Raw genomic sequence first — 71,833 nt, forward strand, 5'->3', positions numbered from 1 at the left:
TGAAGGACTAGTGGCCCTTTCTTATACACACTGATGTATGTCCACATACAGAAGAGGGTTTATTTTTTCATGAATTAGCTTAATATATCACGGACATATGGAAAAATTTGAACAAGAAGGGAAAAAATATTCTGATATAAGACTGTTCACATATGAATTGTTGTGGAATAACTAGAGAGCTTTTGCTTTGGTTCATACATGAGATATTGTGGAGTAACTGCAGAGCTTTAACTGCAGACCATCTTTTACTTTACACGGTGTAATAACTTGCACCAGCCTAATGAATGGGTATAGTTAAAGTGGTGTTAAATCTTAGTGTGGAAACACTTGTTAAGAACCTGCTCACCTGAATGCATCCAGTCTCCTATCTGCTTGTCTCCTTGGGAAAAATAAAGTTATTCTTTATTCAGTATTAGAAGGGTTGATTCACTCCAATTTAAATATAATTAGCAAAATTGTTATGCAAGCTGCAGTTGCCAGATCTTTATGGCCAGTAATACCTCAGCCAAAGTACACACTATTTTCTGTTTCCAGTATGACTTTGCTATCAGGTGGAAAAAGCAGTTTTCTGGTTGTGCAATGAATCCAATCGTAGCCAGGAATTAAAGACACAAACATAAAACCCCAACCTTCTGTTTGACTTCAGCTTTCACAGTAGCACTGATACTTCAGGGTAAGCTACAAGGGGATCTGAGTGCCATTTTTTCTCGTTTTGCTTTTCCTGATATGCAGGAGCAATATGAGAGAGCTAAACTTCTCATTTTTTCTAGCCAAGATGTGTGCTTCTTATAAAAATGAGATGTCAAGCCTATTCGGGGGAGAAATACAGGTATGCGATACTAACTGGAAGCAGTAATTGTCACAGGTGGGTTGATTTCTGTTCTCTGGTCAGACAGTGATTTGTTGTGATTGTGTCCAACCTCAATCTCCCGCGTTTCAAAGACTCACTGACACAGATAGACCCCGTGTTCCTAACTCCAGATTTCTCAAGCCAATTGCCAGGTACAGATCCCATTCTCATTACCATGAGACTCTTCTGTCTCTTACCCCAAACCATCCCTCCTAATTACTTGGATAAAAAATTCCTTCTGAGTCTACCTTGCTGTTTCCTAATAACACGGTTTCCTAACAACAGTTTTCAGAAACAACTTTGGTGTTAAAGCAAGGGGCACAGGCTTAGTACCGGAATTTCTTACCCATGAACATGTAAGAGTTACAGGTTTGTTTGTTTTTAAACAAACTTTTGAACATAGTCCCTGCAGTCTGCTTAAACTATTCACCACCAGCAAATCCTGGGCTTCCTTTGAAGCCCGAGGCCAGACAGCCCCTCCAGACTTCCGCTTCGACTGGCTTGTTTCTGGTGGTACAGACTCTACCTTACTCAAGGAAGCACTTTCTTTTTTGACAATGAGGGTCCTTCTAACTCAGGGTTTCACAGAGTACTGGCCGCTAACAATAGAAATACAAGGGCAGACATCGCACACTTCTGGTCTGTCTGCAATAGCACGGGAAAGGACCTTGAGTTAAAAACTCTTAATCACACTCTCACTCTAGGAATTCATTCTCTCGTATAGTTTGATTGCATCAGTATCACCGGAAAGCGAAACATAGTATTTCAATCAGTCTGAAATATTAAGTGTTTAAAAGTAAACCAGCCTTTTTGGCAGGACCCTGAGTTCCTCTTCCCATTAATTTTCCTTCTTTGCTCCCTCCAGTGCTCAGTCTTGCCTCAGGACAACTAAACTTTGAGCCATGCAAAGCTGGATGAAGTTTGCTTCATATCCTATTTATGCTTCTCGAGGCAAAAAGATCACCAGAGAATGATTTAAGAAACATTTTCTCACACACTTACTCAGGACTTCTGTACTTCCTGACCCAGTCAGCATGGTAGCTAGGAACCAAACTGTAACGCCAGCTTGGACCTCCTTCTTAACCCTTCCTCCTCCCCACATTGGGAGTTACCACTCCTGAGCCATAAAAAACTCACAGCATTCCCTAAATACCACCTTGTAGTTAGCTGTACAGAACCATTTTGCTGTGAAAATGAAAGAGGAATTCAGGCAAGGAAAAGGATACTGTTGGTGTATTTGTCTAGTAACCACAGTTCCAACTTGTTGTCTTGCTGTCTTTTTACATCATCCCTGAAACATTCTCCTTATTCAGCAAAGAACTAACCCGACTTCACATTATTCTCCTGCAGCAGCTTTCTCTGCTAACCTGTTCCAGAAGTTTGTCATTTATGATGTATATTATCCTTACCTGCATGCTCTGCTTTTTTTCCCTTCTGAAATTAAACAGCTCATTTCCCCTACATCTGTAACAACAATAGGAAATGCACACATATATTAAATTTTTCTTTAATTTCAACTCTCCGTGTTGATCAGAACCCTTTGATGTGACAGGAAGCATCCCAGAAACAACGTAGATTTTACAATGCCTTTAAAAAGGGACCAAAAGTTCTTGTACTGCATGTTATGCCAGCATAACGGAGAGTTAAGTGCTGAGTGAGCAACTCAGAACAACATTAAGTGCTTTTCTCCTTAATGTGTAAAGGTACTTATTTCACAGACTGAGAAGCTCCGATATCTGATCTGTTAGTAGATGACAGGAAAGCTGAACTTAATTTCCAGAGGTGTTTTTATACTCAATATAATATTACAAAGACTCATCAAACTCCTGTTTCTGCAAGTTTTAAAGGGCGCCTAAGGATCTCTTAAAGATCAGTAATTGCCATCTGCCGGCCAAGCCGGGAATAGTCTTCATCCACAATTTATTTCTTCTATCTGGCTAAATTTGGAAATGGATTTGGGCGAAGGAGACAGCGCAACGCGGGAACAGGACAGTGCAAACGGCAGCTGAGTCTGCACGCTGGGACAGAAGCGTGCGCGTACTTCCCTGTCTCACACTGGAAAAGGAGGAGAAAAAACTGTAGAGGAGGAGGTGAGTTTGGGGGATCCATGACATTGCTATGGTTTGTTGAGGTGTTGATTTAAAAATAGATAGCCAGCAAAATTATTATTATCTTGTCATCTGGAAATTAAATATTATACTTTTGAGTGACAAAATGAGAATGTAGGGGATACAAACCCCTTGCTGCTGGGAGAGGAAGGCCAGGTCTCTGCAAATTTCTGTCTCCAGATCAAAGCTGGTTAGAGGCAGCAGGGACACACCACAGTAATACCTGCCTGTTCTCACCCAAAATCCTGTGTAGCACAGCACGCTTATCCCCTGACTCCCCTCTCTCATCTGCTTTTTCCCAGCCGTGACTTACCTCCCAAGCCCTTCTGTCTCCAAACTCATTTTGCAACTCGCCCCAACTCTGAGTCAAACCATTTCTCCTCATCATTTCAATTCAGAACCCTGAACATTTTCTATCTTTTTTCCCATCCTTCCCTAATTTCTCTTTCTTCCCAAGACTTCCTCCTTTTCCCCTACCCTCACACTCTTTCCCATCCCCAGCCTTCCTGCCCCAAGAAGCCCCATCCCAGAGGGCACACCTCTCGCCCCCAGTCCTCAGTGCAGGCCCGCATATCTGCCCCAGCTGCTTGACTTCTCCTGCTCTGCCTGCTCAGAACAACTCCACCTCTCTAAAGTCAACCTGGGTAAGACACAGGAGGCGGAAAGGCATGACAAGTCTTGGGAAACATCGATGCAGGATAGGTTTATTTAAATACGTCTTCTCTGATAACTACCCATTAGGTGGTAGAAAACAGGAATTAGAGCCCCCTCTTAGTCTTCTCATCTGCAGGCTGAACAAACCCAGCACTCTCAGCCTCTGCTCATGCAGTATGTTCTCCAGCATCCTGACAATCTTGGTGACCCTCACTGGACCCTCTCCAGTTTGTAAATATCCCTTTTGCTCTGGGGTGGCCCAAACCAAACACAGTACTCCAGACATGGCCCTGTAAGCGTCAGATACAGAGGAATAATCACTTCCCTCAATCTACTGACCATGCTCTTGCTAGTTCAGAACACATCTTTTTTTTTAAGCTGATGTCAAGTTTGTTCAGAGTCAGGTCAAGGGACCTGCACAGGAGATCCAGTTTTTAGGAATAAATCAAGTCCAACTCCTTACTCCTTGCAGGACTACCTAAAATTAACCATATGACTAAGAGCGTTGTCCGGATGCTCCTTGAACTCTGACAGGCTTGGTGCCATGACCGCTTCCCTGGGGAGCCTGTTTCAGTGACCAACTACCTTCTCAGTGAAGAATCTTTTCCTAATGCCCAGTCTGAACTTAGCCTGATGCAGCTTCATTCCATTTCCTCATGTCCTATTGCTGGTCACAAGAGAGAGAGGAGATCAGCACCTCCCCCTCCTCCACCTTCCTTGAGGAAGTTGTAGACTGCAATGAGGTCACCCCTCAGCCTTCCCCAAGCTGAACAAACCAAGTGACCTCAGCCACTCCTCCTAAGTCTTGCCCTTGAGGTTTTTCACCTTCTTGGTCGTCCTCCTCTGGACACACTCTAGTAGTTTGATGTCCTTCTTATACTGAGGCACCCAAAACTGCACACCAGGTGGGGCCACACCAGTACAGTGTAGTGTGGGACAATCACCTCCCTTGACCAGCTATCTATGCTGTGCTTGATGCACCCCAGGACGCAGCTGGCCATTTTGGCTGCCATGGCACACTGTTGACTCATATTCAACTTGCCATCAACCCAAACCCCCAGATCTCTTTCCATGGGGGTTCTCTCTGGCCTCTTGTCCCCCAGTTTATATGTATAACCAGGAGTACCTTGTTCCAGGTGAAGAATCCAGTACTTGTTCTGCTTAAATTTCATATGGTTGGCGATTGCCCAGCTTTCTAGTCTATCCAGATCTCTAAATCTAGTTCTGTTATAGCTCTTTTCAAGATGGGAGACAGGATAGCTGAACTGCACACAGCAGTCAGCGTATGGACACACTTTGAATTTATACAACAGCAAATGTTTGTACTCTATTTTATTTTCCTCCTCCCGTACTAATTCTTAACATTTGATTTGCTTTTTTGACTGTGAGTATCAGAGTGACTTATTCACTCTCTAATATAATCGCAAAGTCTCATTCCCAAATAGCCATGGTTAGTTCAGAACACATCTTTTTTTAAAGCTGATGTCAGGTTTGTTCAGAGTAAGGTCAAGCGACCTGCACAGGAGATCCTGTTTTTAGGAATAAGATGGCAAGATGGATGTCATCAGATCCCAATGGATGTGATCAACAAAATAACAGCTATGTCCCCACTAACTAGAAAAAAGGAAACACAGCTTTCTTAGGCATTGTGGGTTTTTGGAGAATGCATATTCCAAATTACAGTCTGATTGTAAGCCCTCTTTACCAGGTGACCTGGAAGAAGAACAATTTCAAATGGGGCCCTGAGCAACAACAAGCCTTTGAACAAATTAAATGGGAGATAGTTCATGCAGTAGCCCTTGGGCCAGTCCAGGCAGGGCAAGATGTAAAAAATATGCTCTACACCGCAGCCGGGGAGAATGGCCCTACCTGGAGCCTCTGGCAGAAAGCACTGGGGGAGACTCAAGGTCAGCCCCTAGGGTTTTGGAGTCAGGGATACAGAGGATCCAAAGCCCACTATACTCCAACTGAGAAGGAGATATTGGCAGCATATGAAGGGGTTCGAGTGGCTTTGGAAGTGGTTGGTACTGAAGCACAGCTCCTGCTGGCACCCCGACTGCCGGTGCTGGGCTGGATGTTCAAAGGGAGGGTGCCCTCTACACATCATGCAACTGATGCTACGTGGAGTAAGTGGGTTGCACTAATCACACAACGGGCTCGAATAGGAAACCCCAGTTGCCCAGGAATCTTGGAAGTGATCATGGACTGGCCAGAAGGCAAAGATTTTGGAATATCACCAGAGGAGGAGGTGATGTGTGCTGAGGAGGCCCCACTGTATGATAAACTGCCAGAAAATGAGAAGCAACATGCCCTGTTCACTGATGGGTCCTGTCATCTTGTGGGAAAGCATCAGAGGTGGAAGGCTGCGGTACGGAATCCTATATGTCAAGTCACAGGAACTGCTGAAGGAGAAGGGGAGTCGAGTCAGTTTGCAGAGGTGAAAGCCATCCAGCTGGCTTTAGATATTGCTGAACGAGGAGAGTGGCCAGTGCTCTACCTCTATACTGACTCATGGATGGTGGCAAATGCCCTGTGGGGGTGGTTACAGCAATGGAAGCAGAGCAACTGGCAGTGCAGGGGCAAACCCATCTGGGCTGCTGCACTGTGGCAAGATATTGCTGCCCGGGTAGAGAATCTGGTTGTAAAACTACATCATGTAGATGCTCACATACCCAAGAGTTGGGCCACTGAAGAACATCAAAACAACCAGCAGGTGGATCAGGCTGCTAAGACTGAAATGGCTCTGGTGGGTCTGGACTGGCAACATAAAGATGAATTATTTATAGCTCAGTGGGCCCATGACACCTCAGGCCGTCAAGGAAGAGATGCAACATATAGGTGAGCTTGTGATCAAGGGGTGGACTTAACCATGGACACTATTGCACAGGTTATCCATGAATGTGAAACATGCGCTGCAATCAAACAGGCCAAGCGGTTAAAGCCTCTCTGGTATGGAGGACGGTGGCTGATACATAAATATGGAGAGACCTGGCAGATTGGTTATATCACACTTCCACAAACCCACCAAGGCAAACGCCATGTGCTTACAATGATGGAAGCAACCACCGGCTGGCTGGAAACATATCCCGTGCCCCATGCCACCACCTGAAACACCATCCTGGGCCTTGAAAAGCAAGTGCTATGGCGACATGGCACCCCAGAAAGAATTGAGTCAGACAACGGGACTCATTTCCGAAACAACCTCATAGACACCTGGGCCAAAGAGCACAGCATTGAGTGGGTATATCACATCCCCTATCATGCACCAGCCTCCAGGAAAATCGAACAATACAATGGACTGTTAGAGACTACCCTGAGAGCAATGGGTGGTGGGACATTCAAACATTGGGATACACATTTAGTAAAGGCCACCTGGTTAGTCAACACTAGGGGATCTGCCAACTGAGCTGGCCCTGCCCAGTCAACACTTTTATGTACCATAGAAGGGGATAAAGTCTCTGTAGTGTGTGTAAGAAATATGCTGGGGAAGACAGTCTGGGTTACTCTTGCCTCAGGCAAAGGCAAACGCATTTGTGGGATTGCTTTGGCTCAAGGCCCTGGGTGTACTTGGTGGCTAATGCAGAAGGATGGGGAAGTCTGATGTGTACCTCAAGGCGATTTGATTTTGGGTGAAAACAGCCAATGAAATGAATGGTATTATGTTAATTGCTATATAATACTGTATGTCATTTCTTCTATGGGTGCTATATGCCATATCAGTGGTATTACAGTAAGAATCACCCAAATTAATGAAGAATTAACTTTAATAAAACTGAGCAAAGTGCAGCAGTGATGAAACGAGAATTAGCTTCAGCATGCAACAATCCGGTGTCACACACCATCTCTCCTGGCCCGAAAGATTGTTCATGACAGATGGAGCCCAAAGTCATGGACTAAATTAACTCAACAGACATTTTAGAGGCATGGCCCATAGACTAAGGGAATTATATCTGTGTGTATATATCTGTCCTGGTTTCGGCTGGGATAGAAACCAGGACAATATCAAAAGACAGGGAAAGTGGTGGTGATTAATTGGCATGTATTGGAAAGGGTAGGACCTGGGCATGATGTAGATGGTATAGAATCACTCAATTTTTTTTTCCAAGCTTGTCCTGGTTTTGGCTGGAATAGAGTTAATTTTCTTCCTAGTAGCTGGCATAGTGCTGTGTTTTGGATTTAGTATGAGAACAATGTTGATAGCACACTGATGTTTTAGTTTTTGCTAAGTAGTACTGACACTAGTCAAGGACTTTTTCAGCTTCCCATGCTCTGCCAGCTGCACAAGAAGCTGGGAGGGGGCACAGCCAAGACAGTAGATCCAAACTGACCAAAGGGCTTTTCCATACCATATGACATCATGCTCAGTATATAAACTGGGGGGAGTTGGCTGGGTGGCAGTGATCACTTCTCAGGAACTGTCTGGGCGTCAGTTGGTGGGTGGTGAGCAATTGCATCACTTGTTTTTTCTGGGTTTTGTTCCTCTTCTTGTAGTGTTCCTTTTCACCATTTTTTTCTTTTCCAATTATTAAACTGTTCTTATCTCAACCCATGAGTTTTCTTACTTTTACCCTTCCAATTCTCTCCCCCATCCCACTGCAGGTGAGGAGGGTAAGCAAGCAGCTGCATGGTGCTTAGTCGCCAGCTGGGGTTAAACCACAACAATCACTTGCACATACCAATGCCGAAATTAATTTGACTGGCATTAAAATGGCTTTCACAGAAGAGTCTTCTGGATATCTTTGCGGGGGGCACTCATCTTTACAACACCAACTTATCCAACATCATCAACAAACTTTGTCATATCATTGTGTTACCAAACTACAAGCGGTGGAAAAATTTGAATATAGCCAGTAACTGGGGAGAAAAATAGCAGGTTAAATTCAATACTGAGAAACATAAATGTGAAAAAAACCTTCTCTAGGTACATAAAATAATGGTCTCTAGTATGTTATTATCATTAGCAAGTTCATTACAGAAGAGAAATCTTGGACTTATTTTGGTTCCTCCTCTGGCAGCAATAGCTCCCTAAACAATAATATCTAACAAGCACATAGAACATTAATCATTATTAAGAAGAGAAAATCAAAACCAAAGTGCTGCCCACGTCAGAATTAGTCATGCAACAATAGCTTTGATACTACATACAATTCTGTTCTCAGAAAGAATATAACAGAACTAGAAAAAGTGCAAAGAGGACAAATTAGCAACATGATACAGCTTCTACGTAAAAAGCATTTAAATTGGTCAGGAGTCTTCATCTTGGGAAAGAAATCAGTAAGGAAAATGAGGCCTGTAAAATTATGACTGGCATGAAACAAGTGAAGGGAAATGTTTATCTGTTAACTCTCAAATGAAAGACCTAAGGAAGATCCAAGAATATCAGGCCTCAACTTTAACCCAATAATTACTATTTCACTCAACAGAACTGAGTTATGGAACTAATCAATACAAAGTGTTTAAGATGCCAAAATGATATACCTAACTAACCAATAGGAAAACTCATGAGAGTAAGATGCAGTAATAACAAAACACAACAAACCGGAGAGTATGTCCAGCTCAAGAACTTTATAAACTGCAGGTATCCTTATACTAGGAAACAATGGGAGAAGTATTGAAATAAGGCTCTGTTGAGCTTCTCCCTGTTCTCATGCTCTTTCCCAAAGTACCTGGAACAGGACACTTTTATTCATTTTAAACTTCCAGGGTGAAGCACAAACACAGTTCCCTACTACCACAGATGTTGCAGTTAATTTTCCCACGTTTGGGAAAATCGCACAGACAACCCATCCAGCATGTAAGGGGTGAGTCTTACCTTTGGAAAAGTCACTCTCTAGATGGTGTCCCCACAGATGAACTCTTGATGTGAATTGAGCATGGTTGTTCTTTTGGTGTTGTGACACGGCTGAAAATTTGAAACGGGTAGAAGTAAAAATGTCAAAGTAAAGCAATGTGCTTCCAGTTAACTGAATTTCTTTTTCTTCAGCTTACAAAATATTAGCATTGATGTTTGCATTATCAGCATGCTAGACTGAATATAAAGGTATGAAATGTTTCTGTGGTCACAAATCAACTTTCTCCTATCCCCAGAGTTTTCATTCAATGGGAAGTTTTGTCTTTTCATTCTGATTTGGAACAACACAAGGTTTGCAAACGTTGCAAGTCCCAGAAATTCTGTTTTCCTAACAGCTTGTTCTTCATCATACACTGACTATGAAATGCCAGTGTGTTTGTCTGGAAAAGGCACTTACAAACATTCATCTCATAGATATCTTTATTCATACAACTGCTAATCCTTAGTGATCCCACTAAGATCTCTCCCTCAGCAGGAAGGTAGAGTGGCAGTGAGCTCACTTAGATTTTCTGGTCCATGGAAGCTGGATCCAGCAATTCTCATACCCCACACCCGAACTATCGATCTAAAACAACAAACCACTTTAATCACTCAAGTACTTCTTGGCAAGCACAAAATACAAAAGAGGAATAACGACTCTCCAAACAAAGAAACAGGAATGCTTGTTCTCATTAAGGGTTTCCCTTGAATTTTACCCAGCAGCAATAAGAAACAGGGTTCTCCAGGGCAGATCGTGTTCAACACTCTTCTGCAATGTGTGATTGCACGTAAACAGGAGCCCTCAAAGGATAAGATCTTAAGGCACCTTGTTTTTTGTTTTTTAAGGAGAAGCTAAGGCAATGCAGGAAGGCCGTGTTCAGTCTCTGAAGAGCCATGTGCTACTTCAGTATCTCCGTGAGGACTTTTTCTTTACACTGTGGTTTTTACTACACCTAACACAACAGGGTTCTGTGATCCTTCTCCTAGGAACCTGGGTATTACTGTCCTACAATAAATAAATAATTGTAAGCATTCAAAACTTGTTCTTGAAGGTTGGACTGTGATTTGGATAAGAATAGAATAAGATTTAAGACAAACCTCTCCAACAAGTCTGCTATAAATCAGACTGTGTCAAGTAAATAGAAAATCGGGAAGCTGTGGTTTGGGTTTTTTTAAGTAAGTCTCAATGGGGCCTAAGACGTTTTACAAATGGAACATGATTCATGATCCTCAGGTAGGAATGATATGTCACTTTATACTGCAATGCACTTATGGAGACCCATGCAGCTATGTGTGTGTGGGGAGGAGACAGCTTTCTCTGCGTGACATTCGGGAAAAGGTCTTAAAGATCTTGCTCCAACTTTCATTTTATAACAGATGATTCTTTTTCCCCTGCAAAAAGCACTTTTTACATGTTTCAAAACTGGTTTTGCAGATATGAATAAGTATCATATAAGTTCTTATCTCTCCTTCCTATCTTCCAAGTCAGATGTCTAGTTCAATGCCCAAGAGGGGACTTACAGGACCAGAAAGTTTCTGATTTCAGTCACCTGGCTTTTGCTGTGAGAAAACACCTCCGCTAATGCCATGTCTTAATAGTTTGCCTGTTCTTTCTTAACACTCATTTGTTTTGCTGACAGAGTTAGGCCCATGGAAACTAGCTCTTTACCTACTAGGTTGAAAAGTTCATCCTGTTCTACTTTTTAATAGAACAACAAAACTTTCCTGTAAACTCAGCTCCCAGAATCCATTACAAGTCCAGTGTAGCTGGCTCTGACCAAATGCTGGCACCATTTTAATAAACCACAAATTTTGACAAGTTTTTTCATTCTAGCATTTAATACATCTTTTCCTCCAGGCATACCCGTCAGGTAGCATAAATCTCCTGCCACAAGCATGAGTCTCTAAAGGAACGAGATTTACCTTTGACAGAATCTCATGCATAAGATCATCTTCAGGGTAGATTTATCATGTCTTATGCAGCCCACCAGCTGAAAAAGCATTTCACCTTTCACTTTTTCATAATATTCCTTTACCTACACTTTTTCCTTAACAGGGACAGCTTTGTCTATACGCATTTAAACTCTTCAGTCACTTTACCATGTAAGCCACAGAATAGATTTCCTTCCAGGAATTGAAAGAAAAGTAACTGAGAACCTAATCAGCTATTACCTCCTGAAAACAGCAACACAGGTCTAATGGAATTTAAATGAAATTTAAAATATTTTTCATAACTGGAGAAAATAACTAAATCTGTCTTCAAAAGATTTGAGGCTCGTGCTAAGATGCAGTGTTAGCTTTCCAAACGTAACATACCACCATGCAGTATTTCTGATCATGCCCAGACTAGAACAAGCACAACTTAATCTTTTATTCAAGTTCATTAAACAAAAGCATTCAACACAGCTCAAAAAGTCGTATTCATCGCCATAGCTCCGTAGCATCAGAGGGAAAAGAAGTATGTTGAAAAATCTTCATAGTGGAGAAAATCCTTCCAGCTAAACCAGAAGCCACATAAGGGGTTTTGTCAGAAGGTTAGTCCTGATGGAAAGGAGAAGTTTCCTGAATGTTCTTTTGAAGGTTGCCTTAACCTGAACAGATTTCTTCGTGTTTTGCTAAAAGGCACACAGATGAACTAGTGTCTCTTTCACTGCTGACCACGGCTGGGTGGTGTTGGTCTTTGTTGATAAAACTCAAAATTTCTGAGGGGTTTTCTTTGTAAAGAAAAGTCACAAATTGTGAGTGGTTCCACTTAGGTCAACTTCTTTCTGGCCAGGCACTGTTGACAGCTGCTGCAGCTCCACCACAGCACAGACTCCGGCCGCAGGAAGGTACAGGAAAGCCACCAACAGAGACCACACAGACAGGGAACTCACAGCTTTCACATTTTACCTTTGTTACTAAAGCAAATCCCTTCTGGAAAAGTCAGTTAACCTTCACTGTCACATCTATAAAATGGTGCTAAAAGCAACCTTCACAGGGAAAGTTGTGACGAAGCTTACTGGCAAATGTAGGTCCCCAAACCCGTCGGTTTCCTTAAAAATAGACTCAGAACCATAGTACTTCTCAAACTCAGGCACCATCTTACAGATATTACTGTAAGCAGCAATACAAGCAACAGGAGTTCCCTCACGTCTCTCGTCCCGCTCCCCACCTTTTGCTTCCTCCCCAGTGCCGCAGTGCACCACTCAGCTGTGCTGTGAGCCAGATCAGGGAACCGATCGGACTTCAAAACAAAGGCACCCCCTCCACACACACTTTTAAAGCCAATTTAATTCCCTGCTCTGGTTGCCAGTCCCACAAACAACTGCACCTTCGTAACTCCTTACATCAGCACTGCCGCTGAACTCCCCAGATGGTGTTATCTTGAAGTGTTGGGTTTGTGTTGGGTGTTTTTTAAGAAATGTCATTAAGTATGTCCTGCTGCCTTTGAGAAACTGGATGAGGCTAATGGCAGGAAGGGTGGGTATCCCTCTCTGGAAGGAAGGAAAATGAGAAGGAAATGCTCAGCAGTCAGCAGGTCTTTGAATCTTTCTTCAAGTGAGCCTTTCTGCTCAGCCCTGAAGAGACGAGCATCTGGGACACAGAAACCCCTCGCTCATCACTTACAGAGTGCACTTGAGTTGAACAGCTGTTTCCCTATAATATTGTAGAAGCCCCTAGCTATCTCAGGTATGTTCAGAGAAGAAAGGAGAAGAGAGAAGAAAAAAGAAAGCACCTACAGACTTATTTTCATGACATAATAAATAAAGCCTGCCTCCTAATATTTCATTCAAATAACCCTAATGAGCAAGGAATTACTCCTGTATGCAAAATAAGCCAACAGGGGCTGAAATCTATCATCTCTTATGAATTAAAAGCTTATTACTGTTTATTGGCATGCTGCATGTGCACTTCAGAAGGTCTCATTAATTCTTCATAAAAATCTGTTTTCAATTTAAAAAATTAAATGGCTGTGATGGGAGGTGAATGCAAGTTCTGCATCGCACTTTTTGCAGCAAACCATCCCAATACAAACTTCCAGAAACAGCAGATGTGACTGCCCATCTTTCGGCAGTGACTCATGCCAAAGAGTTGTTTGCTCATGAGAACGGGGAGAGTTCAGCTTTGCTTAGAGATGTTTGGTGTGAATTTATACTGCTAAATACCTTACATTTCTTTGTTGCACTGGGACTAGTTTCTGTCACACACAAAAGCATGACACAACAGGAGAGAGAGGAGACATGTTGCCTGAATCTTTTCTTCCCCCTCACTTCTGCATTCCCTTCTTCACCTTCCCCCAGAGGAGAGAGCAACTTCTGAGCCAAGGAGCTCAATTTCCACTGGAGAAAACCAGCAACTTGCAATCAAAACTGAGAAGATGTAACTACTCGTGGACTTTTTTGGATTAGGAAAATGGAAACCCCGACTAGGTACAAGGAATACACCTTTATCTGAAAAACAGGCAGGGAGGGAAGTCCCTCCCTGTTAGGCCCCCGCACGCCTATCTACAGCTAACATAGTCACCGTTGCAGCAATAATTCCAGAGCATAAAGCAGCGTCAGTAATTCTCCTGCCTAGAGGTCAGCAGCAGCAATCAATGGTTTAATTTTGCAAATTTAAAAAGGGGAAAAATAGTGCCAGCACCTCAGTCCTAAGTGAAGGCCCTTTCACTGCCTGCGTGCTGAGCGGAGTACATGTTAACGTCAGGAAAGAGGGAGATAGAGTTTAAATTCATCTTACTTTGCATTGCAGCATTGTGTATGTAAAAAAATGCAGTTTATTGTGTATCACTCAGAACTTTGTAGGCAACGTAGCACAAGGCAAACGTATGTAACCTCCTGGCAGGGGATAATCAACCAAGGATCTCCTTCTGAGTCTGCTGGGCAAAACCTGGCATCCCTTCCCCTGGCGCCAACAGGTCTGTGCTCTTGCTCACATTCTCCCACTTAGGTAACAACTGGAGAAATGGGCCTGGTTAAACCTTTGCTGCAGATTTCCCTGCCTGACTGACACTGCCTGATACTGTGGTTGACAGGACAGTTCTGCATCCCATTCCCTTTTTTTATTCCAGCTCCCAACCTCTGGCTTTGGAGTTTGACTCCTGACGCTGAACATGGCTCTTGCTTTCTTGTTTCAGTTTGTCCGGACACTCGCAGTAAGTGCCTTGTTACAGTGATCAACTGAACAGGCAACTAAGCAAATAATGGTCAGTGCAGAGTACAGAAGATAACTGAGAAAGATGAGGGAGACCAATATTATGGCCACTAGTAGAGCAGAAAGAAGAGATTAACTTAACAATCACCATGAGCAATAATGGACAAGAACTGACTTTTTGCCAGCACAGGGAGAGGATCTGGACAACACTAGGAAACGGGTCACTGCAGCTGTGTCTGGTTTGGTTTGGAGAATGCGAGAGTGAAGGAAGTCAAGAGGAGAAAATTGCAGCAATCAGAAGACAGTTAGAGCCACATCGTTGTACTTCGATATCATGGAAGGAGCAAGAAATCCAGATTTCAGAGGTGTTGGGTTGCATCACAAGAAAGATTATGGGATTATCAAGGGGGAACAAGGGAACATAATGAGAATTTTGGGGAAAGTCATTAAGCACACATGCTTTCTGCTAAGTTCCGTTCAAAACTTTATAGAATCTCTACTTCCCCTGAACTACTTTCTGTTTATCTTAGAGAAACAGGGGGGAAAAGATCAAGTAGACAGAATATGACCTAAAGTCGAAGAAAAGAAGAAAGAAAAAGGAACAGATGCCCTAGAACTTTCTCAGTCAGCATACACCTATTGCATTCACTGCTTGCTCTGAGTAGATGATTCCTGTGTATTCAGGATAGGGCTTACTACCTGTAAGTTTTTCCTCTCCTAACACCCATCATCTTCATTTCTTTGCCCACACAGCACTTAGGTCCTTCCACCCTACCATGGTATCTGAGGTAATCAACTCCCAGCCTTCTCAGCTAGGACCCTCAGAAACCCTGTCCCCTCCCAAAATGTCTTTTCCCACTCCTCCTCACTATCTTCTGCATAAATGCATGAAAGCAAAGCTATTCTTCCTGTACAGGGATAGCCATATTGTTCACTTTGAACACTCTTCCACTTAGGAAGGCAGTCCTACACAGGCTTCACATTCAGGATCCTCATGTCTCTTTTCCATGTATATTTTTAGGAAACCTGACTTCTGATACAACTGACCTATTTCTCAGCTATGTCTTTGGATTGCATCTGGGATGTGTCAGCACTGCTAGAAGCACTTCAGCAAAGTCCAGAAGGAGGAAATAAATTGCACTGGAGACAGGGGAGAACTATCTGCACCACATGTAATACATATTAACATGTGTATTATGCATGGCTATATTTTTTTATATATATATATAATGCACAGCTAACATTTTCCACTTCCCTCTCTCTAATATTGAAAATGTCTCTAACACATCTAACACAGTTCTGGTCTAGTCTCTTCACCTGCCTTATATTTGATAGCATATGGAATAAGCAATGGTCAGCCTTTTTTCCCCTGGCTGGGGGATGCAGCAGGCAGTGTGATACTTGGTATGTCTGCAATGTTTAACTGTCCTCCCTTCGCGCTCTTTTTAACCCTCCCCAGCTGCAACCAAGCCAGTGGGGGAGGGAAACCCTCACAGTCAAACCCAGAAAGCACTTAGCGAAAACAAATAAGGTTGCTAAGGAACCATACAGATAAACTCAAACCCACAAAATCCAGGAAATAGAAAGGAGCTCATATGCTCTTTTCAAACACACACCACTCATTGCTCTCAGTCTGTCACATTAGACTAGCACAGAGCTAAGGCTGTGATTATGTGCGCCCAGGACTGATTCCCAAAAACATGGGAAACCCAAGAACATAGCACATCGTGCCACCCAACAGTATCTACCTCTCTTCCTACTTTTTTTAATTACACCACACATAAAAAGAGCCAAATAAACTTATAGCGCAGGTAGACTATAAATTCTATGTATATCATTAGTTACCTATAATGACAGAAGCCTAGTTAACAGTAGCAATGAAGATGCCCGCAGCACAGCTGGCAACATCAGCATACAAACCGAGGGTCCACAGAAGGCACAAATCGTATCCTCCCTGCCCTTGCCATCCCACCAGCTAGACTAAAGACAGCACAGGCTCGACTGCTGATTTGCAACTCCACGTCCATTTTACCGCACGGGCACAGCCTCGGGAGCCACGCTTTGCCCACAGGGATTTTCTTGAAACCAAATTTATTACTATGCTCAACCCATAAATAAAGTTATCTCCAGTGCGTTGGGAGGTATCAAGATGAAAGCCCAAGGAAAGGGGTGAAAGTGCCAGTTATGCCTTGCCCGTGCCACGCAGACCCTGGGGCTGTGTTTATGTGTTTTCAGAGCCCGGTGAACTCTGGAAGCAAGGGGCAACTGAGGCAAGCCAAGCCCCTTTCATCAGCTGCCCTTTAAGCACCGCATGTTCCGTTCCCCATGCACACAGCTACATCGCAGCACCTGACGAATTCCCTCACACTTTAAAAGACTCTGGGAAATAAGAACGTGCCCCTAGAAAGGTTATATTTAGCCCTCCTATCTCCATTCACCTTGAGTTAAATCAGATACTCAGAATGTAGCAATTGCCTACTGCGCAGAGGTGCAGTTGTACATGCCATACATCTGAAATCACATTAGCCACCAGTCTTGTGGCTTAATCATGGCCTCACAGCAAGGCTGAATCTTTTCTGAAAGAAACAGGGCGAACTCTGTTGCTCATCTGGCTTCATCCTATCTCGCCATATGGAGATCAGAGTGGTTCATTTCTGCCATGAGAACAAAACAAGAGAGCATTTCCGCGTCCCACTCAGAGTTTGTACCAAAATGGCACCACCTGGAGTACTACAAAGTATTTATTAGAAATGGAGCAAATTTTAATGCTTGCTAACAACATAACTTTAAAGTGACTAGCATGAAAAAGCATAGCCTAAATATCCTTACACTATATCCAGGTGAATTTCTCCTTGCCTCACATTTCCAATGCATTTTGTCCACCATCTGGCTGTATTTCACAAGGACAAACAGTAAGAATAAAAGGGTATTCACACAAACAGCCCCAGGTGTGGGACATGAGGCACATCAGGTTCCACTTCAAGTCAGCAGAGACAAAAGAGCCTGCAAAGGGTGAATAAACACACCAGGGTTTTCCCCATTGACCAATTTCCTGTGTCCAGGACTGCGCATCCCTCTGAAGCCGCGCTAACCACAGCGGCTAAAAACTCGGTTGTCAGAGGGTGTAGTAGCCCTCACCTGTCCCAGCTTCCTCTTCATACAAGGAGCAAACCCAGCAGCAGCATTAAACAAAACCAGTGCCGGGATGCAACAGCTTAGCTCCGAGGCCTACTACCAAATAACTGACTCACTTTTAGCATTAAGATATAACAGGGTGTTAGATGGTCTCCATTACTTCTGTGAAATTCAGTTTTTAAACACCAAATTAAGCACCAAAATTAGCTTCCAAATTAGGAAAATAAGATTCCCAGCCTTTTACGACCGTAAGTTTGTAAAAGACAGCATGCCCATTAGTACAATTCTTCTACAGCTATTACCAAACGTGGCTTTCAGTCACAAGCGTGATGATTTGTATTTCCCCACTGTATCTTTCTGAAATACAAATCTGAAGTAGCTTATGGAATTATCAATTTCTCAAACACATGGTTATAGATAGGAGAAAAGGATTTAGAGAGCGCCAATTTATTTTGTGTAATGATTAAAAAAAAAAAAAAATCAGCTAATACATTGACAATAAATATGTCTGTGCCCTCAGAAAGATCCCAAATTTTTAAAGCTCTTTCTTTTTTCACACTACAGGTTTTATCAAACCAGCACAGCAAGAATACCGTGTGTGGCATTTGTACAGCCTCAGTTACGGCTCAGCTCCTCACAGAGCAAAGCTGTTCAACTGCTTCCACCCAGGATGCAGAAGACAAGTAAAAATAACAAACCACCTATTTCTAATGTGACACTGCAGCTGATTACACTGAGAAAACTAACAAGACAAAATATTAAAAACGTAACCAGGATGAGTAAGCTTGCTTTTTGATGATAAATTGTGTACACTTTTATCATAATTATGCTAAAGGGCAGAGTAATAGCTTCCAAAGAGACAAGGAAAAGAAACAAAAGCAAGGTTTTTCAACGTGTTCCAAAACATAGAACACCACACCAAAGTCTCACTAAGCTCTTAAACTCTCATGGCCTTTACCCAAGTCTTTAATTGAGTCTTCACTAACTCATGAGCACAAACTTAGGAGGAAAGCAAGGTAAGAAGACTTGTACCTTTCACGGTTGCTTCGCATACTTCCATCTGGGCACAAACCAAGCATCGATGATTGAAATTCAAACTGTAAAGGTTTCATTTAAGCCTAAAGCAAACATCAGGTACTTTGCTGCCATGGTGATGAACACAGTAAAAACATCTTAACCACTCCCAATTCTGCAAGTGTAAAGTAGGGCTTGGTGCAACAGTTAAAAATACAGTCTGGCATCAGACACATAGCATGAGTTTCTCCTTTAGAAAATGGTTTATAGTTTATTGAGTTGTGAAAAAACTGAAATATGTAAACAATAAATGAACAGAGAAGTTGTGTTGTATATGTTATGCACATATGCTACTCTGGTCCTGCGCAGAATTTATAAGATGAGTTGATTGATCAAGGCTTCCCAACATGATAGCCATAAAACTATTGGGAAATGGGTCACCTGCTTGACTAGCATGTTTGCTAACACCAAGAGAATAAATACTCAGCTTTGGAAAACTAAGCAAGTTATATCACATTTTTTATTTTAAATAACCGAGTTCCATGTTAAAGCTCAACACCCCCATGTTCCCTTTAAAATGACAAAACATTAAAAAGATTTTTTTTATAAAAGTAAAACTAACAGCCGCTGAATCTTTTGTGTCTGACACATTTATATTACAATATATATACTAAATTTGAAGGTACAAAAGGGTTTTCAAAGCTGTTACAGACTATCAAGCTGATTTTGACTTTTTGGGACTAACCCCACCATCTTCAGCTGACTTCTCTGCTGGCCTCTTTTTTAACCCTTTCATTTTTCGTGTCTGCAGTTTACCAAGATCTTGCTTTTGCATGTGGATTCGACCATAAGTTGTACCAAACACATCATGGGAGATATTCTTTTTCTTCTTAGGCTGCAAGGGAAGAAGAACATTAGTATTTCTGACTAGAGAGTGCCAGGAGCTCTGGTGAGAAGCCAGATACCTGGCCTTACCATCACCATGTTCACCAGTAATTAAACTACCAAATCAAGTGCCTAAAAGCAAGGCCACGTACATTGTTTGGAGCTTAGAGATTAAGATTTGGTCAAGTCTGGTTAAACCACGACATGCTCTTATATGCTACCAGAGGAGAGTTTGTATGCCAGCCGATCACTGCAAAAGTGCTATGGCCCCAGAAATATCAGTTGGCCTATATAAAAGTAAGCTTTGGTCAAACACACAATAATAAACACTTCAGCTTTTGCTCTTCTTCACATATAGATCTGGAAGTAATGTACTTTCCACGGTACAGACCTTCAGGGCTTTTGGCTGTTTTAAAGACAGCTTATAAAGGTCATCTGAAGCTAAATGTGTCCTCCTCATAACCAGATCTAATGAAGGTCCCATCTCTTCCAGTTCAATTCTTGGTATTTTACAGCCAGATTTCTTCAGAAGCACCCTAGAAGGGAAAAACAACCAAAATCAACATTTTCCTCTGTGATAAAGATTTATCTGTCTTCCTGAAGGGCAGGTTCAATCCTGTAGTTTGGAAGACTATTAAAAACAATTGCTACTGATAACTCTATTATTGAGAAAGATGTCTGTCACTAGCAATTTATAATAGATTAAATCTGTCCAATCTCAATTTGAACACACTCAAAATATAACCTGGCTAAGTAACTTTTTTTTTCTTTTTCTTTTTTTAAAAAAAATGAGACTAATATTATCAATATTACTGTTAAAACTCAGTCCCAGTACCCTGAAAGCCGTATCACTCCTCAAATTCAAAATAGTGTCCTGGGTATTAATAGACATGAAAAATATTTACTATTGTTTACAGCAAAATAATCTGAGCACTAATCAAGAAAGTTTTTTGTTTGTTTTGAAGAATGAGACTGATAAAAGTGGTTTTGTTATAAAAGAAGTCACAATCGCATGGAACACGAGCTATGAATGCTCACAGCCTGCTAAGGCAAGGCCATGAACTGTGAGGGTGAACACCAATGCAGCAACAAATGTTGTCTTGTCCTGCCTTTACCTGTTTTTCCTTGTGTATCGCCGGCTGCAGCCTACCACCCGCTGTTCTCTGACAAACACCTACATGAGGAGAGTCCTCGAAATCAGCCTGAGAACAGACTAAGTCTATGAAGTCTATGACTGTGCTCTGAATCCACCAAATTAATTCACACCACCTTACTAATCCAACCATACGAAAGAGCTTTCCCCCTGGCTAGAAGGGGGAGCTCAACACGGAAGGAAGCAGCAGGTTTAGGGCTTAAGTGTTTTCCTACAAGTTACTCTGCATTATGCTGGAACATCTCTACACATCACGTGTTTTAAATGTAGCAAACTATTGCTCAAGCCAGTTCAATTACACAACCGCGTGCTAAATTTGTGGAAAAGTTGACAAGTGTGCCAAAAAGCAAACAAATAGATAAAACACATACTCACTTATAGCTTCGCATGTAAATTTTCCCATCTACAGCTGTGAAATGCAAAACATACTCTAAACCAGCCAGACGAATACTGGGCACACTAGGACCTCTGAAGAAATCTGAAAGAATATTTAAAAAAAAAAAAAAAAAAAAAAAGCCAGGTTTCTTGGCTGAAAACCAAACCAACAGATGATTAACAAATTGGCTTATTTCATAATGGACCCGTATCACATCACTGATGTGAACTCCTTGCCTATATACAAATTTTTATTGCATCTAACTAAGCAAGCTATACACGGGGTGGCTCTAGAAAAGCTGAATACATATGTTTAATGGGAATCTCACGCAATAGCCACTACTTAAAACTGCAGCCCAGCCAAAACATGGGAGAAACACTTAACGTTACAGGTGTTAGCTCCCACACTGGTGAAACCAAACGTGTAGAAATCCTGACAGGAACACAGTGACTTCCCAGAGATAATTTGGTTGCAATATACCTGCTACCTAAAAATAAGTGCATGGAGAAGAGCAAATATACTTTCAGAACACTAATTTCATTTTAAGCAGCTAATTGGGATAATTGCATTATCTATTCTTCTAAATATTCAGCTCTAAAGTCAGAAAAATCAGATGTATCTTATTTTGTGTTTAGGCCAGTTCATGCTCAGCTAAACATAGATCAATACAGAGAAGCCATTAGTTCAGATTATCTGTTTAAAGACATCATTCAACAAAGTGATACTTAAGATTCTTAATCAGAGACAGATTTGGATGAATACAAAGAAGAATCAAAACCAGTACAAAACAGACTGAAACTGTATCTTGTCTACTCTTACCTGCATTTTCTCTCAGTGACTTGGGGAAAAAGTTTAGATATGGTTTCTTTCATACCTCCCCCACAACAAAGCGCTTCTGTGTTTAGGTAAAGCTGTATTCATCATTACAATTAATGTTTTCTCTATTTAATAAGCAACACATAACTATAAAAATAAGACACTTGAAATACTCGCTTAGTTTGCAAGGAGAACACCGAAATACAGGTTAAATACAAAATGAGCCATCTCTAGCAAGGTTCATAACCAGGTTATGAAAAAAAAAAAAGTGCAATCAGAGAGCTTGTAATAAGCACAGCAATCTGTCCAAAATATGCAGAGGGTGGAGAAAGAATGTGACCTTGACTGAGGGAACAAGGTGTGCTAATAAACATGACAGGGCAATGCTGAAACACAGGAGAACTGCTAACAGATGCAAAACACATCAGTCTTTTCCGTTCTGTCCCATTTTCAGATCCCTCAGCTAGTCGTCTTTTCCTCCACTACCTTTTTCAAGAATAGACAATCAGCACCGGAGTGACATCCAAAACAAAGTCTTGCTGGCAGATATCAGCTGGAGTCTAGCCAGGAAATTTCCTTGGTCAATTAAATACTCTCTCTCCTCCTCCTGTGGGTTGAGCTTGTAGAGGAAAAGTTGCACATAAAATATTTTGTTCACTTCTGGCATATATTTTCCCTTCGACTAGTTCTCTCTGGGTACACAAGCTCACATTTACAGTGGTTTTATTGGCAACATCTCCCTTTCGTATTTTCCTGTGGCATCGTACATCTTTCTACCCACAGGACGATCTCTTCCAACAAATGCAGGTGGTCAGGAATTTCTGTTTCCTGGCAATGCTGAACAGCTGCAGAAACCTTACACTTCAGTATACCCAGAGAGTTAAAGTTTTTTTAATGTACATGTTCTAATTTACAACTCTTGCTTTGGTTGGACTAGAGACTAGCTTTCTCCTTTCTTTCCATTTCTAGTTCTTTCTCCCCGTTGTCCTCAACACGTTTCCAGAACTTCTAATTTACTTTTTCATGCAGACAGCTTTGCAGGACCTTTCCATTTCCAGATTAAATTCCTAAATTATTTTGGAACTTGAGTCTATACACTTCTTTTCCTACCAATTCGTATCCCAAAACTGGTAACATCGTAACCTATGTAGCTATGGTTAGCATTAGCGCAGTTCAAACTCTATCCCAGACATTTCCCAGCCATCCCCTTTCTTGGCCAGAAGGAATCCACAAATCTTTTGAGACACTCAAAAAAAATATCTGTGTGAGGAAGGCTGTATGAAGAACAAGCTGACGGTCAAGCTAAAATTGTAGAGGTTGTCTGGAAACCAACATTTTATTAGGTTAATGGCTGGACTTGATGATCTTAAAGGTCTTTTCCAACCTAAACAATTCTATGGTTCTGAGATTTTAGAAAGCATATAAGCAACTAACATAACGCCTAGCCATTTTTAGGATGAAATGGGTGCGCAAGAACAGAACTAGCAAGCAGGCAGTGTTGTAAGAGATGAAACATTTTATAGATACAAGCATAAAAAGTTCTTAGAATTTCATGAACTGCATTCCAAAAACTTACATCGTAAATGAATTCCTACATTACCACATCAGTAGGCAATGAAAAACAAAAGAGAAAGAATGGGATGTCTTTGTCTTCCAGGTCTCTAAAGAAAAAGGCAGCTGCCATTTATTTCTCCTAAATAACTTCTTCTACTTCACAATTTAAGTGGACTACAGGGTTTGGTTACCATGAAAACAACAATTCACCCTTGCCTTTAATTTTACAAAGAAACTGCTCTAAGATGATATTCCAAACATGCATAAACCCTTTTGATACCACAAAAGCCAATGAAAGCTTGGTTGTTCACCATCATCACTGGCAACACATTGCTTTGGCAACAAGAAACTGTTTCCCTCTGGGATCCCAACAATACTGTAACAGTAACAAAATATTTGCTGTCATTATAAAGACATTTTTCCATCTTTTTTAGCGATACAGTGGCAGCTTAAAAGCACTACCTTTTGCAGGAACAGAAAGAATCAGTTCTTCCCTATTAGTTAAGGGCAGTTTTGAGGCAGGTCAAATTATTCCCAAACAATTTTAATTGGTTAGTGATACCTTCAAGCCTTTACACTCCTTAACCTTTTCTTTTGTCTATTGTTTTGCATCGAGGTATTTCACAAAGTCAGCAGAACATTAAGACCTAGAGTACTTGGAGTACATTCAAGAACAACGATTGGGTATCGATTTTGGTACATTTGACGGCAGAGTCATTAAAGGCAAATAAATAGGAGAGGAGAAAGGACAGATGAACATCAAAAGAAATAGGACAGGAAAGACTAGTTAGTTATTTGGCAACTATCTAACGATGCATGTCTTCCATTTAAGGTGTCAAGCTCTTTGATCATGGGGTGCATGAGCACATCTGGTTGCCAGTCACCAACACTGTGCAGATGCCCAGACAAGATACACTTCAGAAAATAATGCACCTGCTTCCTGCACTGTAAATATTCGTTTGGAATGACACAAACATGCAGCATTAAAACTCTTTATCTTTGTATTCAATATTCATCCACCCTCAAAAGTTTATAAGCACAGTTACTAGCCTTTAATCTATCCCCAAGAAACAGTCAGCTGTACTGAGAGGATGCAAGTTTTATCCTCTCCTTTTCAGTCTCATTCCAGATGAAATACCTTGCTTTAAGGAATTATAATACTAAGGAAAGAAAAATCTAATTTTTAAGGTCTGTTTCTAAAGAGCAATCATTTGTCTGCTTGTCTAGGAAAAAACAGCCCAACCAATATTTATTTTATATGAAAGGAAGATCTTGCAAAGCTGTAAGATTATGAATTGGTACAACCCAAGAATGGAACTGAAAGAACAAGATTTTTCTTACCGGGCCAGTTTCAGTATTTTACCAGAGCTTAAGGGGGGCGGGGGGGGGGGGGGGGGGGGGGGGTGCAGACAGAAAGTAATCTACTTTTAGGAAACCTATTAAAAAGAAAAAAAACACCACCCTACTTACTAGATCTAATTCTACCAAACAAGACGCAGTTTTTAAGTGTCAAGAGATACAGTACCATGACTTCTATGTCCCAAAAAGCTACGCTAAGAAAAGTATAACCATTTTTTGTAGTTCCCCATAAAAAACCCACAATGTGCTTTATCTTCCAGAGTCTCCAACCTTGAGATAGTAAAAAACTTTATGCCAGTTTGTTTACTAAGCTCCAAGCCTGCCTTGACCTTATGACACAGCTATTATCTACAGCTGATTTTTACTGCACATGTTCTCTCCAAGTACTCTAATCAATGACACCTTTGTTAGAATTGGTCAAATTTCCAACAGAAAATGCTTTCATTATAAAAACGCAAGCTCAGTTATACTGATTTGACTTTTTTGTAAGCAAAAATACCCCACTTTATGACCTTCATCCACTGGTTTCAAATTAGATACCTCAAAAATATTGTTTGGTTAGAAAAGTGATGACCTTTACACAACATAAAGGCTTTTTGAAAAATGCTGGAATTTTCCCACAATCAGTCATGAACACAACATTTCAACTTCAGAGTCTTTTAGGCTAGTCTTTTTTCCCCCCCTCAAACAGACATGATGATTAGTTAACTTTAATTTCATGTGACATGAAACTTTCAAGTGCCTGTTCTTGTTTTCTTTCTGTGCTGAACATAAGCAAACATTCATTGACAAACCAGCATTTCCCAACAGATCACATTACTACAGTTTTATGCAATCCTACTGCTCAGATAATCAAAATACTGACCAATAAGAAGGCTTTTCAGTCTTCTGTATTCTTCATTTACATCAAACATGTCACCAGCAAATATCAACATAGGTTTTGTTCCTTCAGGACATTTACTGTTCTGCGGAATAAGAATTTTAAAACAGAACAAAAATTCAGACCGTGTTAGGGAATGTATTATAAACTTAATAGGTGGTTAGCCATTCAACATCAAATGAAAAATTGTTTTCAATTTTCAACAGTGATCAATGTGGACAGAGTAGACACTTTTTTTTTTTTCCCCCAATGAACACTGTATGTGTATGGAAGGACTTTGGTTTTAAAAGGGTGAATTCTATTGGGTTTTGTGCTGGATTAAAAAAAAGAGAGATTCTTTACTATAAAATGTATAAGATAACACCTTCTGGTGACAATGAGTGAAGTTGACTGCAGCTACTAACAAGAAAACTAAAATTAGAGGCAAACAAGTCTATTGTACTTCTGGCACTGGAGAGTACATGAAAAAGGCTAAAAGAATAGTTTAGTCAATCACCTAACTTTAATTCTTGCCAACAAATACATTTACTTAACTATAACTTCCCTGCTATAAACAGTCTTATGAAGATACACACTACAATCTGACTTCAAGGGGAAGATTCACCTTTACAAACCATAATTTCTTCACTATCCCTCCAGACTGCACTGCCAATTTCTACACTGTGAGAAGTAAGGACCGTAAAAATTCCGTATTTTTGCAGTGTATGAACTGCTTGATACCACACACATATGAAATATGTTTTAGTCTTGCCAAAATGAGGCTAACATAACCATAAAAGGTGAATCTTCTCTGTGTTTAAATAATCAAGATGTTAACTCCCTGTCTAAATTAAGTATAGTTCCCTGAAAACTTGCATTTATATGCTACTGAAAGCTAAAAAAGTTTCAGAATCATCTCTAGTCAGCAGAGTGACCCTCTTTGGTTATAATTTGAGAAGAGGGATCGCAGTTTTCAAAGCCTACAACAGTTTATACAGGAACCTACCATAAACAGAACCTGACTAAGGAATTTTGTAAATGTACCTCTGTAGTTAAAGAGGAAAACATTAGGAATAAACCAAGTCTAAAAAAAAAGAATTTGCAAAGAAAGTTGCAAGCTTGCTCAAAACAACCAAAATAAAATAAAAAGCAGAGCACAAAAATAACATTCTAGGGTACACAAATTAGCAATTCTCATATACTGCATAGAACACTTGTTTAAACAACTCCTCTCCTTACTACATCAAAGCACAGAAAAAGCCAATGCAGCAAAAAAAAAATCCACCAGTAGATGTCACTGTAATACCGAATTATTGATTCCTCACCTTGACATCTTTTAGGGATACAAACTTCTCAATGCCTAGCTCAATCATGTCTAGGACATGATAGTCAAACATGCGTCCTGTGAAAGTCAAAAAAGAAAATCCAGCTATGTAAACATTCATTGAAAACCAGACCTTTCATCCAAATAAAAACCCAAGTGAGACATATTACCTATTATCAGGTTGTTAGGTCGCTTCTTGTTATGAGAGCCAAACAGAAACAAAGAACAATCTGATTTCTTGGAAAAAAATTCCTACAATTGAGGAAAAGAACAAAACTCATGAGTTCCAGTTTGTAGTGTTTAAAATACCTGTGTTTAAAATACAAACACATGAGTTTAGGAGCTGCTTAATGAGAAAAGCACCTGCACTTACCAGAAGAGTTTTGAGCACATCCAGGTCCACATAAGCTAAAACTGGTAGCTGGATTCAAGGTTCAAATAACAATTCATTTCTTTTTTTATTTCCCATTTCAGTCTTAAAGATCAAGCCAGGCAATTTTTTCTTGCCATTTTATCTGTAGTGCCCTTTTTCGTAATTCCTCATTATTTGTTTTTACATAAGATACCTTCAACCACTTCTCCTTGCCTGAAGAGTAAGTATTTGCAAGTTGGCTGCAGTTGTAAGGCCTCATTTTAGTTACCCAGCTAAGCTTTATGCAGCATATTAGCTTTGCCTAACAGCTTCTGAACAACCAATTAATTCCCCCAACAGCAAGCCAAGAACATCTGCAAACACCTAATGTTCTCACACTTGGGCATGAGAATCCTACTACAGAGCAACTTCATGTCAATTTATTATTTAAGACTAAGATGCTACCAAGCCAGTGGCGACCATCATAGAGAAGATCTTTTCTCCAGGAGGAGCAGATAGAGAACCTATTATGGTATCATGGCTGGAGCCAACATTACAGCAATTCTTTCTGAGGATGTCCATCTCCAAAGCCTTTTTATTGCACTGCTGCTTCTCAAGTCAGCCCCTCATTCTGTGGATCAACCATAGCTCCTAGATATACACACACGCTATTTACCCAGTACTTCCCAGAAGTACCAGAGTTTCTATACCTGCACTTAGCAGTTGTGAAGCAGAAAAAGCCCTTGCATCTCCTCCCACCCCTGCAACAGCAGCAGCTCAGAGAGGACTTTGCAGCTCTGCCCCTCTGGGAGGTCAGAGAGACACCCCCATGAGCATCCTAGGCTGGATTAACTGCACGGACAAACCACGCAGCTCTGCCACCAGGTCCCTGAAAGATACTGACTGTAGACAGATCAGGAAGAGAACCACCCCCTTGAAACACTTGCTCATACAGCTCTGCTAACCACTGTGTGCTGATATATGTAAATTCTCTAACAGCTGTATATTTTATTAAAAAGATGCAACAAACTCAAATGCCTCAAGCATGTCCTGCACGTACTGCAACGTCACATACATTGCAAAATTGCCCTTTAAAAAAAAAAAATGCCTGTAACCCAGTTAAAAAAAAAACCAAACAAAAAAACAACAAAACCCCAAAAACCCCCACTAACTTGGTTTGACTTTCTGTGTCTTTCTAGGCTCTGATTATTTGTTGACACTGTTCTCAATGACCCAACCCCATTGTTTTGACATTACAAGAATTAAAGTTCCCTGAAGAACCCCGTTCTAAAATGTAAGAATTATTTTAAGTGCCATGTTTTCCCAGAAATTATCAGAAGTTTAAACCAGCGGTCAGCTGATGATCAGCTAGTTTCTCAATGACCGTGAAACCAAGTCATGCAGCTATGGGATTGCAAGAGGTTGGTTTCAGCAAATAATGTTGCAAGTCTTTCCTCGCTGCCTACAGTAAGTGTTCCATTCCATTCACGATATTTTAGGGATGGCTGCATTAATGTGCTTCATGCCAAAACCAGAACAGAAGCATGTACTACAACACCTCAGCATCGGTATTAATGCAGATTAAGTAACTTTCTACGTTGGTGTATCTATGCTGCAACCACAGTGATTTTTTGTTCCTAACACATTAAAAATGCTTTAACTCAACTGTCCAATACAACTTCAGCAGCTTCTCTAGCACTCGCTATTGGCTGACTTCACTTTTTTAAAAAGGATCCTCAATGATTCTCTCTCCCCTCCTCTCCCTTTTTACTCACAGAGAATTCCTTAGATATATTTCCCCTTTATTTTCACAATCCCTTTCAGACAAGAAAGTGTATTTCTGCCCAGTGTGTATACATCAATCTTTTTTTCTTCACGCACAGATTTACTTAATACAATACCCCCAAATTCCCAACTTCAGTGTGCATTTTCAGCGAGTCATTTCAACAACTGCCTTACGCTTGGAAAGCCGACCCTTATTTCCCTATGTTAGTCAGCAGTGGCACAGAGCAAACATTACCAAATCACGATCACTGGGAACCAAAGAACTTATTTTGGGAGAATTAATTTTTGTCTTTATTGTAAAACTACAGCTCTACATCACCGTCTCCTTTCTCTCATTTTGCTGTAGGAAGTACATGTACTGCTTTTATGACAGACATACTTCAGCAGTTAAAGTAATGCTTTGACTGAAGTGCAAATGTGCACAATACAATCTTAGGATTAGCCCCTCTATTTTTTGCCTTCCTGCTCATAAATTATCCCGACCTTAAAGCACTGAATCAACACCAAATCCAGACAGAGGCATATCACCAAATGTATTTCCAAACACACACTCCCTTCCAAAATACCCTCCAAGCCTCTGAAGAGCCACTTTTGCAACCTCTTTGCAGGCCAAATACACATTTTAACTGAAATGGCGCATTTTTCTGACAGTTCTTGGCCGAATGTCGGAACAGAACTCTCAGCAGCCATCTCTCACTTGCACAGCTGATGCATGTGTTTGCATGTGGTACTCTGTTGGGCTTTTTTCTTCCTCTATTCAAACACGAGGAAGTCACAGAAAACTATAACCTCTCCGTTTAACTATTTTAATCTATGAATTCACAAAATTGAAAACAAGTTGTTCAGAAGCTATGGCACTACAGAGGACTGACTTAGAAAACCAAAATAAAACACTTTATTCTTCCTTTCATATCAAGCACTGTTACTTGTAATAGCATTACAGACGCCTACATTTGCCTGTCAGTTTACAGAAACATGCATTTAAGGTAAAGACAAAGTCCTCACAGCATGACAATTCTGTCTTGCAGCCAGAGGAAAAATGTGCCTGCTGACACCACAAATCTAGACATAACCCTACCCTCAACTTATCCAAACTCCCTATAAACTTTATTTCTCATCTAGCTCCTCACAAACTAATAGCAAATTATCCTCCAATAAAGTTCCTCATGACTTGAAGGCTGTACAATGTCACAAGAGAAGGTGTGGTTTATACTTACCAATGACGTTTGATCCTCAAAAGGCCTAGTAATATTTTTCCTGAGTGGAGGAAAAAAAAGGGGGAAAAAAAAAGATTAGGAAAAAAACCACAAAAAACCCCCAATGAACAGGCCCAGATAAGCACTTCTAATTAATTCTCTGGTAACACTAAAATTCTGCCTTCTACTGGAAACTCCAGCAGTAGAGGTTCAGTTTTAGTTCAAACTCTAAGCCATATTAATGCTGCCAGGAGTTCCTTAGTGCAGTTGCCATTTTAAGTACCTTCCTCCATGTTTTGCATCTCCTGGGGCCTGACTTCCAGACCACCACCAGTGACAGTTAATAAACAACCGCCCGTGCTTGTTCATCTAACATTAAATTTGCACTACACTGTACAGATACTGGGTTCCCATTCTGAGCAAGACGTATCCGTCATTATAATCTGTAACTCAAATTTTTAAGAATTTGGATATAAGAACTCCAGCCTACCCACTGGACACAGAACCTCGCTAGCTGTTTGCACAGATCAGTCAGAGAAGCCAACTGTTCAAGTTTGCTGAATCTTGCTCCGTAACATTTGGCACAGAACCGGGCTGAGCACCAATGCTGATCATATGTAGCTTGTTTCCAGTCTACTGAAATTTATGATGAGTCTCAGTCACCTTCTGCAACCCTTTCCATTGTTCAAGCCCCCACACTAGCCAGCATCTCTATTCATGCTTTGAAATTACCAAAAGCTGTCTCATCAGAAGACTCAAAGATGTCAAAGTGAGACCACTTACTTTTTATACAGCACAGCAAAAGGCTTCTTCACAGCATACTGCAAAAGAGAAAGTTAAACACGTGTTATCTCTAATACATTTAAGTACACAGCACTGCTTTTTCTAAAACCCTACAACGTACATGATCACATGAAATAGAGTAATTGTTTGTGCAAATCAGCCCAGAAACAAACTCAATTCAAAAGGTCTGCTCACAATAATACTCTTCAAGTTCATAGTACTAATCTTGGTTCCAAATTAATTGCAGAAGGACTTATTTCTAGAAACTAAGAAAAAACAAAGTAACTGAGAAACAGCGGAAATCAAAGCCATGTAATGGAATCTCTGCTTCTAGTAGCATGAGTAAAACCAGAGAGTGAACAACCACCTGACTATCACTGGCATAAGATGGTAAGAAAACGACAAAGCAAGGAGAGAAAAGAGTGCAGGAACAGCTATAACGTTTTCAGGTATGGAGTTAGGAGACAGGATTGGTAAGTTTAAGTTTTAGGAGAGGCTGAAAGCTCTGTATCAACACACACAAGTAGTTTACAGGATTCTGAGATACGACTTCAGCTGAGTGATCCAGTCCCAATTTGGTACCTAATCTTCTTGTTTTCAAGTGGACTTGGAACACTTTGCCTTACATACTGGACCATCATGGAAAAAATAATACTGAAGAGAATAAACTCAAAATTTCTGGCAAATAAATTGGAAGAAAATAACCTCTGTCGAGGGGTAGATAATGACACCTTTGGAGTACTGGTCAACCTGACATTTGAGGAACAGGGAGAGTATGAAAATATTGATCTTGCAGCAGAGAATATGCAAATTGTAAGAAAAAGAGAAAGTAAGGCACTCTTGGTGTAGCACAAAAGGTTACATAATTAAAGGTTGCATACTATGCCCAACAACTTACGATGTCTTTAAGCACTTCAGTCACTGTTAAGTTTGCATTGCCTCCTTTTATAAGCATAGCATTTTTTGTATTTTCTTTAAGTTTGGGTTCTCTCTTCTCAAGAAATCTTTTTGCTCTCTTAGTTTTAGGCTTTCTGTAACAATAAATTAACAGTTAAAAACTTAACATTTGTAACAACACCCGACACCGCGGAAAATAGCAGAACAAGAATTGGAACAAGGTGTGTCCAAGTAACTTGTTTCAGTGACTCAAGTGAACCCCAACCTGCAGAATTACAATCAATGCTAAAAGCCCCGTCTCAGATGAACGTGTTCTACTGCCACTCCTCTTCCTCCCCGTCCCCCTAAGCTAGCAAAGGTCTTTACAGTCTTGGGCTTTTCAGTCTCTGCTCATTTAGAGCTTAAGCTATGCCAGAATTCCTACAGACTACTGACAGGCTGAAAGCTTCCCAGCTCCCTCCCCAACTCAGAGACCCTCATATGAGAGGAAAACAAATTTCCTCAAAGACCATCAATGGCATCTAAAGGAAAAGCTCCAGCACGGCACATCTGTTGGCACGAAGGAGAGCGCGGTACTGCGCGTTATTCAGGTGGAATACACCGGCCTGAGCAGGGGCACAGAGCTTAGCCAAGCTAATAACGACAGGGCTTAAGAACTACATTACTCCACTAGATGAATGTAAAGCTTTTAGTATCTTCTCCGTGAAGCACTGCGTTTATTTTCTTTTAAAACACACCAACAAAACACCTCACACGGGTACTTCGAACTGCAGATGAAGACTGTTCTTCCGAGCGTAGAGAAATTCAACGCCAGCCGGTCACCACGGTTCCTTTAAGTTACCAACCGACTAAGGGCCGCCTCACCGAGAAAAAGTCACCGATAAAAAGACGGCAGCGCTCGGTTTTCCTCCTTCCCGCACGTTTTCCGTAGGCCTTTTCCTTCTGCCAACCCCCCTCCCCCCCGCCGCCCTCCCCAGACCGCCGCCGCCCAGCAGGGCCCGCCCGGCACCGGCCGCCCCGCGGGCTCGGCGCCCTCGAGGGCCGGGGGTGGGGGGTGGGGGTGGCTGTCGCCTGTCGCCCTCCCCGCCCCCGCCAGACTCACACCACCCGGTCCAGCGCCTCCATCTCTGCCCAGCCGCCTCACGCGCGCGCCCCGCCGCCGCCCGGCGACATCATCCGGTACCTCACATCCGGCGCGGGGAGAGGGGCGGGGCCAATAGGCGGGCGCCAGAAAGCGCTCGGGTTGGGGCAATGAGCATGCGCGGAGCCGGCCCCGCCCCCCCCGCTGGGGGGGGCGCGCGCTGGGGTGGCGCCAGCGGTGAGCCCGCTTCCCGCCGCTGCCGTGCGCGTGGGGCCGCGCGGCATCGCGCGCTTCTCCGGCGTTTCAAAGAATTCTTCCCGGTTAAGGAGGCGCGGTGGGCGCTGCCGTGCCCCGGCACCTCCAGTGTTTGCGTGCCGGGCCGCTTTCCCGTACTCAAAAATGACGAGTCCCCGCCGAGCGGCGGGGGCAAATGAATGAGCGCACAAATGGCGATGCAATTACGCAACGGCACGTACCTGCCGCAGTGGCTGACCAGCTTGTTCCTGACCTTTTTTGCTTACCCTCCTCTCATCCCTAGAGCGTGGGGAGCCACGTTGAAGTTGCACAGCTAAAGCATGCCGTTTTAAGCCTAATTTCCCCCCCCAAATTTACTTACAGACCAATGCAACTGTTGTGATTGGAGAACATGGCCTTACACGTAATAGAAACCAAAGGCCAAAGATTTATTTCTGCCTAAAACCCCTAGCGTGGTAGCATGACTTGTAAACTGGGATCTACTCTTTTATCTAAAAAGCTTCCGGTTACGTCAAAGCCCGCAGGCCTTCAGTCAGCTGGTCCAAGTTCAAATTTGTTCAGGTTGTAGTTAGCGATAGGAGGAGAGGAAATGGGCTCAGGCTGTGCCAGGGGAGGTTCGGGTTGGAAATTAGGAGAAATTTCTTCACAGAAAGGGTGGTCAAGCATTGGAAGAGGCTGCCCAGAGAGGTGGTGGAGTCACCATCCCTGGAAGTGTTCAAAAAGCGGGTAGATGTGGCACTTGGGGACATGGTTTAGTCTAGTCTGCCCTTGATTGGTTTAGTGTGGACTTGGTAATGTTAGGTTAATGGTTGGACTGGATGATCTTAAAGGTCTTTTCCAACCTAAACGATTCTATGATTCTATTTGCTCCTCAAGTTGGTGTTTAGAATAGAATAGAATTAGCAGCCTGGTTGTGAACTTCTGTCCAATTTTTGTTTACTTATATCCCCTTCCAGTTTCAGTCCTGGATATTGGTTTGGCTAGCCTGTGTCTTCACAGGACAAGAAAAAAATGTGTTTTCTCTCCTCTGAGAGATTTACACATTGTAGAGCGTATAAAATAGTATGCATGCCAAAAGTTTATTTAATAGATCTTGGATATTTGACTTTGATTTTAACTAGACAAAGAGCTTCTCTACAACTAAAGACAAGTCGTTTGATTGCAACTTGAAAATTGAAGGTACAGGAAAGCCAAACTACCAATCAAAACCCAAAGACCTAAAGCAGAAAAATCATCCCTTGCCTGCCTACATCTAATGTGAAATCTCCCAGCCTTCCTGTAAGCTGAGCACTTCACGTGCTGCACTCTGCTCTTGTAAGCTCACTTGTCCCTGAAACTTTTCCAAAGGTTTTTTAGAATCTTTTTTTCTTAAGCGCTAACAGTGAAAACGAATGCCTATTTTATCAGTTGTCTGAACATCATATACACTGGTAACTGTCACAATGTGCAAACAAGAAGTGCTTAAACATGGCAAGGAACTACTGGGAGGGTCTAGGTACAAGGACATGAACAATATATAATAATCAGGCAAGGATGATTATGGTGGTAATCCTACGTCCAGCTATCATACGTACCCAATACCCTTTTTACTCCACCCCCACCAATTTTGAACGGTACTTGAAATAACCAATTTGTTGGGCTTTCTGGGGCGAAATCAGTAAAGCTGAAGAATTTGCTATCAGCAGCAGTGGGTTCATAGCACCTGCTTCCTGGGAGGATGGGGGAAAAGATGGAAACTCTTTGTGAGTATGGTTGCAAAAAGTCAGGGCTAATAATAATAGAAACAAAAGTTTGAGCATTATAAATAACATTTAAAATCTAAGAAACATTATTATGAAGGTACTTATAGTTTATGACACACATAAAATGTTAACGAAAAAATAATACTGATTCCCAGATAAACTAGAACAAAGAAACAGCTTCAGTATACTACTGAAAGAAAAGGCTGAAAAAGGTCAGAAACCAGTTCTGCTAGAATACTCCTGGCACATAATAAAAAAATTTACACCTACATAGTGACAGATTTAGTAATTGGTTAAGAAAACATAAGAGCGCGCTGCTACACCCACACTCTGACAGAAAATAAACTCTTGGAAGCACCTCTCTTCTCAGCGGCAGAAGCTGCGATAGCGAGCGCTTGCTTTCCACAGCGCAGCCGGTCTCTAGCCGCAGGTTCAGCTGTCAGCAAGTGCAGCCAAGCACCGCAAATGCTCCCCACCACAGACAAGAGCACGCATTACACCAGTTCATAATATTCCCAAGATCGTTATTCCACTTAGACTTATCCTCTATCAGCACTGTACAAATCAAGTTCAAACAATGCCTTTAAACCTCCATGAATGTGGCTAAATCCAGAAGGAAGAGCTGAGCAGTCCCCCTGAAACCTGAAGCACAGATGCTACCATGTGGAAGATCTGTACCCAGGCTGGAGGCCTACAGAACGTGTCCCCTCTTCTTCCTCACCTTCCTCTCCCTGCCTCCCCTTCCCCCATGAGTCAAGTTGCTTCCACATATAAAAATGGAAGAGTGGGATTGATGGTTAGGAACTGTTGCACTGTTTTGATGACTTATCTTTACTAATCCTGTACTGTGAACAGCGCTGGGAGTGAACTTCTCTGATCATTACTAATTAAAGTATTACATAATTATGCTGGAATTAATTAGGTGATCCCATCCTCACAGCATTCTTGCAGTTAAACTATTTTGAGGGAAGCAGAGAAAGGAAGGAAGTCAGAAAGAAAATGTTTTTTGTTTAAAAAAAACGCTGTGCTTTTAAAAACATTATCATGAATGCACCACATACTCAACTTTTACATGAAATAGTATGTGACAATATAAATGATGTAGCAGTATGTAGCATCAACCCACAGACTGGCTAGGGGCCACAATACAGTCACATGGATCAGTTTGGGAACCACTGATGCATGGTTACAGGATCCTAGGCATGAAAACCTTCAGGAAAATGTCAGAGGAGAAGATCAGAGCCAAGAAGTTACCGGGGGGGGCGGGGGTGGGTATAGAATTCCTTTTGTATAATATACATTACATACAAAATGGGGGAAGAAGGAGTGACAGATGCCTCATTAAGACTTAGATTTCAGTTGCTGACTAGTCCACAGGGGTTTTCAAGACTTGACTGGACAAAGCCCTGAGCAGCTTGGCCTGAATTCAATACTGACCCTATTTTAAGTAGGAAGCTGGACAAGAGACCTCCTGAAGTCCCTTCCCACATGAAGTATTTCTAAGATCTGTCAAGAGGACAAAGGACACTAGAGAAAATCCAAACCAAGCAATTTGATGAGTAATCAGACAAGTAATAAAAGCCACACTTACTTGCATTTTTATTTCAATAACTGCAGTACAAGAACAGACATAGTATGCGGCTGAATACGATACATAAGCTGAAGCTATACTTGAAAAATTCAGGACTTTATTTTAAACAATGATTTTTTTTTTCTTTGTAAAAAGCGTTCCAGAATGTACAATATATCAACATTTTTCTAAGGTAGGGTTTTTTTTTCATTACATAGCCATTTCCTCTTCTTCAATTTTGAGGTAGACACACACACATTTCCAATCAGCATTTTTAAAAAAAACAAAGCAAAACAAAACACTTAAGCCCTCCCCACTATAATCCAAACATGAAAGCAATGCACAAGAACCCAATGTCCGTTTTTCCACTACTAATTGCTCGGATAAATTGGAAATCGCAGCCTACAAAAGTTGCATTTAAAAGTTGGCCCATTAACTCCATGAAGAAATTCTGAAAAGTTCAGAGCTGATATCATGGAGGGGCATCGTCTAAGGCAACACTTCCAGAAGGAGAATCCTCTGCCCCAGAAGCAGGGCTGTCAGGCAGAGGAACAGAGGCATCTATTTCCAAGCTGTGCTGCTTCTCCAGATCACAATTCACGTCAGAATTTCCTCCGCCACTCACCTCTCCCTCTGACTCTTCAGCCAATTTGTCTTGGGCCTGAGCTGACTCCTCAGAGTCTTCTTTTTCACGCAGAAAGCTGCAAATCGTATTAGGCCTGCTGTAGGAAAAATCTCTGTCCTTGATCTGTAACCACTCTACTCCACCTGATGCAAAGAAGGAAAATTTATATTAGTGACAAAAGGAGTTAACAGCAGGTTTTTTTCTTAGTTTAAGTTCACTGTTATTAAGGCTGAGCATGACCAACATTTAAGTAAAAGAACCACTTAGGATAGAAAGATGTCTTTCAAGAATTTGGACCAACACTAATTTTTGTAGTGAGTCTCACTATGGGGCTTAAACCATTTATGTTCCTTGAAAAATAAGGCTACGAATAACAGAAAGGCATTTGATAAAGAAAGACCAGCTTAAAATTAAGAGAAGCTTAACTGTTGATAAATTAATAACAATATGCATAGGCTAAACCAACTTAACCGAGACATATAGCTACAGGTTTTTATCCAGATACTGGAGGCACTGTGTGTGGTTCAGTGCAGTCACCAGCTTGGTCACTAAAGAGCAGCCACAACGGAGATAAAATTATTAGGAAAGTAATGAAAAGCAGGAATGTCAAGATACAAAACTATGCTACGTCCACGTCACAAGTACTGTCCCCTGTGCAACCCATATTGTAAAACTAGAAAAGAGAAACAAGAATTGGTGAGAGTAAAGTTAGCTCCACATGGGAAGAGACTTTAAAAAAACCCCAACAAACAACAAGAAAACACCCACAAAAAATGCAATAAAAACCAACAGAGACTAGAATTCTACTTGGAGGAGACAGCTCAGATGGGGCAGATGTTTTCCCAGTACAGCCTTATAAACAAGTAGGGATTAACTTATCTCCTAATTCTGGTAACAAAGTAAGTAACTAGCACTCATTGGAAGCACCAGATCATACATTTGTAACAACCACAAAAGCAAACAAACAATCAAGAAAACCCACAGTGAAGTTGTACTTTTTCCATTCAACAGAAATGTGATTTGAAAACTAACTGCCATAAAAAATGGTAAAAGTCAAAAGTATAGACAGGTTCAAAAAGCAAGTAAAGATAACAGAGCAAAAACTAAACTACTACGACTAAAGGCATAGTAGTCCAGATCAAAACTCTTGCCAGGGTATTCATGAACTGCTGAACACTGGAAGGACAGCCAAAAGAAAGGATTGCTCATGTACACATCCCCTCCTTCTACTTTCCACATACCCATTTACGGCTTCCCATAGTCAGAAATACAACACAGGGCTAAAACACCTTTGGTCCAATCCAGTAGGGCAGTTCCTGTTGTATTTAGGTGTCAGACACCACCCTTAGACTCTTAAAATAACTTAAATATAATCAAAAATGCTGAGAATATATTTTACAAATGCAGTAAAGAGAATAGAATGTTTGTTCACCTCAATCTTAGAACATCTGGTAATATGATAGGGAATGACATCAGAGATAGTGTAATAATTTGAGTTATCTCCTGAACTGAAGTATATCAAGCTCTTACAACATGTATCGAGCAGACTCCAGATAGAACTGGGATTCCTCTCCCACTTAGATTTTTAGGCAGTACATATTGCCAATTCACAAGATGGTGTAGTTACTTTGTATGCACAACATTAAACTTCTGTCAGGGTACAGAAACAAGAGTGTTTTCCAGCAGGTATCATAATTACTGCTCCATCAGAACAAAATAGGCCTTTGCATTAAGCAACATATCCTCTAGTCTATTGTACTTTAAAAATAAGTTTGTTAGATCTTACCTACTTAATTATATGGAGAGAAGAAACGGTACATGGTGTTGGTAAGAATGCTGATCTTTGGTTACATTCTAGATGACATTTCACATTATAACTCCTATGACTGATGTCCAGCTGACTGCCCATATTTAATATAAGATGGCTACATATTCTTAAAATATGAAGCAGTAACACTGACTTGACTGAAAAAAAAAGCAACTAAAAGCAATAGGATATGCTAATGAATACTACTATATATAGTAGCATACTCAGTATCTGACTATGTAAAAGTACTGACTTCCATATGAAAAAACCACCACCAAATAAAGCAAATATACAAGCATGGAGTTCTGCCTACAGAATGAAAATCAACATGAATGGTCTGCTGGGTGTGTCTTTGCAAGTTAAATTCATTTACAGTTAACTGTAAATTCAGTAAGAACAATTCAGTTGTAGTACATACAGATTCTTACTATGGATATTACAGATTTTCAACAATTACAGTGACTCAAAAAGTCATTAGAAAAATTGATGGAAGTGGGGGCTGTAGGGGTGGGGGAAATAATCAGTGGAGAACTACTAAACAGCACCTCTGACTTCAGAACTAGTGCCAAAACTTTTAGACAACAGAAAAACATACCAGGAAACATCAGCATATATTTGCCCTGCTCTTACACTCTCCTGTAGGAAATCGCCTACTAGCCACTTCTGGATGCAGCACTGGTCAGAAGGAGTCTCTCTTGGGTGGTTTTTTTTTTTTTTTTGGTGTGTTTTCTATTTTTGTATTTAAATATACACATTTGTTGCCTAAAGAAGAAAGTTCCTCTAACTTCCTGCATGCTATTGAATCGAACACTTAATCAATGCTGAAACCCAACCATAATCCATCCCTGTCCCTATGCAAAAGAGCAGAGGCACTAACCAACATTCTCTTCTCCTTCCTTCTTTTCTGTCAAAAGTGTCCGTGTCATGTTCAACTTCTTCATTGTGTGGCACTTATATTTCAGCTGTACTTTTTGGTTGCCTTCTGCATCTACTATGAAGAGAGGAGAAAAAACAATACCCAAACCCCAATCATTATAGTGAATTCCACTATCAGCTGAAACAAGGTAAGTATTTTTAACCTCCCAGGCTACCACAATGAACAGGATGTCAAATCACAATTACCGTGCTCTGTGTTTTCTTCAAAAACCACACAGGTTCCCAAGGTATCTATGGAAAACAAAAGTGAGAAAGTCTTAAGAGACTAATTTATATCAGCTGTAGATGCTGCACCCACTGGCACAGCTCTGGGAACATTCTGACTTCCAGCCCCTCGCAAAGGCCCAATGCTGGTAACCACGCTGCCAACTCAGGAACAGACAGGAGTTCATGGTCACTGAGAGTCACTACAAGGGAGGACTCCAGATCATTTTCTTCCAGACCAATGTTGTCACCGTAAAGCAAATGGGAGAACTACAGACTGCACAACACGTCAGTCCTGCTTATACAGGAGCCAACAAGTACTTAGTTTAAGGCATGTGTCCCACATTTTTCCCTGCAGAAGTATCAGCTGGTGCACCCTGGCATCAGGTTCCAGGCATACCTTCCAGTAAGTAACATGGATGTTACTTACTTACACCATGTGCCCAGGTGGCCAAGAAGGCCAACAGCATCCTGGCTTGTATCAGGAATAGTGTGGCCAGCAGGAGCAGGGAGGTGATTGTCCCCCTGTACTCGGCACTGGTGAGGCCACACCTGGAATACTGTGTCCAGTTTTGGGCCCGTCAGTACAGGGACATTGAGGTGCTGGAGCATGTTCAGAAAAGGGCAACGAAGCTGGTGAAGGGTCTAGAGAACAGGTCTTATGAGGAGCAGCTGAGGGAACTGGGATTGTTTAGCCTAGAGAAGAGAAGGCTGAAGGGAGACCTTATCACTCTCTACAACTACCTGAAAGGAGGTTGTAGTGAGGTGGGTGTTGGCCTCTTCTCCCATGTAGTTAGTGATAGGACGAGAGGAAATGGGCTTAAGCTGCGCCAGGGGAGGTTTAGGTTGGAAATTAGGAAAAATTTCTTCACAGAAAGGGTGGTCAAGCATTGGAACAGGCTGCCCAGAGAGGTGGTGGAGTCACCATCCCTGGAGGTGTTCAAAAAACGGGTAGACGTGGCACTTGGGGACATGGTTTAGTCTAGTCTACCCTTGATTGGTTTAGTGTGGACTTGGTAGTGTAGGTTAATGGTTGGACTGGATGATCTTAAAGGTCTTTTCCAACCTAAACGATTCTATGATTCTATGGATGCGTGGCTAATTTAGCAGTGAACTCAGACTGGTGCTGCTCTATGTGGTGTTATACAAACACCACCCAGAACTTCAGCACCTCACACGACCATGTTCTCCATTTGCAGTGCAGTTAACTGACGTTGAGGAAGTTCTCTGGGTCACATGAAAAAGGAGAGATTGTATCCGCATCATTTTTCCTACCTTCATATTCTCCTGCAAATACGTATCTGTCCACTTGTAAAATGGGCCTCTCTGTCTCTATTCCCTACGAAAAGAGGGACAAAATTGCACAGATGTCAGGTCTCTATTAGCCCAGGCAAATTTCTTGCTGTAAGACCAAAGACAGATATATCGGAATCCAGATTACATCAATTCCTTGAAAAGATAAATAGTTAAAAAACCCAACATAAAGTAATAATAGTAAAATAAGCATTCCATTAACATGGTAAACATGAAATAAAAAGTTTATTTTGGTATTAGAGACAAGGAATGGATTCCAGACTGTAAAGCTTTCTCAAACTGTCAGCTTCATATGAAGAAAAGTACCTCTTTAAAACAGGATTTATGGAAGTAGATAAGAGAGTTCTGTAGAGGATATGAGTTTACAGAAGCTAGCAGACTCCTGAAAGAATGCAATTAAATTAGTACTTATTAGTTTTCAAAAAAAAAGTAATAAAAGTAGTTTTAGTCATGACAATTGACCCTGAGGTCTTCTGCAATGTTAAACATTGGGGGCAGGTGGAGAAGGAGTTTTCTTTCTGGTTTTGTAGGAGGCTTAGTTAAGAAGTGATAACAACTGTTACAAAGGGTTTAGCCAATCTTACTGTAGCATCAGTGTACTGTTAAAAAAATAAAATGTAATGACAATTTTTCAGTCTATCATCATACATGTTACTTTAAGCATATTAAATATACAAAGAATATACCAGATAATACCATTCTAGTAATCACAACAAAACCAACAATGCTGAACTGGTATAGAAAATGCTCTAGTATGTTAAAAAGGATCAAAGAAATTTAGATCAAACTGCAGCCAACAGTCTATTTAGGTTACAGTAAATAAGTTTAAACTGCTGTTATTTCCTCTAGGAAATTAACTTAACCTCCATTTTAAATTAACACATAAAAATATATGTATTTGCATGAAAAAAGATGTTATTTTCTAAGCTCCAATTAATACTAGTTCTATAAAGTGGAGTAACTTTCAAAAATCTTTGGAAGATACACAAGGTGAAGAAGTCCGGCAGAAAGCATTACACCAGCACCAGATGTGCAACTGCAGGGTCACAGAAGCTTCTGTGATTACTGTGTGTCTACATTGTGGAGGAGTTGGAAACTGTTGTTATTTTTTTTTTTTAAAAAACAAGAAGTGGGAGAGTAAGGCAGCAGTTCTATCAGCTCATTCCCTTCCTCTACAGCAGAGCTTTTCCAAATACACAGGCCGGGATCCCATTATTCTTAATGTAAGATATACCTATAAACTGTATTTTGATAAAAAATAATGCCTGAACAGAATACACTAATTAAGGCAAAATGTCTTTTAACAGTACACCGTGAACATCAACATTATTCAGGACATGAAGATAAGCACATACTAAAAGTTTTGAAGATGAGGCACTATGTGGTAAACTGCGTAAAACAGAGTATCACACAGGTTAATAGGAATTTGTGCAATTTTCCTCTTATACTTTTAAAAACCAAAAGTATCTAAGATCAGCAAGTTTTAAGCGCTTGGATTCTCTTTCTGCTGCATAAATTGAGAACACCAATAGCTAACATCTAGAACACATTTTTGGTTGGTTTTTTTAATACAGGAAATTAATAAAAAAATGAACACATCAGTACTAGGCAACAGCATTAAGGTTTTTAATACTCAAAACTTTATTTCTTTAGCTGATATGCATTCCTTTTTGGACTATGAAAAAATAGAGACTGTCTTCCCCTTACGTGACCGGTATCACAGAAAAATTGCTAAACAGAATAACACAAAGCAGAATTGTTTACTGGAGTTTTAACAACAGTTCTCTGTTATGCAAAAATCTCAAGGAATTCTTACTCTTTGGAATGAATGCAGGTAGATTTGGATATGAGTAGTATACAGCATAGATACTTAAAAGTTTTTCTAGTAACATTACAAGAGAATCTCAAAGCACCAGATTTAAAAGAATTCCATTAACACTACTGAAGAATATGCAGCCATTCAGCCACCAGTAATGAGTCATCCATGTAATACATTTCAAGCAACTTAGGTCAGATCCAGGAAGCAAATCTGCTTATAAAAGCATATCCATCCAGTGATGGGTAATTTATGAATTTTGATTGTATTTCTAGTTTGAGATTTTCAGAATTGACTTTACCACCTCACATACATTCTGATCAGTGGCATACTCTGAGATGTCCTCTTCCATCTTTTCAGTCTATAATAAAGGTCCAGTTTCAGAAAGTATTTGCAAATCAATAGTACTCTTACTGCCTATGCAACTCTTACAGTCCACGTAGGTTTTGAAGGGCAAATAAAGTTTGCCCCATACAGAGAAAGTGATTAAACAACTCAAAAGGAAAAGGGCAGGTAAGCCTGATTCTTACAATAACCTCACAGTGAAGCAAACATCCAAAAGTGTTTACCAAATGCTTAATACCCAGTTATCCTTTACATTTACAACACTTGAACTTGCCAGGCAGTATCTGAAAAAAAATAAACCTGTTGTAAATACAATGCAATTCATAAAGATTTTGGCTTTACCTGTCATCTGTATTCCAAGTTATCTGAAGAAGTGTGCTTAACAATTTTTTTTTTAATGTGCAAAATAAATAATTTTTAAAAAAATTAACTTAGAGCTTGAAATCAGAGGGGATAACAGTCCTAGCTTATAAATACTTCTGAAAATATTTTCTTATATTTACATAATACTATATTCAAAGACCATATGCCATTTCTGAAATACAGAGAGCCCACAACATGCAGCCAAATACGGCCAAGACAGTGCACATAATTCTCTACCAAAGATTTGATCTAAACATTGACTTCAAGGAATTTAGAAACAGGCTCAGTCCCTCAGTACTGACTTACCCCTTTCCTATTGTGCTGTAATCACTCACCAAAATCTTGCATTTGTTTTCACATTTTTCTAAGAAGTCTGAATCAATAATTCCTGATAGTTCCACCATGACCAGTTGCTCCTAAAAGATAAGTTTATAATGTACACATGTAATCAATATATCTGAACTCGGGGGGGGGGGGGGAAGCCCCCCAGAAAATGCCAACAAACAACCCAAACCAAAAAGAACAGCCTACAAAGACCCAGACCTTCAGAATAAACAGACCCCAAATCTGACTTATTCTGCATTTGTCTAGAAAAAATGGCAGATATTGCAACACCCAGGGAAATGCAGTGACCCACTAATCCATAAGACACCTGTTTCACACCTGAATTTCCTGGCCTTTTCTTCCTAGCTAGGAAGGGAGCTCTTTTTTCACCCTTAAAAAATGAGGATTGATATGGGTAAATGATTTATGGATTATAACAATATGACCAGCTACATATTCCAAAATACGTTTTTCCAAAGCTTTAGTACCCACCTAAGACACCATAGGGAGAGGTTAGGTTAAGCAACGTGTTGCTCGAAGTGGTTACTTTTAACTCTTTATAACCTGTTGCTTTGAAATCAGTTCCTCTTTGCAATCCCTTACAATTTAGGGCGAGGAAAATGCCAGAACAAAACAAAAAGACAGCCACCTTGAAAAATCTTTTATTCAAGGATGAGTTTCCAACAATCACCATCTACTAAGCATCCACGAACACAGACAATAATAGACGAGTAATAGTTTGCATTTTCGGATGTTACGGGGGCAGGAAGCTACTGAAACTGGAAGAGCGCTTTCTGGCAACGCCGCTTTCCAGAAAACCTGAAGCAGAACAGCCAAAACGACACGGCTTTCGGGACGCGACCGCGGCGGGGGCAGAGAGACCGGGCAGGCCCGGGGAAACGCTCCCGCCCTGTGCCCGGCCCACCGCCGGCCCTCCCACAAGCAGCGGCACGACGGCGGACCGCGGGCACACCCGGGGGCCGGGGGACCTTGCGGAGACACGGTGAGAGGAGAAAGGCCGCCCGCTCCCTCCCCGGGGGCCCGGGGCAGGTGCTCGGTGCGGGAGGGCGGCAGGCAGCCGGTGCCGGCCCGCTCCGCGCCGGGAGAGCGGGGCCGGGCCGCGTCCACAGGCGGGACACGCCCCGAGGGGGGCCGGGCCGCGTCCCTTCCCCTAAGGCTGCTCCAAGGAATAGGGATCCCCGGGGACCGCGTCCCGCCGCCGGCATGCACCAACCTCCACCTCCTCTTCCTCTCCTTCATCTGTCCTCTCGCCCTCCTCCGTGCCCTCTGCCGCCGCCATGTCGCCAGCGAACGCCCCGCTCCCCCCCCCCCCCCCCCCCCTCGCCTCAGCACGCACCACGCGGACCCGGCGCCGCCATCTTAGAGAGCGACCGGTCCCGCCTCCTTCCCCCCCCGCCCTGCGGCGGCGGCTGGAAACGGAGGCGTTACGGGGCGGGACGTGAGGAGCCATCCCCGGCGGCGGCACCCAGGGCCCCGGGGAAGAGGGTGAAGCTCGGCCAGGGAGGAGCCGAGGGCGGGGTGCGTGTCGGAGGTAAGATGCGGGGCTGTGGGAGCGGGAGGAGGGGCGGGCAGCGGCAAGGGGGTGGGGAAAGGGAGGAGCGGCGGCCCGGGGGGCTGGGCTGGGGCGGGGCGGCTGGGTCAGGAGGCGCCATCCAGGGCCTGAGCAGCTCTCGTTCAAACGGGCTTCGCGTCCCCGAAGCATTCGGCCTCCGAGGCTTTCCACAGACCCAGCAGTTTGCCAGAGCGGAGTCAGGCCCGGTTGCTCGGTTCTGATTTTCCAGGTTGAACAAGGCGCATCATCCCTGCTAGGCAGGGATGTCCTGGTTTCCCTCTTCGTCCTAAGAGCCTGTCTCTGCACCTGTTCCAGTCATCTCCCTTCTTACGTGCTAGCCTTGTATGCACCATTGCAGATTAAATCTTGCCAGACCCTTCTTCGGTGGTAGAAAGGGAAATGTTTCGCTTTGTGTGTGGTTAAATTGTATTTGCTGTTTTCACGGCCTGTGCCTGATGCTTTCTGGTTATCTTGTCAAGTTCAAATACACTCCTGTCCGATTTCCATCTGATAAGGATTTCTGAGATAACGTTAATTTATTTATTTATAAATGCAGGGTATTGCACACCATAATCCTCAGTCTTATACTGTTTTTTGTAATGTAATTGTCCCTTGTTTTCTTTCTGTATGTGTTCCTGATTTTGTGCCAAAAGTATCTTCCTACTCATTGTGTCAGTCATTAATTAAAATGTTAAATAAAAACAGATGCCAAGGGAGTTTGCTGTAGATTTTCTTCCAGCCTCTACTTAATCTCCATCTTATAGAAGATAAATGTAAATGTCAGCATAGTACCATATCAAGTGTTGAACAATGTCCAGATATGTGTAATCTAATGCGTTTCCCCTTTTCGTAGAAAAATCACTGATTCTAAACATATCGAGTAAGTTTAGCAGGATTTTTCTTTGGGAAGCCAGCAGCAGCCTTCATGTCATTTTCTGTTAAGCTTCATGTTTTTAATTACTCTTTTCTTAGAGCTTGTTTTAGAATATTGTATACTGCTGTGGTAAGAACAGCCTGTAAATTTGGATTAGTTCTAAATACAGAACTTACCTTTTCGTAAGGCAAATTGCAAAGGCTTGAATTTTGACTGGATGTTTGGTATATTACAAGTGTTATCAGATATTTTAAAATAATAGTTTGTATCATTTGCTTAGTTTGGGCTGCTGTATTTAAGGGCTTTGGAAAATAACAAGTAAGTTTCTGGGTATTTGATTTCATGTTCTGCCACTAGAAGGAGATAGATAAATAAAATTACGCTTAGAGAGCTTGTTCAACATTTCTGATAGAATTTTTTAATGAGCTTCTAACTTTTAAAGCTGTGTGTAAATGTTGGTAACTTTAGCTGGTTTATCTTATGCTGTATAATATGAGTACATGTGTAGCAAACCCAGTCTTTTAATAGTTCTTAACTACTGTTTTCTATTTATTAAATAGCTGTATTTGGCAATTACGTATTTTCACCAGGTCTTCCTGTCTTTAGATAAAATTTTTGTTGTTTTAACAAAGTTGTTCCTGAATAAAGCAGAATAAACTCTGTAGTCTGAATATATATTTAAAAACTAATTGTCAGAACTGACAGTGCTTCTGTAATGTTACATTAATACCATCATTCTCTTTTTATAGGTGGGAGGAGGTTAAGTGACTTAACTAAAACTACAGAAAGCCCTTACAAGAACATAAATGTGTGCCAGATCAGCCTGTGTAGTTATCCTAGTTATCATGCGTCAGGACGTGCAGTTGGATGATGGGAAATTTTTGGTGCATTAGTGCCAAATGTATTTTAAAAGGGACTACCTCATTGTCAGGCTAAACTTGCCATGGGCTTTAGTGGTTTGCCTTGGTCTATTATATCCTGGCAAGAGTATTTCAACAACTTATCTCTTGAAAGAGACTGTCCTCAGAGTCTGCCAGGGAGATTCAACTGCTTGATGAGATAAATATGGAAATACATGTTTTGAGGATCCAGGTTTTGGGTTTCTGAGGCTTCAGCTAACAATCCTGTCAGTGCCTGAAGAGATTTATGTGTGCGTGCTGCCAGAAGCAAGTACCTAGGTGGCACTTAGGTCAGTTTGAGTCAGTGACGACCAAATGGTAAATTTAAAATAAATTATCGTGGTTGAGATCTATGTACAAAATATGCATGCACTAGTTTCAGTGGGTTCACTTGCAATTTAAGCATATCAATGCATATTTGATTTTGGGCCCTGTAGTTTGCAAATTTTAGTTGCGGAAGTTCATGGATTAGAGACTTGGACTGTGTATTTTAGCAAATAAACATTATTGCAGTTAAGGTACATTACAGGAAATCGGAGAAAGTTCACTGCAACACGTAATAAATTCTGGCTTTCTACTTTGTCTCGTTTTTCAATTTTCTTTTGATTTTTATCTTCATGCTTGGAATTCCTTCTCAATCCTTTTGCAGAACGCAGTTGCCCTTTCTCCATTCCCTCCTGAACACTTACTTTCTTTGTGAGGCCCTGGCACTAGTCTATCTCAGTAAAAGGTTAAGTGTTTTGTAAAAACACAGGGTAAGACAGAGTCTTTAAGTTCTTGAGTTTTGTCTGTCTGTTTAGACTGTGAGTGCCTCTGGTTGAAAACTTTTTGTATTATGTAGTGAAAAACCACAGAATTTAGTATTTAAAAAATGAGAATAGATCATATGTGTGCATGTATACACACACTATATATAGTATAAGTATATGTATCTATGTATCTGTACTCTTTGTTGAATTGACTGCATCAGGAGAAGGGTGTTGTAGGTTCTAGACTTATTTTAAATTGGAAGTGTAACTAAAATTGATGATGTGACAAAAAGTCACATGTGAATATCAGAAGAGACTCCTCAGTAAACTGTTGCCATGTGAAATGGCTAAATGTAGTAAATACAATGTTGTAAGGTGCAGAAAGATGCAGAAGAAAGCTTGTGAGAGACAAGTGTGTATTTCTGGCTCTAGCCATGGTTACAAAAGGTAAATCAGCCCGAGGATGAACATAATTAGCTGATAGTATTACAGAGGATGATTTCCATTTCCCTGCAGCTACATTGCTGAGCCTCTTCAGTTAGGAATTTGCAAGCCAAACCAGGTCATAGGTGTCACCAAAAAAGAAAAAAAAAAAAAAAAGAAAAAGACCTGCTGGATTCCTTTGCATCTGTGCCTTTGTCTTTTCAAAAAGCTTCTTAAATATCATGTAAGGAAATCCGAGCAACCCTATTAGACAAAGCATGGTCAGAGGAGAGTAGGGTAAAGTAAGGGGTGGTTTATTTCCACAGTGCTTATTCTGTTTACTGTGTCTAGTTTAAGACTATGGAGTGAGATGCAGTACAGTAGGAGGGAGGGAAGGAAGAAGTTGAGTGAAGGAGACCTTTCTGTTCCACCAGTTCTTAATCTAGATGGCCTCACTCCAGTTGTCTTGGAATGAGCATAGTAAGAGCACAGTAAGAGGAGGGAGAAGAGGGGCTGGGAGGGAGACCTGGTACAGGTTCCTACAGTAATTTGCTGGGCTTCTGCTTTACTTTTAGCAGCTGCAATCAGATGCCAGCACAGTAGATTAAAGAAGGGGTTAGGTGTTCCCCAAGTTCTGTGCTCAGGAGTCTGGAGGCTTCATGCCAGTCTAGGTGTCATTGACCCAGTTGTTATACAAAGCAGTTAGTCTGCCCAGGTGCTTGTTACCTGGGCTCTGCTTCCCCAGTCTCTTCCATTTCATTTCTACAGACAGTCAGAGTGAGGTCTGTCATGGTAGGAGCAGGGAATGTTGAGAAGCAGCATGTGAGAGCATCCTACCACCCATTGCATCTCAGCTGTGAAAGGGGAATTGAGCTGGGAAGGGCTGGGGAGTCGAAGGTAAAGAAGAGGCAGGCAAGGGTGGATACTTATTACTGAGAACCCTCTTATGCCTGCCTTATATGCATGTACAGTGCAAACGGCACCACTTCTGCCGTTCCCCCAGAGCATGCTGTCCTGTATGGGAGAAGGAGCATGGGGGGTTGTTCTCTCCTACTTCCTGGGCTGAGGTAGCAGACGAGAGGAGTTAAGAGCAGGAGAAACTTAGGAGAAATTGTTTTACTATTCTTTTTAAAAAATAACTGAGAAACCATGCATATCTTAGCCTCCCAAGATTTTATGACCTCGTTCCCTATGTACCCTCTTAAAAACTTTTTTGAAGACCCTTGCTATATACCCATTCAGCAGCTGAGATAGTGGATTTCACTGAGCTGTTCTTTGTCTTATTGGACTAGGTGGCTTTGAGCTAAAGCTGGTGTGCTCAGAATTGGAAGGGGTCCTCTTCTGGGCCCAGCTGTTTCAGCTGAACATGCTACTGCCTCCAGCTTCTGCCACTGCTGGACAACAGGAAGATACCACTCCTAATCTGGTAGTTCATCTTAAACCACACATTTACATTTTTTAAGCCAAGTAATAGCCTGTGAGATTACAGAATTGTTGAGGTTGGAAGGGACCTCTGGAGGTCATCTGGTCCAACCCCCCCTGCTCAAGCAGGGACACCTACAGACGGTTGCCCAGGACCGTGACCAAATGGCATTTGAATATCTCCAAGGATGGAGACTCCACAACCTCCCTGGGCCACCTGTGCCAGGGCTTCATCACCCTCACAGTGAAAAAGTGTTTGCTGATGTTCAGAGGGAGCCTCCTGTTTTTCAGTTTGTGCCCATTGCCTCTGGTACTGTCACTGGGCACCACTGAGAAGAGCCTGGCTCTGTCCTCCTTGCATCTTCCCTTCAGGTATTTGTCCTTCATGTGCCTGGTTTCCAGGATTAGCTGCTCCATCACCTTCCCAGAGATTGAGGCTGACCAGCTTGTAGTTTCCTGGGTCCTCTTTCTTGCCCTTTTTGAAGATGGGAGTAACATTTGCTTTCCTCCAATCTTTGGAGCTCTCAAAGCTCCATGTAGAGCTCAAGAAATTGAGTGAAGGAGACCTTTCTGTTCCACCATGATGGATCCAAGATTACCAAAGAGTGGCCTTGCAATGACATCAGACAGCTCCCTCAATAGTTGTCCATCAGGTGCATTCCATCAGGGCACATGAACTTATGTATGTCCAGTTTACTTAAATATTCCCTGACCTGATCCTCTTCCACGAAAGGTACATCTTCCTTGCTCCAAACTTTCTTCCTGGTCTCTGGGGCCTGGGATTCCCAAAGGCCGGTCTTGCTAATGAAGACTGAGGAGAAGGCGGCATTCAGTACCTGAGCCTTTTCCATGTCCTGTGTCACCAGGGCCACTGCCCCATTCAGCAGTGGGCTCACATTTTCCTTAGCCTTCCTTTTGTCACTTACATACTTACAGAAGCACTTCTTGTTGTCTTTGACATCCCTCACCAGCTTCAGTTCCAGCTGGGCTTTGGCTTTCCTGACCTCATCCCTGCATGCTCAGACAATGTCTCTGTATTCCTCACAGGTTACCTGCCCTTGTTTCCACCTTCTGTGTGCTTCCTTTTTGTGTTTGAGTTTGGCTAGGAGCTCCTTGTTCATCCATGCACACCTCCTGGCATCTTTGCCTGACTTCCTACTCTTTGGAATGGACCACTCTTGAGCTTGGAGGAGGTGATCCTTGAATATTAACGAGGTTTCCTGGGCCCCCTCTTCCCTCCAGGGCCTTATCCCATTGGACTCCACCAAGAGTCCTCGAAGAGGCCAAAGATGGCTCATTTTGTCTCCTTGTCCTTTCCTCAGGGGAGAAGGGCTTAGCGGTTAAAAGTAATGAATGCTGCCTCCTGCATGCAGCAGGCCCTTCCTTCCCGTGAGGAGTTGTCTTCTGCCAGTATCATGTCCTGGAGTGTATGAGGGGAGGAGCAGTGGGAACATCCTGAGGGAACTTGGTGCTGTATCCACATGTGGGAGGAAGGTATCTTCGTGTCTGTGAGTGATGGCGCAGGAAGAGAGTGGGATGGCAGAGCTGAGAACTGCTGCAGTCTCCTGCATGGAGTCCTAAACCAGCGATCCCACCCAGCAGGTGATAATCTTCTGAAGCACGTGATAACAAGGAGGGAGTAAATGATGTTTACTTGTTATCCAGCTGGATCAGAAGAGGTTGTCTATCTATATAATTGACTTGCTAATTTATGAAATGTTAATGTTTGGAATCTTTTAGATGGCCTCAGATTATTTGGCATCAGTTATTTGAGATACCCAGATGTAAATTCTTACGCTTGTTGGGCTGAAAGCAGTTGAATGCCCTTGATTTCAAAGGTCACTGGGAATACTCATTATTTTTCGGGGCAAGCTCTGATTTCATCTCAGCTGGCCTGTCTGTATTTGTTTAAAGTATGTTTAAAAGAAACTGATATAAGAGGCATTTGGAGGTTTTGGGTTTGTTGGTTTGGGTTTTTTTTGCATACAATTATGTAAAAGCAGAAGGTTATTTCTGTTTCATGTTTATTTATTGATTTTGATCAATGCTTCCAGGGCTTACTTTTTATTGAAGTGAAATATCTTTATTGAATTGTGTTTTGTTTTCCTTATATATGAACACTGCTTTGCTTGTTAATGAAGTGCTGTTAAAAACATTTTTTACACACCTCAAGAACTGCCAAAGTGGTTTGCAGTGCAGGAAATAAGAAATACTTATTAGTCAATCTGCATCAGAAACATCAGAGTCTTAATTCAGGAGGCTTTTATTGAGGTGTAACTTGGCAGCAATTTGGAATTCCTGGTAGTTTAGTGCTTTTGTAGGTAGGCTTTTCTGACCTACAGAAAGTGTTTCTCACCCAGTATAAAAAGCAAGAAACATATTGCTGAAGCCTGAGGGTAAATGCTATATGAATTTGGTTTCTTACTGTAATATTCCTACAAGGTGTTAGAATGTTGCTTTTTCAATGTTAGTTCATACTGTGTGCGTGAAATCATAAATGCATTCTGTATCTTCAGAGAACAGGACAGACTGACAAAAGTGAGGTAGGAAATAGTGAAGAGTAGTCAAACAAATAAGTCCAGTTGTACAGCCAACAGAAGGATGCACTGACTAGTTATCTGTGTGTGCATCTCTACAAGTACTAAAAATCTATTGCTCCATAAACACTAAAACCCCCCGAATCCAGAATGGAATAGCTAGTTTAAATCGGGATAGTGCAATACTGTGCATGCTAGACACTTGAGGAAAAAAGGATAAACACTGAAACACTGTAACACCAGTGTATAAATTATGCAAGGAAGGTGAAAACAGCCTTTTGCACTGCTAAAGGATGTTGAGTCAAATGAGAGTCAAAATATATCTTTAAAAACAAGTAATATACAACTTATATGAATTCTAAATAGGAAATGCATCTTGTTAGAACTGTAGTATCTAGATGGTGGCAATCACTTTCTGATAAGGAAAATCGGATGCTGTAAAAGCAGAAAACAAAAAAGAAAATATTGTCTAAGTACTCTTGAGTATTCTAGGTGAATGTCGTATTGATTGGAATCGTGAGACTAAAATTCTTGGTGCCATAAATTTTAGGGAACCTACAGGATAGAAACTAACTCTGGACTTGATTCTTGATCACCATTGTGCATGATCTGCTTCAAAATGGTTTTATGGCCATTCTGAAATAGTGATCTTAATGTACTTGCAGTTGATGGTCTTGCACCAAAATGAAGATCAGTTGGTTCTTAAGAAACGAAGCTGCCAAAGAATAAGAAGTTGTTCTTATGGATCAGTTAATGGTTAAAAGGTGGGAAACAAAGGGTAGGAGTAAATGGTCTGTTTTCAAAATGGAGATCATTAGTGGAGTGCCATGGAAATTTGTAGTGTTAAACATATTCCTAAATTATTTGTTTAAAAAAAAAAAAGGCAATGAAAAGTGAGGTATTGAAGTTGGATGATAATAACGTGTTTTCAGGGCTGTAGAAATGAAAGCCTGTTGTGAAGATTAGCACATGAATGATTGGATGGTAAAATGGCAGGTGAATTGCAACCATTCTCTGGCTAAGGAACTCGTGAGCCAAATATTGCTGAAGACCGAGGAGATTTGCAAGGTGAAATACCTTTGCACACTAGTCCTGCCTGTTCTGCTCTTTTCCAGGCATTCACTATCGGTTGATTTAGGCGACAAGGGTACTGGCTAGGTGGATGTCTCATCTGGCTTAGTGTGTGGCTGGTTTGGGCTCTTAAATATTTGGTTCAGAATGACAGGTAGTCAACCTGTTAGATTACCTTCCAAAGTTTGTAAAGGTGAACATTTAAACAAACTCACTGGGAGACTGGACAAGTACTTGAAGGAGGGATCCACTGGGGATTATAAAATGGGCAGATTATATCAGGCTGAGGACATCAACTGAGCTGAGAACAGTTGGAAGTACACCTTAAATACTTGTGTTCTTCACTAGGTGGCTACTGCTGTGGACCGTATACTGAGCTAGCTAGACCCAAAAGATGAACACTTGCATGAACCCTAAATTCTGTTTAGTAGCTTCATTTTTCATTCCTGCTATTTAACTCAACTGTCTCTTGTACAGAAGCAGAGGAATAGAACATAGTAGATAAATCACAGCAAATGACAGAGGAAGAGGTGGAAATCCCTGTGAAGATCCCATTGTCAGTTAACATACCATGACATTTGGTATGCTTACAATTACTGCTTTTACTCATGAAGACATCAGTACCTGAAAAAGGCCGTTATTGAGCTCTTTCGGAATTCTCTGTGGAAAGACTCTGAAAAGTACTGTTGTGAATGACTTTTAAGCCTTTAAAGCTATGGGAAAAGTAATTTTGAGGAGTTGTGTTGGCTTGGTCTGAAGTAAAGCCAGGGCACCAACCCACTGACAGCATGTGCTGCCTCTGTTTTCAGGAGGGAGGAAGGGTAGTGAATGGGTAAGAAGGACCTGAATCCATAGCAAAGCACACTTAGCATTTCCACTGCTTGAGGAATACTGTTCAGAAATGCCGAACAAAAAAGGTGAAGGAAGGAAATTGTCATAGTTGACCACATTCTTTCAGTAGTTCTTACTTTGCTGATTCATTTCATTGTTTGACAGATAATGTGTTTGGAAAGCAAGGCAACTAATGCAACAGTGATAATCCTTCCCATAGCAGTTGGATCTTTTTCAATGTTTTACATATATTGTTGTTTTAAGAGGAGAGTAATGCTTTAGATGCAACAATGGAAATGACATGGTCACAAGTATTAGATGGCAATGTAGAAGCATTCTGTAGAGGATCAGTTTCCTGCTACAGGACAAGATGTTAAATGTTGTACATATTTTCAATAATGAAAAATTTTAAAATAAAGTAAGTTAATGGGTCTGCTCAGGTTTTTTTAAGTTGGTTCATAGACATGCTCAGGTGCCACACTGTTGTGGCTATGTTGACACAAACACTCATACTACCATATCCTGTAAGATTTTGTTGCTTCATTTCTAATATGGTTTGTATTATGTAATTAAAATGCAATGATTTGGAGAACCAATTCTTAAAAATTGCTTTTGTTACAGCACACAATGCCTAGGGTCATTTGGGGGTATATCTACATGGATGGGTGCGGACAGTGACACGTTCACTCTGCTTGTGCCCTGAACCAGCCAACTGGGAGCCAGCTCCAGTGCAGCAGCTGTGTAGTTGTGATTCGTGTGCTGCTGAGCCTGAGTTAATGACGCTGGCTGCGAGGCAGGATATATTAGCTTGGGCTCAGAACTGTGCTAATGTGGCCACATGGTTTCTGGAAAGAAGCTGGTCTTATGTCCAGCTGGCTCAAAGTGTGAATAGAGCAAAGGACATGACTGTGTCTGTCTGTAAGCTAGTCAGAAATGCAGGTCAGGAGATGAAGTTTGAGATAATTTCTCTATATTTCTATAGCTGCTGTCAATGAGATTTTTGCCTTTGTTAAAAAAAAAAGTCAATGCTGACAATTGCCTTGTTTAGCTTACAGTAAGCTCATGATATTTTCAATATTTAGGAACGTACTCTTGATTTCTAAACTATACCAGAGCAGATTCTTTTTTAAAAAGAGTAATTTTAAAGATTTTTTTTCCCCCTAGAAAAGCAGAACAATCTTTTTTAAAAACCAAAGATCTTTTAGCCTTAAGGCCTAAAGACCTTACCATCCTTTATTACTTACATTTGCAGGGAAGCATAGCTGTTTTTTCCCAGCAAGCAATTGAGAGAGGGAGATAAAATTGTCAGCTCAGATTCCAAATTGGACCTAAGCAGCTCTGGAGGGAGTTATTAGTTGGCTGAAAATGCCTCAGCAGTATTTACTGCTGATTTGATTTTTTTCTTGCTGTAGAGATCTGCTCTGAGAAGAGTTTATACCTTGTCTTGTGGATTTCTGAATGGTGGATAGACTTGAGCCACCCTATACAGGTCTATAATCAAAATGGAGAATATTGAATTCTGTTGGCCTTGGCCTTTTTAGCTCTCTTTATTTGCTCTCTTGGAGATTCTGAAAGCATGTGGTTTACACTTAGGATCATCTTGTACACTCAGCAGCAACACACATATATTACACGCTCTACATATAATTAATTGAAGACTTTGTTTTCCTATTTCTGTTCTTACAGGCATGTGTTGCATTTGTACTAAGTCCCCAGTGGGTGAGCTTCTAATACTTTCTTTTGTAACTAATTTCATAACTTTTTATTGCAGTTCTTGCATTCTGAGTAGTTTATACTGAATAAAATACCGTTCATGAATGGTGACTGATGCTAAAGTACATTCATCTGAACATGTGTTATGTGAGTTTTAAAAAAAAGATTGCTATTAAGTACTGCTTTATCTGCCAGGGCCTTCACACTGTAATTGAGCAACAGAATTATAGGAGATGAGAGAAGATGCCTATAAGCTTAAACTGTCATATCTGTGTTTTGATCTGATATTATTGCTTTATCCTCCTTAAAGGATTGAACATGACATTCCAAACATCAGACTTGAATATCTTAGCTGTAAGGTCCATCATTATTATCTATCATGGGCTCAGGATTCCCCTGCAAAGAAGAGATTTCTCTTTTAACGAATAGAAGTTTTTGTTGGCATTTAGATACCTGTGTTCTTATGATAAAAACACCAGGTACCAATTTTAAGAGACCAAAATACTTTATTTTTAAAGGGGACAGTTTTTTAAAAGATATTATGGCAAACCCCAAGACATTCTGTCTTTAAGTAATAGTGCTATAATATAGTACACTTCCACTGTGCATGAAAGCATGTGCAGTCATTTGGAAGCAGAAAAGTTTTTCCCACTGTAGAAGCTGCAGAGTAGCACCTTAGACTTTCTCTCCCTTATATTCAGTGTGTTAAAACACATAATGATGTGTAACTGGCACCATCTCAGTTTCTTTAAGTTCATTCAGCCATCACTGTTCTGGAAACCAGAAAAGGCAAGGCAAAGCATTACAAGCATTACAAATACCCTTCTGTCATCTTCATTTTGGGAGCAATCCAGATGGAAAGATTCTGCTGACACTAGTCCAGCTTTGGACTGGTCTGGGCAAGGGATTGTGTGTTTGGCAAGAGCTACAGAATGGCCAGTTCTGGCATTGCTAGCAAGAACAGTGGTCACTGCCAACATCTCTCTTTTACTTCAGTTTCCCTAATCAGCTAGAATTAGCAGGCAACAGCCCTGAGTTTGTGACTAGAAGCAACAAATAATTTTCTCTCTTGCCTTCTTCTATGCTATTCCAATCAGCTCTTCCTCCCATATTAGCAGATACACACAGTGACCAGCAGTAAATGATTGATTTAGTTGGCTTTACGCCTTCTCTGGAATTCCCCAACTGCATCCTTTTTTCGGGAAGTGTTCTCAAGAATTTTAGAAACTATGAAACTAATCCTAGTACAGGACTGAAAGAAGAGGTACTATGATGAGCTGTCTCACTACTGGAGACAGGAAAAAAAACTTCAAAAAAGATTCAACCTTTACATCTTTAGGCTGGTGATTTTAATCAATGTCACTTCGGTTACTCAGAAGAGGGTCAATAGTTCAGATCTCTTGACCTAATTTTGGATACATATATTTATTCTTATGTAGCCTTAAGATTGTCTTATCAAAAGGGTCCTCATTATATTGGGGAGTCAGGGTCATTACTAATGAAGGATCATTTCATTCAGCCTCTGCATGTTGCCACATTTTCTAATGTTCTAGTTGCCACTGGTGCTTCTGTCAAGTGAGTAGAATATCCTTATTTCCGTATTATATAACTAGTATATACGTTTGTGACAGGAGTGAGGACTTCTGTTCCTGCAGGCAGCCCTACCGACTCACTAGCAGTCCAAGTTTCAAGATGAAGACTTCTAGGTTCTGTCTCATTCCCATTTGGTCCTTAAAGAGTTTAAACAGACAGTTGTCTGTTTTCCTGGGTGGTTTCAGATGATGTCAGATTTAATTGTATTTCAGGATGCTTATCAGTACAGTAAAATCCCGCATATCTCTTTTGGATTGCATGGCAACTTTTATTTATGCTTTGTGCTGTGTTGCTCCTCAGCAGCTTGGCTGCACTCAGCGTATTCTTGAAGGGGGAGACGCACGTCGTATTTGTATTCTCATCTGCATACAAGCAACCGTTCCTCAGATCCCTACAGGGTCCCTGCAGTGGTGGAAGGAATGATCCAGCATCTGCAAAAAGGCCTAACTTCAAATCTTCCCACTCCATCCCAGGATGCATAAAAATATATCTTTCTGCAGAAGGATAGAGGTCCATTAAGAAATTGGATGGGACATATGATCCTGGAATAACAGAAACTTCACATCACACTGTCTCAGAGCTCAGGCTCTATTGCTACAGGGCAATTTGGTTAGATTTGCAGATAGAATGATCAAAATAATTTAGAGTGCCTTCAGAGTCTTGAACAATCTTGAAAATTAAGTATTCCAAAATAAGAAAACTTGAAGAACTGTAACAAAAATTATATTCTAGAATTTATATTTTGCGTGTTTGTTTAGTTTGCAAGTTTGTTTACAGTTTGCATGTTTATACATATAGAGGTATATATTTATTTTATATCTAAAATATGTATTACATGTGGAATACAGAGATTGTATTGATTTCTTCAGTCACCATCACATAAACTGAAAAAAACAGAATATTTTGAGAGATTCAGTGTGAACTGACCACTTGTTTCTGTAACCATCTATTTTTTGTGATTTAATTCTTTTCCCCAAATCTTTCAAATTCCCCAGGGTTTTGTATACAATATTGCAAAAACCACTTATACAGAGTCCCGCTTCTCTGAACACAGAAGGAATCAAGTGGAGACTTACCTTGCTCAGAGTTTCCATTCTTTTTCAACTAGCACTCAACCTAATAGTTTTATCAATATGCTTTTCCTTTAGGAGTCATATTATTAGCCCTTCTGTGACTGAGGCTGGCTCTCTGTTCTTTCTGTATATATTCCTGTGTTAGTTCTTCTAACGCACACACATGCACACATAAATACACACAGAATCATACCAAGCAGTACCCTCCACTTACACCCTTCTGATTTCTGAACAGATTCATATACGTGTTTACTTTAGACAATGACATATTTTGAGAACTCTTGGCCTGGACAAGCAGTGGTTGTAATTATACATAGGTTTCAACAAATTTTAACCAAATGTCTAATAACGTGCTATGACTAAGTAACAGTAGCATGTTTCTCTAGCTTATAAAGAAGTCTATTTATGTTATATAAGATCGTAGAATGAAGTGCTCTCCTGCCTTTGCGTGATTGAGCTCTATAAGATCAGGAAACAAATGTAATCTATAGGTCAGCGTTTACACTAAAATCCTATAGTCAAGCTTTATTACTGTAAGACACTGAGAAGTGACCGAATGAGATGGCAGTTGTCCAAATTTAGTAAGAATAACCAGGATTACAATTCTTTAAAAAGGAGTTAGGACACTTTTATGAAAGCTGGTTTAAACATGTGATTTCTATGTGCGTCTGTAGCATTTTCTTTATGAAAAATAAAACCAGATAGCCCTACTGCTTGACATAGTAACATGAGGAGTTGAAGAGAAAAATCACTGGTTTGTAACTTCTTGTCTGCCGAGCCCTTCTGGGTGGTCTGCATAGTTTAAATATTTCAGGAATGAAGTATTTAAGAGATTACAATGAGATTACAAGAGAGCAGGTAATCAGAAAACATATCTTCCTGTTATGTAGCAGCACATTAAATGGAAGAGTTGAAAGGCACAAATATAAATTGTTCACCTTTCCATGTCATGGCACTTAACAACAGAGTACAGCTGCAAATAAACTTTCTACCAAGCTTAAAACCAGAATATTAAAACCGATGAATTTACAGTTGATTATCTGCCTAAAAACAGTGAAAGCACAGCTGAACAAATTAAATACTAACATTAAACCCAATATGAATCATAGAAGAGTACAGACAATGATGGCTGTTTGTTTCATTTACTGTTTTCACTAGTCCTGTCAGCTTCATGCTCAGTGTCCTTCAGTTGTAGGTACTGTAGCTTCAGCAATTACACCCTGAAGCCTTTGTAGCTTTGTCTTGTTCTTATATATGCCAGCTTTCACTACAGCACACTAGGTAAGATATACCTTCTGTAACAGGAATGAATCATTTTCTTATTTTTCTGGGTCATCCCTCCCCCAGTATTGTATTTCACAAGAGTTTGGGGGAATAAATAAATTAGGTCTTTATTTAAATCAGCAATCTATCAACACTTTTTGGTTTATATCAGGTTTTTGCTCTAAATAAAATTTGAGAATTAGAAACTATAAAATGTTAGATCTTCAAATAAGAAAAAAAACCCCAACTTCTGCACTATCTGAATGTGTCTGTAAGAACCCTTAAAACTGGCAAATTTGGGCTATGAGAGAGATGATGGTTTGGCCAGAGCATCCTAGCTATAACATGGGTTTAGGCGATATGCAGCATATGAAGAACACAAATCTCAAAGTTTAATCAAATGAACATACAATGAGTACTCCTTACGGTACATGCCTTGCAGGATATTGTAACAGTACTGGAAATGCTTTAATAACTGAATAAAGCCACATTCTTCCCTCTCTCAGATAACGCAGCAGCACTATCTTTGCTTTAGAATGGCGTCATGAAATAAAAACAGGAGGGAGACATCTTTAACAAAGAGAAGACTCCGAGTTTAGAGGGGGTTACCACGAGAGAATAGCCCTCAAAGGGCTTAGGCCCTCTGGTTAGTTCTAAGTTTCATCCTGAAATAGTGTGGAAACTGTATGTTACTGCTCTCTAGGCTGTTAGGGATTTTGGCTGCAGGGTATCAGAGCAGCTAAGAAGGAATCTTGTAGTTAAGCATAGTCTAGCTTTATCTGCCTTTTTACAGCCTGGAATCTAACTCTGTAATTGGAAATCTGACCTTGCGTTTGGCTAAGCATTTTGTAACCCTTAAGATCACATGCTGTTAAAGATGAGTCTAATGAAGCTGCCAGATACACAGTAAGTTCCTCTTTGAAAGAAGCAAGTCCGAATTTAGGGACTGGACATGGCTGTGAAGCTGCAGCGGCTGGTGTGTCGATGGAGCTGTCATACAGTGTTTTAAAGAATAACCTCTGGCAGGCACAGAGGCAAGTGCCTCTTCTGGAAGAAGCAGATGATGAAGAGGCACCGTATTGCTCTAAGTTTATGAGCAAGAAAAATGGACTTGGAACATTTTGTCTTGTTCCATTCTGTCTGTGTAACTCTTGTCCGCAGTAGGACTGCACACAGAAAAGAGGACAGAATCGAGCCCTGTCACTGCAACTAATGACTCTGTTCAATCCTGTGCTGGTTTTCTCTTGTCTTTTTATAGCTTTGTTGGTGCAGCATTTTTAACACTGTAAAACAAGTACCAAAATCCTTACTTTTGCCCATAAAGTAAGACAATGAAATTTAACAGATAGGAATTAAAGCAGTGGAGTCGGAACTTCCGCTTCTATGGCTGCTTTACAAACTCAAACCAGAACTTTGCACCTTTCTAATGCACAGGCATGTATCAACACATCTGCGGTTATAAAGCAGCAATTCTATAGTGATCCCTTTGCACAAGAATTTCAATTGTGAAATAAGAACACAATCACATTATAACTGAATACAAAAAATGTTCCCAGAAAGATGATATATAATATGCAATTGCATAACAGGTATGCAAGGCTGTGTAACTGTAACTTGGTCATGTTAGTGGCTCAAGAGACATTTAAGCAGCCAAACAGATTTAACAATAATGCTATCAGTTTATTCACTCTCCAAGTCAAAAAGCTATGTTTATTTCTAGGGAAGTTTGTTTTAAAGTCCTCTTGCATTTCTGAATTACGGTTGCTAAGTATCATCTTACTCAAAATGCACCGCTACTTTTGACATCAATGTGAAATTTGAAAGATGTTCTCAAGGGCTGTAGTGCAAGAGTTACAATTCCATTATGGAACATGCTCCCATGTAAGTCATTCCATTGGGTTCCCTGGGATTGAATTTACGAGAGCAAATATTCATTACAGTTCACCACTCAGTGCCCCATCCCTTCCCCTTTAATCAATAGCAGTATAAACAGCAAGTTAAATGAATGCATGAATTCAGGGAGTACTCCAAATGCAACTGTTTAAAAATTTTTTTTTTTTTTTTTACAAAATACCCGTTTAAATTGTTTTCAGTTTTAATATTCAGCAGTGTATTTGTTTAAAAGAGAACGGGGTTTACTTCAGGAAGCTTACACATAGATGTCTGCAAGTTCTGATCATGAAACGAACCAATATTTAATTATGTTATAGAAGTGGTTTGGAAGGAGTATCACATTGTTTTCTACCCCCACATGCTTGTTCTCTAGAGTGCAGGTTGGATACTTTTTCCACACAGCTTCTGAAATCTGAATTTACTTCAGACTGAAGTCTGCTGTGTCTTGTGTTTCTAAGTAGGCATGCTTTATAAGTAGGCTACCAGCAGCTCGGGTAACTTGCAGTTTTTCACTGGCACTGTCTAAATGGAATATTATAAACTGGATCACCAAGATCAAGCACTGTACCCGTAATGAAAGCTTTACTTTGAACAAACCACTTCAGAAGCTATGAACTGGAGGTAGCTGCTTTCGTAACTCACCTTCAAGAACAGACCCATTTTTGGCCAGCGAGCCCTTCAAAAGAAGGTCCAGCACTATGGAGCTCATCTTGAGAAGCCTGTTCGATAAGCCTTTGTTTCTGCTCAAACAGATGCAGAAAACTAGAAAGCGTAGATATGTGCATATGTCTGTGGGCATGGTTTGTCATGCATATGCTTTGTGGTTTTGCATCGGAGTAATCTTCTCACTAGCCTAGTAAAAAGATTATCTTAACCCATGCTCCTGCTTATGAGTTTACAGTAACTGATATGCCAGCAACTACATATTTACACAAAATATGTGATACTTGAGTCCATTACATTGCATGTAATAGTTAATCAAGCAAAATGGCTAGTGCAGGAATATTTTGAAAAATCAGATTTCTAATTTAGACTTTCTGAGATCAAATACTTTGCATATCATAAATCAATGTGGTGGGGTTTGTATTCCAAGTATATGAATCTTCAAATGTTGCTAAAGAAATGAAAAATTAAACATCATTGCAGGTCAGCCAGTATTAGGTTACTTATTGCAGATAATCTTGATAGTTATACCTGGACTCCTGTTTGTTGCAATTAAGAGCAAGCAAAATAAAATTCAGTGGATAGTAGGTAAGGAGGAGAGGAAGAAGTAGTTGCATTTGTTGTATCTTGGGTTGCCTTTAACACTGTAGAAGCCTACAAGTTGCTAAATTAACGGGTATCAGTCACAGAACATGTTGCTCCCTGCTTAGCATGTCTGGAAAGGTCACTCTGGATCCAGTTTGACTTCTCTCAGGGCTAACTGCATTTTTTTCTGGGTTGGTTTGAGCAGCAGGAACCTTGCACTGGCACACTTACTCAGTCCAGACTTAAAAAGCAGTAGTTCCAGTGCACATCTTTAGATGGGCAGATGCCTTGCATGCTATTTTAAAATCTTAGTATTTTAGGACAAATTTAGAGCAATGGACTGAGAGGATCAATATAATCTAGAAAAAGGTATGCAGGGAAAATAACAGGAATGCTGTAAATTACATAATTTAAAATTAGGGATTAGGTAAAGCATGCACATTAGGAACTACATAATAGCAAAAATGTGGTTTCATGTTCTAGCTGATCCAAGAATGAAAAATGCCAAGATCATTGTATTCATGTGTCTGAATCTGCTCCTAAATGTGACTTTACGTATTATACTTGTATACATATATTGAAAATTTATAGTAGTTGCCAAAGGCAGAACTAAGCATGTTGCAGAGAATGTAAAATTTGTATCAAGATACAGCTCTTGGGCAGCTGCAGAAGCAAGACTCTCTAGGGCCTGCTTGATTTTTTTTTTTATTAAATGTAACAGCAGCTTTGGTATTGTAAGTACAGTATATAACAAGAAATAGAATAAAATTGAACAGTTAAATTGGAATTTGGCTAAACCTTGTTTCCAGCAGTGCTTCCTTGTGGGCATGAAGTATACTAACAGCAAATATAAGCAATTTTTACCCTAATCCGATCTCCCCCAAACAGCAGAGGCCTGCCTGAACTGTAAGTAGTATGCAGAATACCCCACAGACTACACCACCAGCAATTCCACAGCATGAAGTGAAGCAGGATGAAAAAGTGCAAGTGTAACTTAACCTGAAGTTAAACATGTAATTGAAGTCAAACAGCACAAACTGCCAGGAAATGCCTGCCTCAGTAGCTTTCTAATGACAGCGTTCTCTTCCCAAGTGCTCATCCGTAGGTACATTCACAGTGCAGCTGTGCAAGCATTTCAAACTGGAGTATTTTTTACTTGAGAGCATTTAAGAACATGGAGGTGATTCTCTGCATTCCTTTACATGTGAATCCTGCTTTTTTAGCTCTATCTTGCCCAGTCAGAGCAGTTTCTCGGTTGTTCATTAAGCTTTTCTACTGAAAATTTCTACGGAAAATTCCTGTGGTCGCATTGGAGCTTAACAGGTCAGCACTGAACTGCCCTGTTCTTTCTCAGCTTTGGCCGCAGGCTCTGCTTTAACACTTCCAACAGGCTTCGGACTATACATCTTGTGTTTGGAAGCAATTTTTTCCACCTCTAACATAGTTTTGGCAGTAGAGCTCAGGAGAACGCCACACTTCCAGAGCACATCGTCAGCATAGTCTCCAAGCCTTGCGCCTTTAGGTATTGGTGGCATTGCTTTTAGGACTATCACCAGGGAAACCCAAGTTTACATCACCCCAGCTGGGAAGCTTCAACATTTCTCTGCCAACACATAATCCTGCACCACCAGAGCAACAGCCAGACAGTCAGTACCTGTTCCATCCCCCTCCACCCCTACACAGTCTGAGATGGGACCCTCAGCTTTACAACAACCAGTATCGTCTTCATTCCTCAGACTTTCAGTTGCTTCTATTAGCTTTCAGGCTTATCTCTTCTTTTTCTTGGAAAAAGACTGACCCCAGTACTCACCACTCCAGACTGACCTCAAATACAGGAAGTCCACAAGAAAGAGAAGGAAGGACAGGCTACCAAGGGGAAATACAAAGCATCTCCTAGGCACACAGAGATAAAACCAGAACAGCCAAGTTCAGTTTTAAGACTGCTGAATCAAGCAGGCAACCTAGCACCAGGAAAAAACCCTGCTATGCTCAGTGCCTTCTCCTGAACCCCAGTCCTCACTGACACTGTCTCCTCTCAAAGCACACAGGTCTTTGTTCATTGTAGCATAGGGAGCACATCTCATTCCACAAACTCTACTACAGGTAGCATCAAGTTAGAGACTTAGATGTTGAGCTGGACCTCACAAACCCACGAGACTGGACAGGATTCATCTGACAGGAAAAGATCCACAGAAAGCCCTTCCCACCCCTTTACAGTGGTTATTGCATTGATTTATTCACAGAAGTTAAGTGGACATGTGGACTTGCAGCCAGTTCCACTTCCTCCATTGGTTTCCGAGATATACAAACATCTAACAGAGCTAATGACTACAGCAAGCTTTGCATTTGTGTTGCACAGCAGAAGAACTATGCAGATACCATATTCTCATGTCAGTTATCAGCACCATTTACAAGAGCGAATGGCTAGCGTAAAGGAGTGTTATTGAAAAAGACTCCTAAGGTGAATCATGTGAGTGAAGATGACAAGTAATTTTACAGTAAGCCTGCAAACTTCAGGCAAAGTGAGTTAAAATAGAAAAACATTAAGACAAATCTTCAGCTTTGTGGAGGTCAGTCTAGAAAACAGTTCTTCAGAGGTAGGTTACTGCTAACTTGTCATAGCTGAGACTGTTGGACAGGATTACTTGATGCTGCAAGCTGGAGTTTCTTCTTTTCATAGAAGACTTAAACATTTTCAACAGTGTTAAGTACTTGAAACAACTAGAAGTTATTATTTAACATCCGAAGCACAATTAGAGAAGTCTAGCATCACAGAATAGGTTCTGGGTGACTAATGAAACTTGTATTCAGACATGAACAACTTTAAGGTATTAGGCCTTCAACACTAACACAGGTTTTCCCTGCTTAGGTGGGTGACCTTGGGGGATATCAGCACTGTCAGAGCTTTGCAGGTATGGCTAAACTGCAGCTGCTGTTCCTGTGGGACTGTTCACATGGACTTGAGGAAGTTTCAGTTACACTGGTTGCATCTGCTTAGCACTGACATTCCTAGCCACTAGCTTCTGGTGTAGTTTACTATCCAGATTAGGTATATGACTACTTTATCTTAAGAGGCAAACTTCACTTTGAACTCTCAAAGTCAGTCTAAGTTTAAGTACCATAAATGTATGCCAGAGTTTGTTACTTAAGACCATCAGAAGCAGGAGTTGTCTTAATTCAGAGGAATATTTTAAATATTTAATGCTGAGGAAAAAATACAGGTTAGATGAAGACAGCAAATCTCAAATCTTTTGTGTGTTCATTTAGACAAACATTTTTAGCCTCAAGAACAGCATAACATTTTCATCTGGCTTCCTTTGACATGCTGTCTCATTTTAAATTACCAACATGTTAACAGTCAAGATGAATCCCCTACAAGGGCAAAGTAAATTTAAAGTAATTTAGGACAAGAAACACATAAATCTATTTCAGAATTAAACCATTTGGTACCAAAAAGCATAAAGAGTGTGAAGGGTAAAATTGCTGGATCATCACTACAAACAATTTAAGCGAACTTTTATTGAAGCATTAAGTTGTGGTACAGATTTTTAAATGATCAAAGTCTAACACCACAGAAATTATAAACACCATACTCCCCCCCATCCTGATCACCCTATATAGTTCAATAAACCATTCAATAGCTTTCATTTTTATAGCCAAGGCTTATGCTTCTATTTGTAAAAATGTGTATTTCAGTATTACTTGAAAAGGGATCTTCAGTCTACTTAAAGGACCTCAAGCCAACAAACATCAGGTCAGTTGGGATAATGTTTAAGAACAAAAAAAAACCACAATGAAATATTGGTCCTCAATATTAACACCAAAAAGCATTAGTGCCATTTACAGCATGTAGTTGATAACATTGGTAAAGAACATCAACAATATGCTTAAAATAAATTCAAAATGTTCCAACCACTTGATTTCTAACCAAGCAGACTTTAGTTTAGAAGCACTGAAAAAGTGCTTCATTTATAAATACGGAAGGAACAAAAAACCATTGCGTCAAACCAGAAAGAGCCAAAACATTGCAAGGACAAGAGGGGGAAAAAAAATAATCTCAATTTTGTAGTTCACATGCTGGTCTTACAGCTGTTAAAATCGCAGTATTTGCAAATGTAGCTGAAAGTGTTTAAAGCCTGCATTTTAGTCAATACCCATTAAAGTGACTTTGAATTACACACTTGTTCATGTTCTATGAATAGCATTCTACTTCACTTCTGTCCAGGTGTCCCAGACAGTTCTTGTTCTATGCCTTCACTTAATGCCCTCAAGTCACAGTAAGAGGAACCACCTTAGTAATGAGGAGGAAAAAACAGATGAAGTCACAACACTCAAATACAACATAAGTCACATGCACAACAATGTCACAGGACTGTCACAAGATAGAGGCATTAGCTTTGCTTGGAACAACAAAATGAAGTGACACTGGACCAGTTTAGAAGCACTCTTTACAGTTAGAAGTGGTAGGTCACAGGTTTTACTGAGAATAATCCAAACCAATCAACACACCCAGCCTGGCAAATTCCACTCCTTCACTAGATCTACCTGCCAGTGCTCAAGAGCACCAGCTCCTTAGTCTGGTGTAACTGGTGATTAGGAACAAAAATGCCTGGTGCCAATATGAACCTGCACTCTGCAAAGCAGTCACGCAACTATGCCAAAGCACTTGCATCCTGACTCAGCTCTTCCCCTATCAAGTCTTGGACCTTCTACAAATTCTGCCATTGTGTAGCAGTGTGACAGCTTGGGGATGTGACAGACAAACAAGCATTAAGGTGAGATGAAATTTCACCTGCATTAGTACCAATACCCAAGTTTCTAAAGGTGAAAGACCAATGCATTAGCCCAGTGCTACAGTATAGCTGAGCAAATTCCTATAAGCTTGAGTAGAGCATGAAAAGTCAGTCTGATTTACAAAAATAAATCAACCACCACCTGTAGTAGCAAAACAATTTGTAACTGCTTTAAGAACTTTCTCCAAACATGAAAGTGTTAATTAGGAATCCGTTTCATTAGAAATCATAAAAGTTTGTCAAAAAACTGTTTTAGACTGAAATCACAACATAGATTAAAAAAAAAAAAAGAGTGACAATTTAAATGAGAACTGTCCCCAGTGAGTAGGTTGAGGCTAAAGTCTAATGAGGACGAAAGCCTTGTCTGTGGGGAATTTTTGGTGATACCTGGAGAAAAACTATACTGTGTGTAATTCTACCCGAATCGTTTTTACAAGTGTTGTAAAGTTTCATACAGTAAGATTTTTCTACATGCACTTCAATTTCACAGCAAGAGTGGCATAGAGTACCTAAACACAGAAGAGAGCTTTCATGCAAGATACCTAACTCCTTGATATAATAATGCATACAATTCAAAATGGTTATACTATGATTACACCTAGGGCTTTCCACAACTACAAGGTGGTGGGAGTGGAAAGCATGGCCCCCTGAATCATTAACTAGAAAGCAACCACCACCTTCTATATGGGATTTCTTTTTGCGCTTTTTCTTCATTCTTAATCAACTGTGCTGTTGCTGGCGATTCTTTGTAAAACTGGTAAAAACAAAATTATAATCACTGAATTGGGCAATCTGGTGATCAAGACGTTTAAACCCTTCAATCTTCTGGGCAGAAGAAAACACTGTACGACATTTAGAGCTCTAGAAAACAAAAAAAAGAAATTTACTTTTTTAAACTTAGCATTTAAAGATAGACTAGCACAGTATTTACTTTGTATGGTTCTTGTGTTACCAACATGCTTCAAACCCATGCCTGACAGCACTGCAGGAAGTTTCAGTCCCAAGCAGCAATTCTGCTACCTATGTATGGTATTGCTTTTTTCTATGAATCATTAGCAGGCAGCATCACCATTAACAGCAACGCTTCTACAACTGACAGCTGCAGCCAAATCCAGAAAAACACCAAAGCAAAAAGTGATGCCTCTACAGAGCTGCACAGGAAGTCATTAGAATACCAAGATTGGGCTGCCTCATCTTAGTATTTCTTAAGTTTTCTGGAGATCAGATGTAATGCATGCCAAAGCAATACTGAAGAGTATTTTTACTTTTCAAAGAAACTACCACCCAAATAGAGGCAAACTGGAAACTACTAACTCCCCAGTAAAAAAATCTCTAGCTTTGCTTTGTTTGTGTCTATATGCATTTCAGGAGCTGACAAGCTGATGCAAGAAAACTCACCTGATTAACAAAGAGGGTTGTCACAAATTTTCCTGGCTTGAAAACCTCTACAACTTTTCTAATCAGGTCATCGTAAGAGGTCTGACTTATGTTTGTTTCAAAACTAACGTAAGAGAACTCTGGTTCTGGAGTGATGTGAATAGTCCAGTAAGTTCCCTGGAGGGGCGGGGGAAAGAATATTATTACCGCCAAATAATTACTATTTATTTTAACATTAATTATCAATAAGGGTAAAACTTACATCCGATTTCATCCCATTCATTGAATACCCACAAGGATTGAACATTGTAGCATCAATAACAGAACCTGGTATCAGGTCACGAATTCCACTCATCTGAAATAGAAGTTAAAATTACACCACTCAGTTTATCATGCATCCTCGCACTCGTTTAGGTTTAATTCAAAGGCAGAATGAACACCAATTTAGGGGACAGGACACCAGAATTCTCCCAATAACAAGTCAGTTTGAGAATTCGTACCACTGTACATGAACTTGCTTTTCATCCTGTCACTTCCCAAATAAGTGGCCAAATGCCAAGTTGCATGCAAGTTATCAGACATTTAGCCTCTTACAGAACCAAGCTGCATACCTTCAAGATGAGGCAACAGCTTAGAAATCCAATACATAATTGCTTCTGCAACTAATATGGAAAACAGAGCTCCTGTTCAAGCAGTATCCACAAAGTGAAGGCTGTTTACATTTACTCTGGAGTGAGAACATACTTCTTTACACTCTAGAATGAAGTACAATCCCAGGCACTTTGATTTCCCACACAGTACTTTAGTTACAGCCACATCTCAATAGCAAATACAGCGTGAGAATCAAAGCCTAAGATGGAAAACCAGATAAAGTCAATGTACTTGTCAGAGAAACTTGTTCATGTCACAGGACTTTCCCATTCAGAAAAAGGAGAAAAGGAGGCAAAACCATCAAGTTGTGTTTAGACCTTAAATCCACCCCCTCCCCCCAAACTATCCAAGTGGCTCCACAATTTAACCTTAATTTTGATACCTAGATCCCCTTGGCATTCATTATCTTCAGTCTAAGTCCTACTCCTCATAGTTGCCATCATTCAGTGGAAGTTACTCAATTGTTGTTTTATTCCTATTCTTCCATTTTTCAGAGGATAAGCTTCCAACCACCCAAAGCACCACAAATTGCTCCTTTCAATAGATTAAAGTAGGGGCACTGAAAATGTGAGGTTGTATTTCCAAAAACATTCTAGATTTCAATCTATTTTCCCCTCAAAACACTAACCTGACATTTTCTATGAGATCTTTCCTACCAAAAAGCAAGCCTTGTAAGTGAAGCATTTTGTTGCCCAATTTCCACCATTCCCAAAAATGCTTAGTTTTCAAGCAAACATACACGAGTGACATCATTTGCAGTAACACCATCTTTCATGTAGAACTGGTCCATAACTACTGGGTCAAGCTCACTCATCAGAATTTCCAGTGTCTGATCAGGCTGATTGGATATCCGACTCTCTGGGAAATCCAGGGTGTACAGGTACCTATATGAAATACAAATCACTTATGTAATAAATACTAGCAGCACCAAGTTAACTTTTACTGTAAGCCCCGAAGATTTCAAAGTCTTCACATACGTACCAGCAATCAGAATTCATACGCCCCATGCAATAAGCTGCTCCATCTGACAAGACAAAGAGTCTCCAGTTAATATATCACAACTGATTCTTTATGTAAAAGATTAACTTCATTTCATATTTAAAGATAGTGAAGTCTTTCACAGAACACTAGAGGTTCACTGATACAGCCAGCATCTGCATCAAGTAAGCAGGTAATTAACTTCAGGAACTTTGTAAAGCCAATGATCAGAAGAACAGGCTCCCTCAGAAGGTGGTCTGGACCACCCCAGTTCAGAGCCTACTAGCAGGAAATTCAGATTACAGCTTTAGCTACACAGACAGAAACGCTAGTACTCTTAAGCATCTATTTAATGAATTTACGATTAGCATTTATCTTCCAATAACTCAGATAAGTACTACAGCCTCCATGTTCCTTCAAAAAA

The 71,833-nt window shown here is 40.8% G+C and overlaps 3 protein-coding genes across 5 annotated transcripts in view; all 3 read right to left on the reverse strand.

Annotated features, from left to right (window-relative positions):
• Window positions 1–19,366: 19,366 nt before the first annotated feature.
• Window positions 19,367–33,194, reverse strand: RPF2 (ribosome production factor 2 homolog). Of its 2 annotated transcripts, none has more exons than XM_075707210.1 (10): window positions 33,169–33,194; window positions 32,068–32,200; window positions 31,170–31,207; window positions 30,408–30,447; window positions 27,224–27,305; window positions 27,055–27,131; window positions 25,736–25,835; window positions 21,141–21,243; window positions 20,004–20,148; window positions 19,367–19,622 (listed from the first exon to the last, which is right to left on the reverse strand). In XM_075707210.1, exons 1-10 carry the CDS (start codon window positions 33,189–33,191, stop codon window positions 19,443–19,445), a joined length of 921 nt encoding a protein of 306 aa, XP_075563325.1. In that variant the 5' UTR covers window positions 33,192–33,194; the 3' UTR covers window positions 19,367–19,442. The 2 variants fall into 2 exon arrangements, with proteins under 2 accessions (XP_075563325.1, XP_075563326.1); XM_075707211.1 differs by lacking the exon at window positions 33,169–33,194 and adding an exon at window positions 32,815–32,861.
• Window positions 33,195–36,769: 3,575 nt separating this feature from the next.
• GTF3C6 (general transcription factor IIIC subunit 6) lies at window positions 36,770–45,748 on the reverse strand. The gene is made up of 6 exons (XM_075707212.1): window positions 45,683–45,748; window positions 44,460–44,540; window positions 41,562–41,625; window positions 40,269–40,313; window positions 40,024–40,137; window positions 36,770–37,482 (listed from the first exon to the last, which is right to left on the reverse strand). Exons 1-6 carry the CDS (start codon window positions 45,746–45,748, stop codon window positions 37,187–37,189), a joined length of 666 nt encoding a protein of 221 aa, XP_075563327.1. The 3' UTR covers window positions 36,770–37,186.
• A 22,941-nt stretch (window positions 45,749–68,689) lies between these two features.
• The window catches only part of AMD1 (adenosylmethionine decarboxylase 1), a 16,932-nt gene continuing 13,788 nt past the window's right edge, over window positions 68,690–71,833 (reverse strand). The window contains exons 5-9 of one of the 2 annotated variants that reach the window (XM_075707508.1): window positions 71,413–71,455; window positions 71,171–71,315; window positions 70,043–70,135; window positions 69,802–69,957; window positions 68,690–69,264 (exon numbers count right to left, since the gene is read on the reverse strand). In XM_075707508.1, the coding sequence (XP_075563623.1) occupies window positions 69,124–69,264; window positions 69,802–69,957; window positions 70,043–70,135; window positions 71,171–71,315; window positions 71,413–71,455 (578 nt within the window). In that variant the 3' untranslated portion in view covers window positions 68,690–69,123. The remainder of the gene's footprint in view (window positions 69,265–69,801; window positions 69,958–70,042; window positions 70,136–71,170; window positions 71,316–71,412; window positions 71,456–71,833) is intronic. The other variant, XM_075707509.1, reaches the window with a different exon arrangement.

This window comes from Pelecanus crispus, chromosome 3, assembly GCF_030463565.1.
Source record: "Pelecanus crispus isolate bPelCri1 chromosome 3, bPelCri1.pri, whole genome shotgun sequence".
Classification (NCBI taxonomy): domain Eukaryota; kingdom Metazoa; phylum Chordata; class Aves; order Pelecaniformes; family Pelecanidae; genus Pelecanus; species Pelecanus crispus.

What these genes read in the sequence shown, in the direction of transcription:
- GTF3C6 (XM_075707212.1), bottom strand. Translation starts at nt 45,748, where the DNA reads ATGGCGGCGGCAGAGGGCACGGAGGAGGGCGAGAGGACAGATGAAGGA. An exon ending in ATTTGCAGGAGAATATGAAG is followed by an intron (nt 40,314 to 41,561) that starts GTAGGAAAAATG and finishes TGTTTTCCATAG; the next exon opens with ATACCTTGGGAACCTGTGTG. An exon ending in TGAAGAAAACACAGAGCACG is followed by an intron (nt 40,138 to 40,268) that starts GTAATTGTGATT and finishes CTCTCTTCATAG; the next exon opens with TAGATGCAGAAGGCAACCAA.
- RPF2 (XM_075707210.1), bottom strand. Translation starts at nt 33,191, where the DNA reads ATGGAGGCGCTGGACCGGGTGGT. An exon ending in CTGAAGTGCTTAAAGACATC is followed by an intron (nt 31,208 to 32,067) that starts GTAAGTTGTTGG and finishes TCTCTTTTGCAG; the next exon opens with TATGCTGTGAAGAAGCCTTT. An exon ending in TATCCCTAAAAGATGTCAAG is followed by an intron (nt 25,836 to 27,054) that starts GTGAGGAATCAA and finishes CTTATTCCGCAG; the next exon opens with AACAGTAAATGTCCTGAAGG.